The sequence below is a fragment of the Peromyscus maniculatus genome, chromosome 5 (genome assembly GCF_049852395.1).
Source record: "Peromyscus maniculatus bairdii isolate BWxNUB_F1_BW_parent chromosome 5, HU_Pman_BW_mat_3.1, whole genome shotgun sequence".
Lineage (NCBI taxonomy): Eukaryota > Metazoa > Chordata > Mammalia > Rodentia > Cricetidae > Peromyscus > Peromyscus maniculatus.
The window spans coordinates 142,171,541-142,230,618 of record NC_134856.1 but is presented as its reverse complement, the minus strand read 5'-3'; the positions used below and the strand labels follow the sequence as shown (position 1 = coordinate 142,230,618).

At 40.2% G+C, this 59,078-nt stretch overlaps 1 protein-coding gene across 4 annotated transcripts; it reads left to right on the top strand.

Annotated features, from left to right (window-relative positions):
- Positions 1–2,127: 2,127 nt before the first annotated feature.
- LOC102920945 (testin-2) lies at positions 2,128–47,679 on the top strand. 4 transcript variants are annotated; one of them, XM_076573514.1, is made up of 9 exons: positions 2,128–2,229; positions 6,829–7,008; positions 27,730–27,866; positions 28,163–28,285; positions 28,374–28,520; positions 28,711–28,935; positions 35,990–36,152; positions 36,771–36,888; positions 37,177–37,898. In XM_076573514.1, the coding sequence occupies exons 3-9, from the start codon at positions 27,741–27,743 to the stop codon at positions 37,274–37,276; spliced, it is 1,002 nt and encodes a 333-aa protein (XP_076429629.1). In that variant the 5' UTR covers positions 2,128–2,229; positions 6,829–7,008; positions 27,730–27,740; the 3' UTR covers positions 37,277–37,898. The 4 variants fall into 4 exon arrangements, with proteins under 4 accessions (XP_076429629.1, XP_076429630.1, XP_076429631.1 ...); XM_076573515.1 differs by lacking the exon at positions 6,829–7,008 and having other exon boundaries at positions 2,130–2,229; XM_076573516.1 differs by lacking the exons at positions 2,128–2,229; positions 6,829–7,008; positions 37,177–37,898 and adding exons at positions 24,371–24,530; positions 47,591–47,679.
- Positions 47,680–59,078: the final 11,399 nt, after the last annotated feature.

Sequence of the window (59,078 nt, the reverse complement as noted above, 5' to 3'; positions counted from 1 at the left end):
CTTTTTAAAATTCTCAATCACATTTTCACTCCTCACATTCAGCAAACAGATGCAAGATGAAAACAGAAAATCGTATCAAATTGGTAATAATAAATAATTTGCATATAATGTGGACTAAGTTAACAAAGAAGGCCAGAGCCAGTTCTTTACTCCTTCTGCCGTTGGACAAACCTCCAGGCCACCACACACTGACAGTATTAAGCATATTCTTCTTCCACTTTTTTTTGTTTTGTTTTGTTTTTCGAGACAGGGTTTCTCTGTGTAGCTTTGCACCTTTCCTGGAACTCACTCTGTAGCCCAGGCTGGCCTTGAACTCACAGAGATCTGTCTGCCTCTGCCTCCCATCGCCCGGCCTTAAGCGTATTTCTTACATTGCTTTATGTAAAGAATAGATTGGTTGTTTAGAGGCACAATTTTTAAAGCAAGATAACCAAATTATATGAGATTTAACAAATATGGGCTTTGGGGATTTCTTAGAAAACATCATAAGTATCACTGCATCCTCTTTGTCAGCTTCAAGCTGAGAGGATAAGCTCGGGCCCTGGAGCTCTAGAGGGAGGCTAGATTTTATCCTTAGAGTACCACCATCCCTAGCAAAGAAGACTTTTAGAACTGATACCTGCTGGGAAAGGGAAAATCAATTGTTTCCAATGGTGTGCCACTGGGTATGTTAACCACGCTCCAGGGCAGGCCTCATGAGTGGGCCAACACAAAATAAACTCCATGTTTGTTCACGCACTGGCGCGTGTGTTTGATTTTTTTAGTTTCTTTCTCTGTTTTGATCTTGATTTTTTTTTTCTGGAATTTGTTTGAGCGAGAGAGAAAGTAAGAAGTTACGTGTGTAGGGAGGTGAGGAAGAGGAGCTGGGGGAGGGGGAGAATATGAGCAAAACATTAGGTATAAAAAGAATTCAGATTAAAAAAACATTTTTAAAAAGTGAAATTTAATTTGAAATATAGTGTTGTAGCTTCTTTCTGTTTTGTTGCATTTTCTTCTCAGCGGTGACCTGCCTAATTCCCCAGAAGATGTGACTTTTGGAATGTGTTCTAGGAGATATGGTGGGTGGCTCTTCTCACTGTAATGTCAGCCTTTGAGTTTGTGTTTCCTTCCCACTAAGACCTGCCTGAGCTTTCTTCATCCCAGCAGGGGTCTTTCAGCTCCAGGGAGAGCTTGGCCTGGGCTTTCAGGCTGTGCTCTCAGACTGACCCACACCCTGACAAAGAATTCTGTAAAGAGGCCAAAATCCCTTTCATTTGTTAGCATTCATCTAAGGGCAGTGCAGGTGTTCCAGGTTGGGTCCTGCTCTCCAAAGTTAAGAATGTGAGGCCAAGCCAGCTGGACTCCCGTGGGCATGCTTTGCCTGTTTGGTCTATGACTGTACAGCCACCCACAGAAGTAAAATTATGCTTTGCTGAACTGCTTTGGATCATGTGGTCATTTTCCTGATGCCTCGGGTACATTTCTAAGTGATTAGTGCACAAAGTGAGGTTTTCTTTCCTCTGACCAAGTGTCTAGGGGCTAACTCTCAGGCTGGGAAGTGTATACCACCACCATGCTGCAGTGGTAAGAGCAAGAAGGCACTTCCCAGCCCTGGAACTCACAGGAGCCCAACATCACAATAAGATCAACAGTGCATGTGTAAAGGCTCAGTGCAAACACATTGTGAGATGGCATGTGTGGTCTGGGAGAAAGGCAAAAGCCACAGCTACTCTGGTGGTAAGAAGGGGGAGAACAAGTGAATCTGTGGCTGTTATGTAGAACTGAATGGTATTGTAAAATAAAATAAAAGGGAAAAAAAGAATATCTTGGAGATTGCGAGTGTAATTGAGATCCAAATTGAAGTAACTGTGGGCTCTCTATCTCTTATTGGTTGCATTCTCCTGTCAGGCACCTAGCTAGAGAAAAATGAAGTGATTGGGGAAGTGTGGTGGTATTGTGTTCCCCAAAATATTGTGTACCTTAATAAACTTATCTGGGGTCAGAGAACAGAAAAGCCACTAGTTAGGCAGTGATAGCACACGCCTTTAATCCCAGAAAGCGAGCCTTTAATTTTAGGGAGTGGTGGTAGAAAGCAGAAAGGTATATAAGGCATGAGGACCAGAAACTAGAAGCATTTGGCTGGTTAAGCTCTCAGGCTTTGGAGCAACACAGTTCAGCTGAGATTCATTCTGGATGAGGACTCAGAGGCTTCCAGTCTAAGGAAGCAGGACCAGCTGAGGAACTGGCAAGGTGAGATAGCTGTGGCTTGTTCTGTCTCTCTGATCTTCCAGTGTTCACCTCAATACCTGGCTCAGGTTTGACTTTATCAATAAGAACTTTTAAGATTCCTGCTACAGGAAAGGGTGCAAAAAAGCCTCCACATTGAACCAAGGGTGGATAGAATCAGAGCTTTATAGTGACTTACCTTCCTTACCCAGGAAGGGCTCTGTAACATTTCACAATAGAAAAAGAGGCTTTGAGCCTCTCACCAAGACATTAGGACATAGGACAGGGGTGGGAAATCATTCTTCCTCTTTGGTTAAGGGAAAGGCTAGAAGATCTGATACCAACAAGAATGGAATTTCCCCAGATAGTCCTTTGGGCACATACTCCAGCACTGGGGAGATAATTCTTGGAAATGTGGGGAGAATCACAGGTTATTAAATATTGTTGCTTTATTGAACTTTATCCTTAAAGTAGCGGTCTTTTGAAAAAAGGAAGGATGGGCCCAGTAAAGATTGGCAATATCAACTTCTCATAGAATGTGTTAATGCTTAAAAAAAAAAAAAAAAAAAAAGTCAGGAGGTAATAGATTATGTTCTTTGCTGGAGGACCTGTTAGCTTCCTGCTGTCCTCAGAAACAGCAACCGGAACAAAGCAAACAGAGGGAGGAGAGCCTACCTTTCCAGTGGAATCTGGTGGATCACCTCCCTCTGCCTCTTGTGTCAGGAGCACATGAAATGCCAACTGCAGGTCAGCTCCAACTCATCCCACACTCAATGACCCTCTCTCTTTCTGGAGACCTCTGTCTCCCTCAGGCCCCTGAAGCATCTCCTTCTCAGTACCACTCACACACCAGAGTTGAGATATCTCTTCTGAGTTTGAGGTTGATGGTCTACCAATTTATTGATCAGTCTACCTGTAAAGGCATTAGCCTTTACCACTCAAGCATAAAACAAACTGCTCTACAAGCAACAACATATAACCATACAACATACAGAAATTCACTTAAAACAATTACTTCTATATTGAAAATATAATAGCAAATGTCAAAAAGTGTTTTAATGTGTGATGAAGTTAAACTGTATTTAGGATAATATAGTATAGTCAATGAATAAGGTGAATGAATAATACAGGGACAGATGGGGAGAGAATGAGCCAGGCTCAGTAGACAAAAAATTAGGAGATTGATAGAAGAAAGAAGTGAAAAGAATTAGAAAAATAAAAGCAACAATTTAAAAAGCAAAACCAAAGAAAACTGATTTTGGAAAGAGCATTATATAAATACATCAAATTATAAAATGAAGGAAATAAAAAATAAAAACACAGAACCCACACTCCAGCGTCTCTGGTCTACACAGTTCTCTGAACCAAGTGAGACACTTGGCTTCCTTAGGTTCAGCCCCACCCACCCTGAGGACAGATGCAGTGGAATCACATAGTAGAGAAATGAGGAACCCAAATTTCCCTTCACAAGGACCAGGCATTATGTCCTCTTATCTTGCATTGGGAATCCTCCCATTACCACAAAAAGGTGCTTTGAAACCAGACCAGGAGGTAGCACCGCTTGGAATATCTTTTCACTACTTTCTATTTTGCGTCTTTGGCAGCTTTCCCACTCTTTGGTCATACTTCCTTTTTTGCAGTTTCAATCCATGTAGGAGACCAAAACTAACCTTGGTTCTTTGTATTGTTTGTATTCATGGAAACTCCCTCAAGGCTTCATCTGGGACTAGTGAGGATGTCCTTGGCTCCACTGTGACATCTGGTGGCATGAGTCAGGGCCTTAATGTCATGCTACTTGTCTAGGGAGTATTAGGGATATTTTTCTCCATGGTGACACTCCTTGTAGAATGTTGTGTTGGTTAGGTTCAAACTATTTTTTCTGGCCAATGTTCTTATCAAGGAGATGTGGAATTTTAGGAGTTGTGTGGCATCTTGGGAGAGGTCTCATCATCTTCTGAGTTCTGGATAAACTAGGAAAGTGAGGAGTAAAATGTTGGCTGACTTTTGGCTCCTTGATTCTCTGGCCTTTGACCTCCAAAGCTTGGTTGTGAGCTTAAATACACAGGTCAGCTTTTCCAGTTTTAAGTGTGAGTACTGGGTTATGAGTTTTACTTCTATATATTATTCAGAAAAAAAATCTTAGTTACACAGAATATTTTGCCCCCTGATGATGGATGTATTTGATCATGAGTGGTAAATTCAGCTGAAAGTTACTTTAGGTAATTGTCTTTATTTACCAGTTTCCATAGCAGAAGCTTGTATACAAACAGTAGATAATGGGTGGACAAGAGTCTCATGACTATACTCAAAGCTTCACACATACATGCACATGCACTCACAGGAATACACACACACCACCAGAATTTCAACTTGCACTCACATAAGTTGAGCTCAAAACTTGGGGACCGGAAGCGGTCTCATGACTTCACATGTGGTTTGACACATCTGTTGTGATACACATCTTAGTGGCTGAAAGCAATTGTCAATATAGGAATGTGTGTCAAGCAAGGAGTCAGATTAATACAGCTTCCCTTTTACAAAGCTACCATGGGACTATAAATCCCCTTTATGTATCCCTGAAAGGCTCAACATCTACACATGCAGGTAGTTTCAGGAGAGTGGGACCACCTGCGAATATGTAACTTGCTGAAAAACTGATAAAGATGATTTTAACTGGGGAATGGGGTGGTGTTCTGATGAGATCACAGACTTGTGGCATTAACACCTCACAGCAGTTCTGTGTAGACCCAAGTTATTTAGAAGCACTTAGGGTATACGGGTGCATTTGTGTTACTTCTCTGAATCCAGTTGCCTTAATGTATATAATCTCAATCTCTATATGTGTAACACTCATATGTTTAGACTTGTCAATCATTACAAACATAGACTAATAGACAGTAATAGTTACACTAAGTCAGTAATCATTGTGAACACAGGATGACAGGAAGGAGAGAGCACAAAGACTATCAATAAATTCTTTCAAAAATAAATAAATGAGCTTTTAATAAGAGGAAAGTGTAGGAAATAGAAAACTACAAAGGACATTTAAATCTGTCCTGGGTGAATTTATGCAGCCTGACAGCTAGAATGCACAGCTGAGAAACTGAATTACCAGTAGATCCAAGATGACACAAAACATCGCAACACTTGGAAGCAGGAGCACAGGAAGAAAGCAAAGTCTGTGACCCTTCTAGCAAACTCTCCCCGTGTATCATAGTGTTTTCTACAGTCCGAGGGGGAAGTACGGGTAAGAACAGATGTTGACCATGGGGTGGTGTATGTATGTGCACACATGCCTGCCCTCCTCCTCCACCCTTTCCATGTGTGTTTCATTCAAAACATGATGCAGAGTGGGGAAATGAGTGTGTCTATGCAGAAACTTGTACAATCTTGTCTGTCAGATTGGGTGCTCCCATTCTGTAAGAACAGGTCAGGGGCCTGCCAGGTCTTCAGAGCATGTGATAGCATGCCTGGCTATGATTTTATAAAGTGGGGGTGTTTCTTGTGATGAACACATGAACAAATAGAATACTTTGGGCAACAAATCTGATGACTGATGAAATCACTCAATGCTTTGTAGTTAGTGGGCTGATCCATTCCCAGAAAAGACAGACATATAGACATAAAGCTGCCAGTGATTCAACAATTCCTATGAACTACTGTGGTTCCTGATTTACCCTGGTTTTGATGATAATGAAGGTGGTAGTTCTTAGGGAAAGATAGAGAGGGCGTGTAGACTTGTCCTCATACTCAGGGACCCCAGGTTCTTTATATACTCTCAAAAAGAATTCATGAGGAGTCCAAAGTAATAAATTGAAAGAAAATTTTATTTCAGAGTAAAGTACCCACTAAAAGGATTGGGGTTGAATCTTTAAGGAAGAATCACCATTATAGGATTTTCTTAAAGGGCTTTATACAAAACGCTGGGGAAATTGGTGCATGTATTGCTTTTTCACTAGTGTCGTGTCATGTGACGAAGAGCATGTTACTTCATTGTCATGACAGAATGCAGATAGTCAGAAGCTGATTTTCTCTTAAAATAAGCTCAGTTTGATACTACTGATTGCACAGTAATACTAGCTAGGTAGTATGCAGTATTTAGGCTGCAGGTCTCTGCCTTCACATTCCTTTTGATTTTTTGTTTTAGATTCTCCCCTTCCTCCCTTTCTTGTTTCCCTACCAGTTATTATTTCACCACTGAAGTGTTAACCCCCTCTCATTAGGTTACTTATTTTGATTCTATGATGGAGGCCTCTCTTTTATCTTTTGATCCCTTCATTGCCAGATGCTGTGGGATTAGGTCAAGTCTGCTAAAACATCTACCAAATAGAGCACCTTTCTCCATTGCATGGAGATTCATCCCACAGCAGTCTTCTTTAGAGAAGCCATGGGGACCTTGATGAGAAACAGTGACTAGCTCTGATGAGCAGGATGTCCCCTGTTGAAGTGGAAAGTGAATCATCTCTTCAGGGAAGCTGCATTGCATTGCTGTTGTATCTGGATCCATCAACCAAATGAATTTCTGTGCTCCTGGGCCATTAATCAACATCATTTTGATGGTCACCCCAATTGCTGTTTCCAAGCACTGGTCATGGGAATGACACTGTATATGTTATTTCACAGAATACAAGTAAGCCACAGAATTCTGCAGATAAAGTCACCTACTGAAGCTCTACATGTGGCCATGGAGCAAAGAACCAAAGAACAAACCTGTGAATGCAAAACTCCTCAGATCACACAAGGTGGAATAGCTACTTATACTTACTAGGAAGCACTGCTGGCTATCTGTTATGAAACACAGAAGTAAGTACATGATCTTCAAATATAAAAGATGAGACAAAATCTACTGAGTCTCTTTGGGTTCCACAGTAAAAACATGCAATGGATTTTATTGGTCATGAAACCAAACTTTCTAATGTATTTTTATGATACCCATATCCAATATGTAGCTTTCAGGCCTTTAAATATTTTGAGTATTGAAAGACTCAAAGAAAGATTGCATAATGTCAATGCATGGAAATTTTGAGTGTTCTATAAAGTAAGAAGACATTTATTTGACATAAATCATCATGTATTACTTTTCAGTAAGAGGAACTTTAGGGAAACATCAGAGTCAAATGAAGGTCAGTTTTCTCCTTCTTCACCATCTTGATCCAAATTACTTTTCTATGCTTTACATCATTTCCTTCTTGCTTGAGATTGATGCAGAAACCTGACAGGATACCTGACAGAATTAATTTGGTAACTGTTAGAATCACAACACGATAGTGATGGGCACATATTCCTCAAGATGCAAACAGTGACATCCATTTTTCATGTAGCTTCTTGTTGGTGTGGGGTCATCCCCAAGACCACCCACACCATCTCAAAAGCCCCAAATCTGTCTTAGAACTTGAACCTTGTGCACAAGCTTTCTTTGGTGAGCTCCCTAAAACCTCACCAACCAGCATCATCCCCACACTGCCACACTCAACTCCAGGTGTGCAAATCCTGGCCTGGCTTTTCTTGGTGAATTTTTCTCAGAACCAAGTCTGCCAAAGCTATCTCCACATCCTAGGCCTGGCTCAAAACATGTAGCTTATATGAAAGCTTTGCTGATGAACTTTCCAGATCCTCACCCACTGGTGCTATTCTCCCTCTTCCAGCCTACCTCCACTAGCCTAACAAACCATTAGGATACAAAACAAATTTACAAAAATCAGTACCTTCAAAATATACCCAATATATACACACTGAGAAAGAAATCATAGAAATCCTCCAAGTCACAAAATATAAAATATCTAAGAACAAACATAACCTAAGAAGTAAAAGATGTTCATAGTGAAATTCAAACAGCCCAAGAAGGAGGCTGAAGAAGACAATGATGATTAAAGGATAATAGGCCGTTAATTTGAACAGGAGTTGGGGTAGGGTAATACCAGAGGAGTTGGAGGGGGAGGAGGAATTCGGGTATAAATATGGTACCTGTGTACAAAATTCTCAAGAAATGAAGACTTTAACTTAAAAGGGGAAAACAAACAAAAACACTGGCATCTCTGTCATGAGCAAAAGTCAATTCCCTATGAGCTACCAACTCTAACCCTTCCACGGTGTTAGTGATAGACCTAATTCTTGGAGGTCTCAGGCAGAGAATGAGCAGGTACAGACATCCATCTACCCAGTGTCTCCAGGTTCTTGACATAATACTAGAACAAAACAAAACAAAACAAAAAATTTGGAGGAGTCCAAAGTAATGAATGGAGAGGAAATTTTATTGCAGAGCAAAGCACCCACTAGGGAGGTGGGGGTAGGGTCTTTAAGAGAGGATCAACTTCACAGGGCTTTCTTGATGAACTTTATATTAAATGCAGGGGAGAATGGTGCACACAATGGAGCATGCATTGTCTTTTCTTAGTATCATATGACAACAAGTATGTTACTTAATTGTCATGACAGCATGTAGAAGGTCAGAAACCCTTGAAATAAGCTAAGTTTGGTAGTTACTGATTTTGTAGCTGGATGGTGCATAGTATTAAGGCTATAAGTCCTTGCCTTGCATTCCTGCTTGATTTGTTGTTTTAGATTCTACCCTTTTACTCCTCTTGTTTGTTGGTCATTTTTTATATCAAGACCAATGCACTCAAGTATTAACTTTCTCAAATTCCCTTAGTGAGGTAATGAGGCTTCTGCTTTATTTTTTTTTTCCTGTTCTTTGTTGTTGTTGTTTGAGACAGGGTCTCTGTAGCTCTGGCTGTCCTGGACCTCCTTCTGTAGACCAGGTGATCCAGGCACAGTAACACAAGTCAGTGCCTTAACAGAAAGACTCTTCAGCTCATCACCATTGTCCAAGGCTTTGCAAAGGCCACATCTGTGTCTGTGCCATGGCAGGTCCTGAAAAATCCCAGTCTTGGCTCCATTCTCTCTCATTGCCTTCAGAGATCTACACAACCCATGCAGAAATCTGCATGCAGAAGTGTTGTGGGGTATTTCCATCACATTCTAACACTTCCAAGACTGGCAATAAAGTTTACCTTAAATCAGAGAGGAGAGCTAGCTACTAGCTGACCAGAAATAGCCATATAGGTTTGGGAAGACCCAGAACATACAGAGAGACACAAGGAGTAGTAGGGAGGGGCTTAGAAGGATTTGCAGCCCTTTATGATTGAAGGAGAAAGGATGTCACCCATCATTTCTCCACCACTTCTCTAATAAATCAGGTTTTTACCCCAATATCTGACTCCTGAATTTTACTTAATATTGAAGAATAGGGTCACAAGTTAAGGTCCAGCCTAGAGTAAGTAGCAAGATTGTGTATCTGAAGAGAATTTATTTTTTCTTTGTTATTTGGAGAAGTCTTTATTGTGATGTCATTAGCCCCACCCCCACTTCTTTCCCCTGTTTCCGTAAGTTTCTATTACTTCACAGCATTAGATGTCATCTTCTCTCATAAGAGGTGGAAATTTTATAATTTCCCTTTATTAATTTGTCTCCAACTTGTATTGTTGTGTGATGTTTTAATTATGTTCTGACAAATAAGGCTTGCTTGGAGTCAGAGGGTGGAGCTAGCCACTAGCTGACCATAGAGGTTTGGAGGACCGTAGAGAGAGGAGACAGGACGTGGTAATGTGAGGCTGAAAGAGGACCTCTGCCAGGCCTATGTTTGGAGGAATGGGAGTCAGAGAAAGTGAGTGTGGCTGTTCCCCTGCTTCTCTGATCTTTCAGGTTTTTACCCCAAATATTTGATTCATGATTTTTTATTAATACATGTTAATTAGATTAATGCTTCATCTGGTGCCCAACATGGGTCTCAAACCCACAACCCTGAGATTACAAGTTTACCGACTGAGCTAGCCAGGCTTGGGGAAGAAAAGGAAAGGCCAGTCAGTGGCAAGCAGTGACTCCTGTGGGTGCAGCTCTCGCAGGTGCCAGTAGCTGCAAAACCATGGGCAGTGGCTGTTTTGTGAATTCATGCCCCAAAAGTTGGCCCATGATGTAACTGCTTTTCATTAATCCTGCTGCTGTAAGAAACCTATCACCCATTATACTGTGGGTAAACCCAATCAAAACTCATTAGTTCACCTGGCTGGACATTGGTACAATCCTGACTTTGGTCTGTCCTGAGTAGGGGTGTGTGTGTGTACATATGTGGTGGGATATTTGATCACACTGTAATACCCTGAGACTGTGTTAATAAAGTTAACCTTGAACCAGGAGGCAGAGCCAGTGACTAGTTGACAAGAATTAGTCAAAGAGAACACAGAGGACACAGGATACTGAGTGGGAAGGGATGTGGAGAGTCGTGGGCTTTTTGGTCTTTCCTTTTTTTGGTCTGGAAGTGTAAAAAGAAAGCTGGCCACTCCTCTACTACTTCTTTGATCTGTAAAATTTTCACCCCAATATCTGATTTGTGAGTCTTTATTGGTAACAGAATAACATAAACATGAGTGTGTGTGTGTGTGTGGGAGAGAGAGAGAGAGAGAGAGAGGAGAGAGAGAGAGAGAGAGAGAGACAGAGACAGAGAGACAGAGACAGAGAGACAGAGACAGAGACAGAGAGACAGAGAGACAGAGAGACAGAGACAGAGAGACAGAGACAGAGACAGAGAGACAGAGAGACAGAGAGACAGAGAGACAGAGAGACAGAGAGACAGACAGACCTACCAAGAAAAAAAAACATCCAAAATTATTTTTTTATCCTTTTCACTGTTTAGGTTCCTTGAGGTACCTTAGAGGTTACTTGTGAGAAACTCTTTGGCTTCGTTGCCCTTCTTAATCCTGTACTAGTTTTTGCTTTGGCTAAGGTCTTATTGTCTGTCATGTTGCTTGGAAATATCAGGAACATATTCACCTGCAATGGTCATCGTTGTTCTTGAATAATTTTTTCTTGAGTAGGGTACAAATACTGTTATCCCTGTACAATGTTCTGATCAGGTGATGTGTATTTGAACAGCCATATGGAGTGTTTAGAGGCGCTCCATCATCCTCTGAGTCCTCAATGAATTGGGGAACAAAGGGTAACATATTGGCTGTCCCTTGTCTCTTCTGTCCTCTGGCTCTGACCTCCCAGTTCTTAGTTGTGAGCAGCTAAAACATAGTGGTTAGTTTCACTAGTTGAAGTAGGAGTAATGAGTATTATTTCCTCTTTTTTTGTAATTTTCGATGAAACTTGGCTACTCAGAATATTTTGTATTCTAAATAATTCATATTTCAGTACTTACACTATTAAAAGAATATGATCAACTCTTGAGGCTCAATACACATGAAATTGGTTGTGGATAATAGTCTTTAGGGACCAGTTTCCATAGCAGAGACAGAATAAGAGTGGAATCAAGCCAACTGTAGATGTACTGTGTAGACAAAGCCTTTAGGTTGTAGTCAGAAATGCAAGGACACACTCATAAACACACAAACTCATCACAATAAATCCAGCTTGCTCATGCATAAGATAGTCCCAAAGCCTATGAAACAATGAACTCCAAGGTTGTTCCACTATCTTTTCTATCTTATTTTTTTATAAGCACATACTGGGGACAGAAGCAACACCCAGTGATACGTTTAAGTCAATCAAGAAAAACCAGAACTTTTGAGACAGTTTCCAGTAGACTCTGTATGCCTTTACATGTCTCAAGTAGCCCCAACATCAACAAACTAGCCCAGGGACAGCATAAACACTCCTTTCTAGGGGTGATATGAGCACCTCTTTTGTGTATTTTGCAGAAGACATGCCTGAGTTCATTTTCATCCAGAAACAGGCTACATTCCTGTGATGGGTGCTCTGTGATGGACTGTTTGAGTTTTACATCTCCCACAGCAGTTCTGTAAAGACTCATGTCTATAGACTCCATGACACTGGTGCACCATGAAGCACTTCTCTCGATTCTCTGTTTCGAGGAACCTTAAGGTACATAACACAACCATTACTGCATCCATCAATTTTAGCCTTTATTAAGTTAATCATTATAGACACAGGCAAACAAAATATTACACAAAACCAAAGATCATCAACAGTTACACAAAACCAGCAATTATCATAAACACAGACTGATAAGAAAAATGCGATTACAACTAGAGTATATACCAAGATTTAATTTTTAATTACCGTTTAGTATTTTAATTAATTAGAGAGGATTATAGGAAACACAAAGTTAATGCGGGTGTTTAAATTTCTGTTCTCTATAAAGAGCTTTTGCAGCCTGGAAAGTGGAATGCCCAATCGAGAAACAAAATTGCTAATTGATTCAAGAGGGTGCTGTGACACTTTAGAAATAATATTCCTGCCGGGCGTTGGTGGCGCACGCCTTTAATCCCAGCACTCGGGAGGCAGAGCCAGGCGGATCTCTGTGAGTTCGAGGCCAGCCTGGGCTACCGAGTGAGCTCCAGGAAAGGCGCAAAGCTACACAGAGAAACCCTGTCTCGAAAAACCAAAAAAAAAAAAAAAAAAGAAATAATATTCCTGTCTACTGTAATATACTATACAGCTAAATGTGGAATCCACAGGTCAGAAAGGATATTGCTCATTATGGTAAATTTCTTTGTGCATATGTATGTATGTGCATGTGTGTGTGGTATGTATGTGTTGTGTGCTCTGTGTGTTTGTGCACACATGCATACTGTATGTGTGCTCTGTGTGTGTGCTTTGGTGATATGTATGTGTGTGTTGTCTGTGCTCTGTGTGTTCTGTATGTGAGCTATGCTCTGTATGTGTATACACTGTGGTGTGTGTGTGTGTGTGTGTGTGTGTGTGTGTGTGTGTGTGATATTTTATCTGTGTCCCCCAGTAAAGTTTATCTGAGGATCAGAGGGAAAAGCCAGCCACTATATTAAACATAGAAGTCAGGCAGTGGTAGCATATGCCTTTAATCCTATCACTCGGGAGGCAGGGATCCTTCTGGATCTCTGTGAGTTCAAGGCCACACTGGGAACAGAGCCAGGTGGCACACACCTTAAATTCCAACACTAGTTAACTATAAAGGTCTGGAGGTCTGTACAGACAGACTGGAAGTGATAGAGCTGGGCTGGAAGAGGAAGTGATGTAGCTTGGAAGAGAGAGGAAATGAGTAGGCAGAAAAGAAAGGCATATAGGCGTGGGTATACAGGAAATAGGTCTCTTTGAAAGCTGTGGAGTTGGTGAGGTGAAGTTAGCTGTGGCTTTTCCTATTTCTCTGATCTCTCAGGTTTTAACCCTGATATCTGTCTCTGGGTGTTTATTTAATAAAACCTTTTAAGATTCATGTTACAGATATGTGCTGTGGTATGTGGTGTGTGTGTGTGATGCATGTATGTATGTCTGTGTTTTTGTGTGTGGGTGTGTGCTGTGTGGTATGTGAGTGTATTTGGCAAAAAGAAGAGAAAAATAAAGATGAAAGAAATCAGTGTGTCTAAATAGAAACTCTTAGCACTTACTAGTTTTTGGATGGGGCATTCATATTCCATAAATGTAGGATATTTGGTACCTCTGTATCCTTGGGGCCAAGTAATAACCTCTTCATCCTTGTGGACTGAAATACTTCTTGGATGGTCAAGGTTTCTGAGCAGCAATGATGCACCCTTATTGGGGCTTTAGAAAGTGAAGTAAGTTTATAATGGTTTATCCATAGTGAGACATACACTTTGGGCAATATATCTAGTACCAATTTAGCCGATACTTTGTACTTGATGAGTTAGGACTACTTGAATGAGGATCAACAAAGAGTGAAAGTGTAAACAGAGTGGTGTAGAAATGAGTGAAAAGACATTTCAGGTGTAGGCACCAAACTCTGACAAAGACAACCTGGTTGAGACTGATGAAAAGACTGCTGGTGATAAGCCCTTCCCTTGGGGCCTCTTTTTCTATTGAGTAGAACTTTTACTGTTGACTGTAAAACACTTTTACTGTCCAAACTTTTGTTTGGACTCATGGACTCCTTCTCTTCTAATCTATGGGAATGAGCCATTGTTGTTTAGTGTCAAAGTATGAGTCACTGATTTAGGAAAATAACAAGATAATGAATGGATACATTAATCCCAGAACTCAGGAGGCAGAGCCAGGTGGATCTTTGTGAGTTTGATGCCAGCCTGGTCTACAGAGTGAGATCCAGGAAAGGTGCAAAGCTGCACAGAGAAACTCTGTCTTGAAAAAAAAAGAAAGAATACAAAAGAAGATTCAAAATGAGAGAGTCCCACATAGGAAGCCACTGAGATGGGCTATGAGTAGATTTACTGTGTATCTATATCACTTATGGATGCCATGTTGTATGATCAGAAAGATTGGACTTTATGCTGCAATATTCTACTCAGTGACCCATATTTTCATTATTGAGAGTTGTCAAGGGTTGAGTTTCCTGATGGAATTTAACAGGTCTGTATATTTTTACAGTCTCACAGAAAAGGGATTGAGCCCCAGAAAAGACTGAATCATAATTACAGTTGCATCACCATCTGTATGGATTCCTGTCTCTAGTTCCTTGGTGCTATTGATGGAAGTGAAGGTGGGGAGGATTCAGAGATAGACAGAGCAGGCAGAGATATCCACTTACCCAGTGTTCCAAGGTCCTTGACACAGTCTCTAATGAATTCATAGAATAGTTTAAAGTCATGGTTGGAGAGAAAATTTTATTATACAGCAATGTACCCAGTCAAAGGGTGGGCAAAGTGTCCTTAAGAGAGAAACAGCTAAGGAGTTTTCTTGGTGAGCTTTATAATAAATCCAGTAACAGTTACTTTTTACTAAAGTAGTGTGACAAAAAATATTTTATTTCATTGTCATGACAATATGCATGCTAAGAGACCAGAGGTAGTTTTCTTTAAAATCAAGTTCAATTTGATTATTGCGGATCCTATTTAGAGATAGTGTGTGGCACTTAGGCTACAAGCTCTGCTTACACATTCCTTCTTGATTTGTTGTTTTAGATTCTACTTTTTATCCCTTCCTGTTTCCTGGTCTGCTGAAGGATGTCTTTCTGTACACTGTGAATATGTGTTGCTCTGACTGGTTGATGAATAAAGCTGCATTGGCCTATAGCAGAGCAGGATGAGCCAGGCGGGAAAATCCAAGAGCGATAGTGAGAAAGGAGAGTTGGGGGAGACACCAGACTGCCATCCAAGGAGCAACATGTAATGAGATGCAGGTAAAGTCACAGAACATGTGGCAATAAATAGATTGATTAAAAAAAAATGGGTTAATTTAAGATGAAAGAGCTAGCTAGCAAGAAGCCTGCCGTAGGCCACACAGTTGGTAATTAATACAAGCCTCTAAATGATTATTTTATAAAACTGGGTAGGACCAGAAAAACTTCTGGCTACATTTTGGTAGCCAACCTTTGTCTTGAACCCATGACCCTGAGACTAAGAGTCTCATGCTCTACAGACTGAGCTAGCCAGGTGGTGGTTGTGCTCAAATCCCAGTACTCGGGAAGCAGAGGCAGGTGAATCTGATTCGAGGCCAGCCTGGTTACTGGCTACACCAGTCAGTTACTATTTCAGGACCAGTGCACTGGGGTGTTAGCCTGCTATGTAGAGTATTATTTGTTCCTACACCCTCTGTTAGGCTTCTGCTTTATCTTTTTTCACCTTCATTGCCAGATTCAGTGAAATTTTGGTCAGTTTTGGTGGCTCCTGAATAAAAGGAAGCACTCATGTACATCATCATATGGAGGATCACCTATTTTCAGGGGTTTTGTTGTTGTTGTTGCTGTTATTCTTGTTGTTTGGTTTTTGGAGATGGTTTCTATGTGTAACAATCTTGACTGTCCCGGAGCTCACTTTACAGACCAGGCTGGCCTCGAGCTCACAGAGATCTGCCTACCTTTGCCACCCAAGTGCTGGGACTGAATGTGTGTGCCACCACCACCTGGCTTCAAGGGTCTTCTTTAAGGAAACTACTTGTTCTGTGACTAAAGTTCCATGCCACTAATGAACAGAACTTCCCCCGTGAAGTAGAAACCATTATCTCCTTGGGGGAATGACATTGAACAACAGCTGCTGCTGTGTCCAGCCAACCAAATGATTGATCTGGGGCCTTTCATTAACACAGTTCTCATAGTCACCACTAACCACTGTTTGTCCAGGACTGAGCAAGGGGACCACAGTGCACTTGTTACTTGACAGAAAATAGGGGAATTGGGTTGGAGAGATAGCTCAGAGGTTAAGAGCTGATTGCTCTTCCAGAGGTCCTGAGTTTAATTCCCATCAACCACATGGTGGCTCACAACCATCTGTAATGACATCTGGTGCCCTCTTCTGGTGTTAATGTGTACATGCAGGCAGAGCACTGTATACATAATAAATGAATCTTTAAAAAAAAAAGAAAAGAAAAGAAGGGAGTTAACCAATACTAGAGTTAAATTAGGCTACATATGAACAAGAAACAGCGAACAAAGGCCTTTGAATGCAAGCCCACGTGGGTCACACTTGGCAAAACAAGCTCATGGACACTTGTGGCCATTTTGTTATGAAGCACAGGAGAAAGTATGCGTTTCGTATTCATATTCTAAGATAAAATATACAGAGAGATGTTCCCAGTCTCTTTGAGGCCCCACAGTGAAGACTTGGGAGATCTTTCACTAGTCACAAACCAAACTCCTTAAGTACTTCTTCTGCAGTCTTGTCCAACGAGAAACTTGTAGGCCTTTAAATATTTGGGGAATTTATATAGGTAGAAGGGAACGCCTCAGAGTTGACACAGAACACACCCAGACACCAAATTCTCAGCACAAAGAAGACTTATTATCCCAGAGGGACAAGTCTGGGGTGCGGGGAGCTGCCTCTGGATCAGGCAAAGGCAGACAGCAAGCAGCTGCAGATTTTTTTTGCAGGAGCAGATTTTTAAGGAGAAAGGGGAAGTTTCTGTGCTGGGGTGAGTTGGTAAATCCTGATTGGACAGGTTAGCCACTGTAGCCAAATAATGAATTTTGATTGCTGGACCTTGGTGTTTAGTCTCAGGAATAAATCAATGGCCAAATATGGTAATGGACCTTGGGAGCTAGCTTTGGGAATGGAATATAATGGTTTAGCAAGAGAGAGGAAAGGGGAAAGGCAAGAGATTTCATCTTTCCACAGTCAACATGAACAAGGTAAGGAAAACAACTGACAATGGATGCTGGTAAAGATGCAGGGAAACATGAACCCTCATTCATTCTTGGTGAGAGTCAAACTGGTACAGCCATTATGCAAATCCATGTGGAGAATTCTCAAAAAGGTAAAAGTAGATGGACCTACCATATCACCCAGATATACCTGTTCTCTGGCATATGCCCAAAGGATTCAACATTCTACACATTTGCTTTCTCAGCCATGTTCACTGCTACTCTATTCACAATAGCTAGGAAATAGAGACAACCAAATGCCCTTCAACTGAAGAATGGGTAGTGAAAATGTGTTACAGAGACACATTGAAATTCTATTAGATTGTAATGAAAAACCAAATCATGACATTTTCAGGTGAATGGAAAGAACTAGAAAATATTATTCAGAATGAGGTAGGGTCACATGTCCTCTCCTTTTTGTGGATATTAGCTGTGGATATCGCTCTATATAAATAAAACACTGATGGCCAGTGACCAAACAGGAAGTATAGGTGGGACAAGGAGAGAGGAGAATTGGGGAAACAGGAAGAAGGGGGAGAGACACTGCAGCCACCTCCAGGACAAGCAGCATGTAAAGATGCCGGTAAGCCACCAGCCACGTGGCAAGGTATAGATTTATAAAAATGGGTTAATTTAAGATAAAAGAACAGTTAGCAAGAAGCCTGCCACGGCCATACAGTTTATAAGTAATATAAGCGTCTGAGTGATTATTTTATACGTGGATTGTGGGACTGCGGGGCTTGGTGGAACCTGGAGAGAAGCCCTCTAGCAACAGATATTAGCTCTGAGTCTTTAGATGTAAGTATATAATGTAGAATAACAGGAAGTAAAAACAAACCATCAGGACAGTCAGAGAAGGAACCTCAGAGAGGGGCATAGAAGGAGACGCTGCTATTTAGGGGGAAAATGAAGAAAAAATGAGGAAAGGTGATGTAAACCAATAAGTGGTCAAAGGAGGCAGAAGGGATTACAGAGAGAGAGAGAGAGAGAGAGAGAGAGAGAGAGAGAGAGAGAGAGAGAGAGAGAGAGAGAGAGAGAGAGAGAGATTGATTTTAAATGAAGTTACCCTCTTTGGTGATAATTATCCCCCAAGAGTTGTAGACTATCAAGAACCTCAGTGTCAGACATGGAACATGGAAAACCTCCCTTCAAATTGTTGGTCAGGGGAGTCCAAGAGACAACCCAACAATGTAGGCTATTTTCATTGCCTTTAGTTGGCTCCCAACACATTAAGATAAAACACACTTTGGATATGAGACAATCATTAAATAAGGAGCACTTACGAATTTGAAAAGGAATGAGGAGAAGCAGAGCAGGGAGAGGGAGGAAAATAAATGAAATTATAAAAAAATCGTGAGTTTAAAAATGATTAAGGAATTTAGGAGACAGTTGAAAATATGCATGAGGTTAATACATGGGAAATTGTGAGCATTCCATAAAAAAGAATGCATTTATCTTAGGTAAATAATTATGCAGGTGTTTTGAGAAATAGAGATTTTCAGTGTACACTGGAGTCAGAGCAAGTCCATGCTCCTCTAATTTATCAAGATTCCAAAATGTTTCTACTCCTTTTTATTCTTTTTATTCATCATTGTTTTCTTCTTGAATCACATGGAGTCAGAGTAGAAAGAAGATATGACTGACAGAATCCCATGTATGGTTCTTGTCAGAGGATTCAGAAGCATAGTGTGAAGCAAGGCTCAATCACTAAAGACACAATTAGCAAGCAGTTTCTGTGTTTTTATGTGGCCATTCACTGTTTGGTAGACAAGATAGGCTTTCTGCTGAGACCTACACCCAGATCAGATTGTCTTTTCAGTTGTTGCTTCCTCCTCCTCCTCCCCCTCTTTTTACTCTTCCCTTTCCTCTTCTTCTTCCTTCTCTTCTTCCTCTTTCTTCTTCCATCTTCTCCAACACATTTCTAATGTGAAGGCTCTATGGCATCATACAACCTAGAGAAGACTTGAAACATCTGAAAGCTATAATGTCCTTCAGTGCTTCACACATATGAACCCATGGATAAAATATGCTGTTTACATTTTTGTGTAGGAAACATGGAAGGGAACATTATTCAAGTATTTTATCTGAACATCCATAAATGTTTCATCTGGTTTACAATCAAATGATGGATTGATAATTTTACCTTTATATAGTAATGGTAAACAATAAAGAAAGTAAATGTAAGCTGCTTAGAAAGTGGCTGCCCCATGGGATCTCAACAAAAGGCAAGTGCATTTAATATCAACTTTAAAAAAAATCATCAATAATATAATAAATGCAATGTTGAATAACACAGTGAGTTTTTAATGATAACATTTATAATTAAGACAATTATTGAAATGAAATTGATAAATTAGATCACATTTTGCCTATGAGTATTCTTGTAAATATTGAAGATATGGGCATTAGCTTACTGGATTTTGGAGTGTACTTTAGATTACCTCTTTTGCACTGGACAGTTTCACTTCTAGAGAATAAATTAAGATAATACCCATTACCACATTTGTGAAGATATGTGTTATAATGTTGTTTGAAAGTGAGTAATAAAATGGCATGAACAAAGGTGCTTATTAAATAATTAAAGTTTTTGTCTAAGTTGAAGTGATATAAATCCATAAAAAATACTTCCATAGAATAAAATTAAATATGAAATAGAAGCATTTGCACTATCTGATGGTCATAGAGCTTTGTACCTACCTTGGTGATAAACACAGAATCCTATTCTCTTTAATGGAGCACCCATCCTTATTCTCAACATCACCCCCAGGGACACTGTGAGGATCTTGCAGTTCAGTTGCATTGCATGGTTCATTATAGGATGACTGCAGCTTGAGCTGTTTGTTCTTTAATCTTGGTCAGGACCTTATGAATCCTATAAGTTTCAGGAACTTCATGGACCATACAATATTTATTTATATACTGCATGTTGCAAGGCTCTCTAAGGATGTAGCTTTCATGTGTCATCACTAGTGTTCCGGTGGGCTTCTCACTGATGTAACTACCTTTGTGTCGTCCCAGTTCTTTTTAATAACCCCTTATGCACCCTTCTCTGAAATGATGCCATTAAACTTAATGTTTTGCTAAGCTATATTTAGTAGAATAGTTTTTGTCTGGTTTTTGGTGTCTATTAAGTAGAACTTTTTAAAGATATCAGTAAAAAAAAAATTATAAAATATCAGGTTCAGAAGTAGAAGCTGAATATTAGGTCCTTCATACTCATCCCTACATCTAGTCTATCACTAACTCAGCAGATTCAAATCTTGGATCATGAGGGTACCAAAATCAGTGGACCTTGATATCTGAAGTCAGTGGGGTTGAAGCCTGAAGGCTTGCCAATAACAGTGTCCACATTTGATGAGGGTGCCTGCTTATCTAATATAACACTGGAAAAATAAAATAAAATATAGGTAGGTGACCTACTGCTTAATAAAAAGTTATTCCATGATTCTCATTAAAACACAGGTAGGAAAACTTTATTAAAGACCATTGAAATAGGTAGAGGGGTCCTTACTAGGAAGCCCAGAAGTGAGGGAAAGATTGCCCTCAGAGCCACATTGACAAAATTGGGGGATGTTATAGCCAAAAGCAGGTTGGAGCTCTGTACATGTAAACTCTCAAGGCATCAAACATTTTCAATGCAAAATAAAGCCTTCCTTTGGGCAGTGCACACCTGTGGTTACATGAGGGCTATTATGTAACCAGGAGACATGAACATTGAGTTATGTCTTTATGTGATTACATGAGGGCTATTATGTAACCAGGAGACCTGAACATTGAGTTATGTCTTTCATGGCTTATATGTTCTTGTAGGAAGTGGTTCCTTGTAAGTTCTACTGAGTTAATATTTCTTTTTTTTTTTTTAATTTATTTTACAACACCATTCAGTTCAACATAATAGCCACAGATTCTCCTGTTCTCCCCCTCTCGCCCCCTCCCCCTCCCCCCAGCCCACCCCCCATTCCCACCTCCTCCAGATCAAGGTCTCCCCCGAGGACCGGGGTCGACCCGGTAGACTCAGTCCAGGCAGGTCCATTCCCCACCTCCCAGACCGAGCCAAGCGTCCCTGCATAAGTCCCAGGATTCAAACAGCCAACTCATGCAACGAGCCCAGGACCCAGCACCAACGCACAGCTGCCTCCCAAACAGATCAAGCCAAATGACTGTCTCACCCATTCAGGGGGCCTGATCCAGTTGGGGGCCCCTCAGCCTTTGGTTCATAGATCCTGTGCTTCCATTTTGGTTATTTGTCCCTGTGCTTTATCCAACCTTGGCTTCAACAATTCTCGCTCATATAAACCCTCTTCTTTCTCACTAATTAGACTCCCAGTGCTCCACCAGGGGCCCAGCCGTGGATGTCTGCATCCAGATTCCTCAGTCCTTGGATGGGGTTTATGGCACAACTATCAGGGTGTCTGGCCATGCCATCACCAGAGTAGGTCAGTTCCTGCTGTCTCTCGACCATTGCCAGCAGTCTTTTGCGGGGGTATCTTTGTGGATCTCCGTGGGCCTCCCTAGCTCTCTGCTTCCTCCCCTTCTCATGTGGTCTTCATTTACCATGGTCTCCTATTCCTTCTTCTCCCTCTTTTCTTGATCCAGCTAGGATCTCCCACTCTAAAGAGCACTTGCTCAGCTATGTTCATATTAGCATTGTTTGTAATAGCCAAAACCTGGAAACAACCTAGATGCCCTTCAACTGAAGAGTGGATAAATAAATTGTGGCACATATACACAATGGAATACGACTCAGCAGAGAAAAACAATGACATCATACGGTTTGCAGGCAAATGGATGGATCTAGAAAAAATCATCCTGAGTGAGGTAACCCAGACTCAGAAAGACAAATATGGTATGTACTCACTCATAGGAAGATGCTAGATGTGGAACAAGGATGACTGGACTGCTACTCACATCACCAGTGAAGCTACCTGGAAAACAGGACCCCAAAAAAAGACACGGAGAAATGGACGAGATCTACATGAACAGCCTGGTCATGAGTAGTATTTCATTTTTAAACAAGAATTCTGCTATCTAAATAATAGAATGTGAAGACTGTTAGAAGTATATTTAAAATAATCATAAATTACAAAATTTGTGAGAATTCCTAGGAATTCTGATTTATTTAAGTCACTGAATCCGAAGGTGCAGCACCATAGGAACTTGAACACACTAAAATTAGGTTCTTTTCACTCTATGTTGTAATTCTAAAATGAATTATTGTTGCTGAATAAACATACTTGTAAAGATTTAAATTAATGTTGTTGAAAGGATTCAGTTGTGTCCTTCAGGATCTTGCTGCAGACAGACCAGGTGATCAGAGTTTACCTGGGGCATGGTGGAGAAGGAGGAGGAGGAAGAGGAGGAGGAGGAGGAGGAGGAGGATCTTATCAGATATGGAGTGTGATATGCTAAACTGGCTTGTCAGGACTGTTGGCTCAATTGGCGTGATTCAAGGAAATGTGAGGCCAGAATCAGCACATGACTCTCAGAGGTCTAAATTGAGATGGTATGAGCACTATTTACGCAGTTTTGCATAGTAGTTTCAGTGACTTGCAATCACGTGATGTGTTCCTTTCTGACTTGTTTCTTTTACTTTTTTTCATGCATTTATAAGTTTCTTGGTGTAAGTTTAGATTTTGTGTACATTGCATAGTGTAGGGGAGGCAAGTACCAAACCTATTTTCACCAGACATGGGGGAAGAAAACAAATGTTATAAAGCAATTAACAGACTAGGAAAACAGGCTGTTGCCATGGAACAGAACACTAATAGCCTTAGGCTGCATGTAAATAGTGACACATGCTTTGGGAGCTACTTTATCTCTTAATGCTCCTACTTTTTCATGCTGTTATAAGTACAATTACATTTCAACATGGCTGTGGTTAGAGACAGATGCTTAACCCATAGAAGGGGGTAAATTCATGCACACAGAAAAGGCAGTGCTGGATGGAAGGTTTGGGAGAATAAAGTGGAAGATTACTGATTAATGAGTACAGTATCATTGAGATCTATGGTGGTGATATTTATGGATCAGTGTGATTTTCCCTAGTGCCACTGAGCTGAGCACCCACCATGGCTTAGATGGGAACTTCCATGTTATGAATATTTTACCACATCGAAAGTGATGGTTCAGATTATGCTTCTAGATGAGGGATCAGTTTAACCTCAAGCAAAAATTAGTACATAAGTGTGATTGCACAATGATTCCACTTTTATCAAACAAATCAAAATATGGTTTTAAAATGACATGAAATCACATGATAAAATAATTGAACAATTTCTATAATGAATATATATTCATATAATTACGAAAATTACAAACTTTATTGCATTTGGGGCTGTGTTCTTTATTTCCTGAACTGTAGGAGCTAAGTTTACACATGTACATTTAACCACCACTGTTTTTATCTCTCTGAAACCTCTTCAGTTTTCATTGTCTGAAATTCTGATATTAACACTCATGAAGGTAAGTTTCTAGAATTAAATCTCAGAAAGCGAAAAACAAAATGCAGAGAGACAATTGGAAGCTGTTTTCCAAAGATCTCTTTTCTGCACTTAGTACCCACACATTTTTTAAAATGACTCATATTTCATGACTTATTTGCTAAAGACAAGGAGGAGGAATAATTCCTGAGTGAGGAGACAGCAAAGTCATTCCAAATGCTAGGCAATGTCAGGAGACCTGGTACATCATCTGTTCCTTTTCCCATCTAGGGTTGGGTTGACCATCATGTCATCCCTGACTGGAGATGGTCCTCTGTTACAACTCTAATGACATCTGTATTCTACCCAACACTGAAGTTAAAATGCTCTAGTATCTGTACACACAGGGTTCAACCTTAACTTAAACAAGAAACACTGCCTTAGAGTATACTGACTGAGCCCATTCCAAGATATTTTCACCAAAATCACTTTTTCTAAAGTAAAATCAATGTTGGGCTAAAATCACACACAGAATTATCTGGAAACATTTTTACTGATAAACCCTCCAAACACAATTCAGGATTCAGAGTCTCAAGGATGATCTGTCACATCGCCTAACAGTAACATCCTACCAATTATCCCATGAGGGGATGGGATCAGCTGTGGATACATTCCTGGAATCCTGAGGCCTAGAGGGCCAGTTTACTCACTGACACATCCTGTTCCAAGGAGGACAGGACTCCAGGGTGGGGCTTCCTAGGCAAAGACTCAGTTGTTAAAGTCTAAGGGAGAAGCAGTAAGACAGACCTGTGGACCTCTGAATCTCAAGTCTGTGGAGGGCATCTGAGGAGCAGCGGACATCCCAGGTGAGTCCACTAGGCCAGGGAAGGTAGATCGGGAACTCACACTAGAGAACAGCCCTGGATAGACTCTCTCAGGAAAGCAGGCACATCCCTCAGGGATGACGACATCTCTTCAACCTCTCCAGCCCCCGTGCAGGAGAGCTGGAGTGGGAGAAAGAGAAAGCTAAAAGATAATCAGATCCCCTAAGATCCCCACTCTGTGCTAGTGCCTACTGGGAAAAGCTGGGCCTGACCACAGAGGCATTCAGGTGTCCCCTGTTCACAAGCTCTGTGTTCTTCACTTCTTATATCACTAGGCATCATTTTCTTGCCTGTGTTACACCCTGGCCTGGCCATACCTGGAGTGTTGAGAGCCTGATCTTGAGAGTGGCCTGCCCTTCTGCCTCACTTACACTGGTGTTTCTGGCTTCCAGTTCCTTGGCCATGTGACCTCTTTCCATATTTTAAAAGTGATTGTAAAGTTTGAAGATATTGTCCCAAGTGTAGGAAAGAGAGACTAGTGGATGTTGTCCTTCCCTTATTCTTTAGGGAGGAAATACCAAGAAGTTTTTGTTCCAGAAGGGAAGTTCAAAGATACAGTGTATCTCCTGTTCTGTTAGTCTGAAAGAGTGTGTTATGTATGCCCAAACCCTTGGAGTCACCTTTGTTTGTACTTGAGGTCAGATGTCATGTTAGAAAAGGTTTGTTAGAGTGACCTCAGTGCTATTGGTCCAAATATTAAGCCAAGAATACCCCAAGTACTTCAAGCTTTAGACTTCCGAACCACAAGGGACATCAATCTATTCTGGTTACAAAATTTCACAGCATTCATACAATAAGCCAAGACCAAAGAAACAAAGAAAAATTAAAATAGTAAGATTCAATGTCAAGTAAGATGTTGCAAGGGCAAGTTATTGAATACTGGAAGAGGCAAACCTAATTACCTATTTAAGGAAACAGGAAGTGCTTAAAGAAGACTTTGCCTGGTGGGCACAGGCACTTATCTCAAGTTAACCTGTGGGGTCCATTTATGACAGAGTATGTGAATTCTCAAATGACTTATTGTTCCAGTAGGTGTTTCCTGTTTCTCATTTTGAACATCTTCTGGAAAAGAGTATTTGATCCTAGATAAGGATCACTATTTTTTTTTTTTTTTTTTTTTTGGTGTTTAATCCCAGCACTCTGGAGACAGAGGAAGGCCAATCTCTGAGTTTGAGGCTAGCCTAGTCTACAAAGCGAGTTCCAAGACAGCCAAAGCTACACAGAGAAACCCTGTCTCAAAAAACCAAAAGAAAAAAATTGGCATTTGAATTGGCCAAATCTAGGGGGATTATTTTGTAGTCCTGGTTACACTTTGTTCTTGGATGTTTAGACCATGTAGGTGGTCACAGACTAATGCTGTATACATTTAAAGCCTGCTGAGACTTCTTAGAGCTCACTCCTAGTGATTTAGGAGGAGCCCCTGAATCCTCTAGTTTTTCTGCTCTCCTGTGAGATCTCAATGGCTGGGTCAGCGTCCTGCTGACCATGTGGCTTCCTTCAGAAGCACAGGGGATGTGTCAATCTCCATTGACTCTTCTCCCTGCAGGGCATACCCTGGTTCCGATAGCATGGCTGGAGACATCATGTCCCCAGTGAAGAGGACAGGTCCCATCTTCTCTGGGGTCTTGGCTGACAGGGATTATAACAGCCAAAATATTGAGTGTTTTCCCTGACCACCAGGTCATTGTTGGTGTAGGCCCTGAAGCTTTGGAATTGCCCACCCAGGGCAGCTTTACCATTATTGAAATTTTAACTTTCCTGTTACATTTAGATAAATTTAGACAAAAAGTCAACAATTTTAAATGAACATTGATTTTGCTAAGACTGTTTATTCAAATGGTTAAAATCTAACAAAATTAGCAAAAATCATAAGTAATTGTGTTGATTACACATACTTTTTAATTTTTAAATCAAATTTTGTGTTACTATGAGCAAACCAGTATCCTAAGAGAATTTCATTTATTTAAAGAAAAATTTGACATCAGTGCATTGAATTTTGACCTTAGAAATTTTAATAACCTTTAATCATCCATTATCTTTCATCTGTAAATCTCATCCGCCACACACCTGACACATTTACTCAGACTGTTTCCCACCTGTCTTTAACCTTTCTTGGTATTCCTCTCATATTCGAGCCTTCTTAGTGAAAAATGTTTTACTGTATAAAATTCATTCTTATCTAAATCATTCTCTTTTCCTTTTCAATCTTTCAACCAAATACAACCTCATTTTTATGGCCTTGTTAACTTGTCTCTTTCACCTACTGACTGTATTTTATACCCTTTTTCTTTATTTTTTAAAAAAAGTTTAAGTTAAAATGTAATTATGTAGTTTTCTCTCTTCCCTTTCCACTTCCAATGTCCTTTCCCTCCAACACCTCCTTCGCCTCCCCTTACTCCCTCTCAAATTCATAGACTCTTCCTGTTAATTATTATGATGACATATATTTCATAAATATATAAATACAACATTCTGGGCCCATTTCACGTTGCTCGTGTACACATCATTTCAAAACTGAACCTAGAATTCTGGAACTGACTGACTCTCGTGACCTCCCCAGCACTGGTGACTCTGGCATCCAGGACCTCAGCTATAAGGCCTCACTGAGGTGAAATGGACTTTTCAGTCACATTGCAAAGTAAAGGGAATAGGAACTAATGCATGTTGTCTTTCTATGGTTGGCAACAGAGAATGTTTCCAAAAGATTTCTGAAGGGAATGTGCCAAGACATCTCCTGGTGCATTCAGGCCAAGAAAAAGACTTTTTGTGGCCCCCAACTCTAAGGGTTATATTTCTCCCTACTTGGGATCATAGTCCGCACTAGTGAAATTTTGCTCATGTGACCTCAGTACCACTGGCACAAAACCTGGGCCAACTATGTCTTAAGTCTTTGCTTTAAACTTCTAAACTATAAGGTGCATCCACACCCTGTGATGAGCTAAGTTCACAGTGGACACACAGTCCAGTTACTGGAGCCTGACCAGTTGTTCTTCATTTTAGTGGATAAACCAAATTCCTGTGTCTTGCTTTAAGCCAACCAGATCTTTAACCTTTTTCATAGTACATTCTTAGGACAGTTCATATAATTTTGTTGTACCATTATGGTTTTGATTTCTAGGTAGGAATAAGAAGGCTTTTCTGAAGCATTGATGTAATTGGAATCTCATTTCTCCTTCTCTAGGCGAATGAGACATGATTGCTGTTCTCTTCTTAGCTGTCCTCTGCTTGGAAGTCGACTCAACTGTTCCAACACTAGATCCCAGTTTGGATGTTGAATGGCATGAATGGAAGACAAAACATGGGAAGACATACAACACAGTTAGTAACAGGGAAATCCCTATCGATGACAGTCTTGACTTTGTGTATTTATGTATTTTTATATTATGGCCATACCATAGGTTCTGGAATCCAGCTCTATTCAAGGCTTAACCTAAATACATACATCATGTGTACTATATGACAAAATCTCTACTGCTTCTGGGTGGTGTGGTTAATGGCTTCCAGAAGAGTACAACCTTCCTTTGTCATGGTTCTTCTTCATCAGAAGGTCCACGGAGTGAACTTAGGTTGGACTTAGAATAGAATAAAAGCTCACAACTTATATTTTTTTCCAGAATGAAGAAAGACTGAGAAGAACAGTATGGGAGAAGAATTTTAAAATGATTGAGCTCCACAATTGGGAATACCTTAAGGGGAAGCATGACTTCACCATGGCAATGAATGCCTTTGGTGACTTGGTGAGTGTGACATGAATTACATAACAGAGTAGTTCTCCTCTTCAGCTCTTTATAAATACCCTCAATCATTTGTTGACTTTTCCTGAAGACCAATACAGAGTTTGGGAAAATGATGACTGGCTTTCAAAGGCAGAGGATCAAGAAGAGGCACATATTCCAGGATCATCTGTTTCTTTCTGTCCCCAAATATGTGGATTGGAGAGAGCAAGGCTATGTGACTCCTGTGAAGAATCAGGTATGGCAGTGTGATGTTTCCAGCTTTCACTACTCACAGGAAGCTATGAAACAAATGTCATCTTTGCTTTTTCAGACTGTGGAGCAACATGCAGTTTACTGGTTTATAAAAGTATTCTGATGTGTGAATTGTTCACAAATATCTGTTATTAGACTTGTGAATGAATAACAGCTTTTTCTTTATCCCTAAGGGTCATTGTGCCTCTAGTTGGGCTTTTAGTGCAACTGGAGCCCTGGAAGGACAGATGTTCAGGAAAACAGGGAGACTGGTCCCTCTGAGTGAACAGAACCTACTGGACTGCATGGGACTTAATGTTACCCACGGCTGCAGTGGTGGCTTCATGCAGTATGCCTTCCAGTATGTGAAGGACAGTGGCGGCCTGGCAACTGCGGAGTCCTATCCTTACAAAGGACGAGTAAGTAGAACTCCTGGGCTCTTGCCATTTCGGTGGAAAGCAGAACAATTGCAGAGCAATCTGCTCTCTTCAAACTCACATTGTTATTGATTTTTTTTTTTACTGCTAGGGAACTATATGCATGCATATAATATGTTTTCATCAAATCTATACCTTCCCTCTACCTCTAATTTCTCCTCTGTCACCCCCAAACACTTTTCCTTCCCTACTTCCTGGGCTTTTATTTTTTTTATTAGACCCATTAAGCACACATAATACTGCATGTGTGTACAGGAGTATAGGACCATTTATTGGAGCATAAAAAAACTCTCAGGGGCTACATCCCTAAAGAAAACTTACTGTTCTCCCACAATAGCTATCAATTGCCAATAGCTTTACAGTTAGGGGTGGGACATCATGATCCTCCCCACTGTCCATGTTGGTATTTTGGCAAGGTGGATCTTGTGTAGATCATGTGTTTACAGTCACAACTCTGTAATTTCATGTGTGCAATGTCCCTGCCATGTCTCAATATGTACTTTTTTGTTACAGATGTTCACTATCTCTAGCTTTTACAATGTTTTAGAATGCCTCCCCACTTCTGCAATGATACCTAAACCTGGGCTAGCATTCCACATGAGAGAGAGCCTAATACAGTTGTCTTTCAGGGTCTGGATTACCTCATTCAGAATTATTTCCAGTTCTAACCACTAGCCTATGAACTTCACAATTTCATTTTTTTTAATAACTGAATATATTCCACTGTGTATATGTACCAAGTCTCCATTATCCATTTACAAGGTGATGGATATCAGGTCTGTTTCTATATTCTGGCTACTATGGATAAAGTAGGAGCAAACATGGATGAGCAAGCACTTTAGTGCTAGGACATAGAACTTTATGGTTATATGTCCAAAAGTGCTGTAGCCGAATCATTAAACTCATCTCTAGCTTTTTGAGGAAACTGCACTCTGATTTCCACAGTGCATGACTTCCATGAGTGTTCCACTAATCAGCACTCTCACCATCAGTGAATAAGTATTCCCCTTTAGCCATATTTGTACCATCCTATTTTACTCATTTGTTTTATTATCTTAGCTATTCTGAACAGAGTAAGATGAAATTTCAAAGCAGTTTTTAGTTTCTATTTACTTGATGACTAAGGATGTTGAACATTCTAAAAAGTATTTCTTGGCTATCTTATTCCTTCTTTTGAGACCTCTGATTAGTTCTAATCCCCTCAGATTTAATTATGTATTTGTTTTCATGGTTTTTTTTTAAATACTTGTGTGTTCTGGATATTAATCATCTATCAGATATATAACTTTAAAGAAAGTTCCCATGCTGCCTCTTTATTTGAATGATGGTTTCCTTTGATGTTTTGAAGGGTTTTAGTTTCCTGAGGTCCTACTGTGTCCGTTATTGGTCTTTTTTCTCAAGACTAGATCATGTGAGGTGGGGCTGAAGAGATATCTCAGCAGGTAAGAGTACTGGCTGCTCTTCCTGAGGACTAGGTTTGATTCCCAGGACCCACATGGCAGCTAGTAGCCAGTTATAAATCTGAGATCACATGCTCTCTACAAGCATCAGCCATGCATGTGGTGCACAGACATACATGTAGGCAAAACTAGAACACACAACAAATAATAGAATAAAAAACTTTCAAAAGAATTAGAAAAAAAGATGAGATCATATTTATTCATTGAATTTTCATGTAAAACTATTAAAAACATCTGTTTCATTTAAGATAAAATCCACTTACACAGAGTTTTAAATGATATATTATTTAAAAATACAGATTATAAATATAGAAGGAAAACATTTACTATGGTATGGAAACTTGGAGGTCCCTATCTTCCCAAAGCACAAAGCAAAGGAGTGAGTTTTGTGGGGACATACTGGATACACAATCATACATTTTTCCAGATTAGATTTCACTTTCCTCTGACATCCGTACTTCTTTCCATGTAAAATTTATTGAAAACACCCATTCATTCTACTTTATGAAGATGGTGATCAACAATTCCATGCATTTGGCAATATTTTTCACCAACTTGTTTGGTTTGGTTCTGAGACAGCATCTTACTATGCAGCCTCAGCTGGCAATGAACTTAGTTCATTCACAACCCAGGCTGGCTGTGAACTCACAGAACTGCCTGCCCTTTCTTACCAATAGCATAGTCTGAGAAAGAAACTCATTGTATATCTAGGAGCTCTTTGATGTTTGGCACACTAATAACAGAGAGAAATGATCTGTATAAGGGTTTGGGAATGTGCTATTTCTTAAGAGGTTTGAGCTTTTTGTTGTTTGTTTCTATATATTTTTCTACTCTTATTTCCTTGTCTTTGTTCCCCCTAGTGATCTATTAACAAAACCTTCTATTCCCTGTAAACACAGTTTGATGATTGTATAGTATCTTTGTATGAAGTTTTCCCTTATACAAACTCGGCGTAAGAAGCACTCTGACCCTTAGAGGTTCTCGCATTCTCTTTGGGTCCTCAGCGTCCCTTGCTGAAAATCCACATTGCTGACTCGGAGTCTTGTTTCATGGACCAAGCTCTCCTGCCTGTGGCAGCCTTTGCCTTCCAAGAGCTAGGATTAAAGGCGTGCATAACCATGCCAGGCTCATAAAATGCTTTCTTGTAAATATTCAGGACAGCCTTTCTTTGGCAGAAAGGAGTGGATCACAGAACCCCTACCTCGTATGTGAGTGCTTTTCTCATCCTACTCCAAAGGAAAGATCAGTTGCATTTGCACTACAGTAATTAAGTTCTCCTGGGTCACCAATCATTCATAGAACAAGATATTAATGATGCCTTGCTAATAGAGAGTGGATGTGTAACAGCAGCAGGCAAAGACCTATAGAGGTTGTACCCATAAACTGTTGTAATCCCAGAATCCTATCTATAGACAATGAAACAAGAACCCTCGGCCCAAAGAGTTCAGCACTTCAGCCAACATTTATTACAAATAAAAAGAAAAAAAATGGCTCCTGAGACTAGAAGGATTCCAAGAGAAGATCTTACTTGATTGTCGAGGGCTGTGTTTTTAAGTGGTTATAGAATGAAGAGAATAATCTTGGTTAAGATGTAAAAAGAAAGTTGTGGTCACAATGGCAGAATTGTGCCTGAAACTGGAACTCTGTCATGAACTAGTATAGTTTTCTAAAAGACACCAAGAGAGGGAACCTGTAGAGCATCTGCAGAGGAGCTCTGACCCACAGAGCATCTGACTTGACATTGGGGTATCCAGGTGGTTGGGGTCCCCAGATGATTAAGGGCCATTTAATAACTACCTAACTTCCCTGAATCTTGTCTCGTGCTCATCAGTCCTGATGCAGCAACAAACTATCTATAACTATTTGCTAACCAGACAGAATGTAGTTGTTCTAGTTTAAACTAACCAATTGTGTTTAGATGTCAGCAGTTCTCCAGTAAGGGCTCCATAATGAATTTTAATGTGTAACTTCAGACCAAAGAACATACCACATTCTTTACATTATAGGTTGTCACTCCACTAAATTATCTGACTTGCCCTAAGACTTGAGTATCAAGTAAATGATTTGTCACATTCCTTACATTGGTAAGGTTTCTCTCCTGAATGGATCCTGTAAGGGATTTTAAGGTGTGACCCACACTTAAAAGACTTGTCACATTCTTTACATTTCTGTGGTTTCTCTTCAGGATAAAGTCTGTCATGTGAACTTGAGCTCCTGAAGCACTTTCCACAGTTCCTACATTTGTGTGGTTTCTCTCCACTATGGATTATTTGCTCCAGAAGTCAGTGTGTAGAGTCAAAAGACTTAACACATTCTTAATGTTTGTGTTCTTTCTTTCCAGTGTGAATTCTTGGATTCTGACTAACGTTGGCACACAAGTTTAAATATTTGTCATGGTCTTTATATTTCAAAGTTCCTTTCCAGTGTGTATGCTTTTATATCTATTGGAGTTTGAGGATTCAACAGAGGCATTCCTGTGGTTACTACATTTGTATTTGTTACAGATTTCTATAGTGTTACTTGTTTCATAAAGTGTATGACTGGAGGATTCATGAAACACTTTGCTGTCTTCATTCCATTTATGACACCTCTTGAATATTCACATGCTGATGGATAATATGCTTTGAATCTTGATACAAGACATTCTCATATTTAATTGCATAGCCAGACTACTGTAATTCTCTAACATCACATGCTACAAGCCCTCTGAGCAGAGTCCAGACACTCCCACTGCTCCTGGGAGAATTCCTCAGCCATATCCCCAACATCAACAGACCCTGGGACACATTTTCCTGAGAAGCAGCCCTTTCTCTCCTGTTGTTCCTCTCTGACTCTCAGGAACCATGACTGACGTTTTCTCACATGGGTACCTTTGCTCCTTGGACTCTCTGTTAGTACAAGTGAGCAGGCCCTAATCAGTGTGAGATCGAGACCTGGGTTCCAAGTCCCTGACTGCTGCTCCCACCACCCTTCTCCAAATGGTGACTTTCCTGGGATATTTCACAGGGCTCCTGTTCTGCAGCAGAGTTTTCAAATCCCTATGAGAACCCTGGTCCATTTCCTCTGTTAGCCTGGGTTCCGCACCATACTGCTTCACAAGATCCCTCTGGAAACGGTGAGGTTTCCTGTCCTGCTTGTCCTTGGGTCCTCAGCACCTTTTCTAAATTGTTGGCCTTAAAGCCCTGTGCTACTAGGAACCGAGTTCAGAAAGTCCTTTCCCATGTGTCTAACATTAAGTGTTTCCTTACTTTCTCCTCTAATGACTTTGAGCTATCAGGTCTTATTATGAGATCTTTGGTCCATCTGGAGATGAGTTTTGTGCAGGGTGAGAGATAATGATCTAATTTAATTCTTTTATGTATAGCTATCCAGTCTGAGCAGAACCATTTGTTGAGGATTCTGTCTTTTTTCCAACTGGTATTGTCAGCTTCTTTGGGTAAGAAAGGAGGTTTATGTGTGGTCTAGTCCATTGCTATATATGTCTGTTTTGGTGCCATTATGATGCTGTTCTCATAACTGTATCTCTGTGATAAGATTTAAATCAGGAATGATGACAGTTCAAACCGTGTTTTTATTGCTCAAAATTGTTGTGGCTATCCAGTTTGTGTGTGTGTGTGTGTGTGTGTGTGTGTGTGTGTGTGTGTGTGTGTGTGCGCGCGTGTGTGCGCGCACGCGCGCTTTTTTTTTTCAATTTATGTGTAGAATAGAATTAGAGTTTGATAGGGATTACCCTGGGATTGTAGAATGCTTTCGGCAGAATAGCTATTTTCACAATGTTAACCTGCCTGTCCACAAGCATGGGAGCAGGCTGTGTCTGTCCATCTTCTAGTGTCTTCTTCAACCTCTTAAATTTTTCATCATATAAATCTTCCCTTGCTTGGTTAGATTTATTCCAAAACATTTTCAGACAATTATCAATGCTATTGTTTCAATGTGTTTGTTGTTAGTATATAGGTGGGGTATAAATCAGAATAAACTGATAGTTATGTTCTGACTTTGTATCTTGATACATTGCTAAATGTGTTTATCAGCTATAGGGATTTTCTGGTAGAGTCTTCTCAGGCTTGTGTGTATAGGATAACAACATCTGCAAATGAGGATGCTTTGCTGGTGCTACATCCTTCTATTTATTTTCTCTTCATCTCTTTCTCTTGTCTTACTGCACTAGCTGAGACTTAAATGAAATGAGGAGTTGGATCCTGGGAAATATTAACAGGATTGAAAATTCTTTAGTCAAATTAACTAACAGAAAATGAGGGAAGACCAAAATTTTTTAAATTAGGTATGGAAAGGGAGATTACAGTAGACAATGGGGGAATTCGGTGGGTCAAAGTGTATGCATTAAAATTTTTATATTCTTTTGCACTGGAAAATATAAAAGAAATGTCTGGGTTTCTGAACACATGTGGCATATCAAAGTTAACTCAAGATGAAGTAAATAATTTATTGAACCCACAACAACTAACATTGATTCTGTAATTTAAAATTTCTTAACTATAAAGAAGCCCAGGGCCAGATAGATTCAGCACAGAATTTTATCATTCCTTCCACAGAGAACTAACACCAATTCTCCTCAAATTACCCTATAAAGTAAAATGGAAGGGATACATCCAATTGTTTTATGAAGCCAACAGTACCCCCAATACCAAAACCAGACAAAGATTAATAGTCTGCCGGGTGGTGGTGGTGCACGCCTTTAATCCCAGCACTCAGGAGGCAGAGCCAGGTGTATCTCTGTGAGTTTGAGGCCAGCCTGGGCTACCAAGTGAGTTCCAGGAAAGGCGCAAAGCTACACAGAGAAACCCTGTCTCGAAAAAAAAAAAAAAAAAAAAAAGACAAATAGTCTAATCTCTCTAATCAATTTAGAAGCCAAAATTCTCAGCACAAACTAAATTCTAAAACATATCCAAATGATCATACACCATAATCAAGTCAGCTTCATCCCATATATGTGGGGTTGGTTCATATATTTAAATTAATAAGTGTAATTCACCACATAGACTCAAGGACAGAAACTACATGATCATTTCTTTAAATTCAGGAAAGACCTGTAACAAAATCCAACATTGCTTCATGATAAGATTCCTGGACAATCTATAGATGCAGAGGACATAGCTGAATGTGCTACAATGTGCTACAAGCCCACAGTCAACATCATGATAGATGAAGAGAACCTCAAAGCATTTCTCTGACATTCCCATTAAAGTAGTAGAATTTATCTATAAACCATCACTGTTGTCATGATAATACTAGCCTTTGTATGGTTATTTGATGGGGTGCTTTCCCAGGACCCCTTCTTGCTGCTGTGAACATAGAGAACAGGAAAGCCATTCCACACAATACAGATCTCTTCATTGTGAATATTTGTTATGAACAGAAGACTTATGGGGTGTCATTGAACACAAGTGAGCTAATTTTCAGCCCCAAATTTCCCAGTAGAATTTCACTTCCTGGAATGTTTCATAAGAGCATAGATTTGGGTATCCTCATTTACAATGGCTGAATTCTGTGGTTCTGGCTCGTGTTCTCCAGGATGTAGACGGCAATGAATGAATTTCTTTCCTTTACTTTGAAAGGGTAGAAAGTGCAGGAACCATACTGAGAATTCTGCTGCTAATGTCAGAGACTTTATGCAAATCCCAGGGCATGAGGAAGCCCTTATGAAGGCAGTGGCTAAGGTGGGGCCCATCTCTGTGGCAGTTGATGCTGGCCATAGTTCCTTCCAGTTCTATGAGAGCGGTAAGTATCTTCCTTCTGGAATCCATGGAGAAAAGTTGTACTGCCATCATGGCAAATCATTTTTGTGATGTCTTTCTTATATAATTTTAATGTAAATGTTTCCATTTGTGGATTTTACATTCTATGTGAGGAATTTTATACAAAATTTCCTATTTGGCATTACTTAAATATAATTCCATAAATGAGAGTCAGTTAATGTTTTTTAAATTAGCCTGATGTTCCATGTGGTATAGTTTACTTGAATTTTCTCCAGCTGTTTGACCCTTAAGATTTAAACCAGATATTTCATTTATGTAGATAATTCTTATAAGGGACTTTTTAGTTCTATTAATTTTTGTTTTTTGTAGGTTTAGCTTGGACTAACTTACAAGTAAGTCAGTAAGATTTCTTGTATGCAACCAAGGTACCAATTTACCAAAGGATTTATGCTAAATTTTGTTTCTGGTACATTTACCTGAGAGTTTACAGCCTTAACCCTGATAACAATGAAACCTCTTTAGTCTTACCTGGTTTGTATGTCATTCCAGTGAACTTAGAAATGCTTCTCTTATTGTCGGTAACATGGTCACCGTGAGGTCACTGGAGCCTCTCACCCTGGATTTGGTTTTATTTTTTTAGGCATCTATTATGAGCCACAGTGTAGAAGGGTTCACCTAAATCATGCTGTTCTAGTGGTCGGCTATGGCTCTGAAGGAGAAGAATCAGATGGCAACAGTTATTGGCTGGTCAAGAACAGGTATAAATTTCAGAAAACATTTATATTTGAAATTCAAAAGGGAACTTCTATCGCCAGTGTTTAGATAGGAGTAGCAGCAGTCCTGCACCACGTGTAGGTAGAAGACATCCTTCCTGCCCTTTCTCTGAAGTGATCTTTAGAGTCCTGTGTGATTCAACTATTGGTATCCAGGAAATGAATCTTTTCTGAATCTTCTGATTAAGGGTGGTTTCTGGCTAGATAAAATATTGTAATGAACCTGCTGTGCTGTGTTCTTTCTACTAAACGGTGCACCTGCTCTTCTTCCAGCTGGGGTGAAGAGTGGGGCATGAAGGGATACATAAAGATGGCCAAAGACTGGAACAACAACTGTGGAATTGCTACATATGCCACGTACCCCATTGTGTGAGCTGCTGGGTGGCAAGAAGGAAGGCATGGCCTGGGGACAGTGTGCACTGAGGAGGGCTTTTGCCTTCACAGTCCCTGCTGTGTGGAAAATGACACCTGAGTCACTGAGGTTATATCCATGCTTAATGTGAATTAAATTCATAAGTATTAGTGCCATAAACAGCATTGTAGTAATTACTCTCTTATAAAAATCTGAATTTGCCGGGCGGTGGTGGCGCACGCCTTTAATCCCAGCACTTGGGAGGCAGAGGCAGGCAGATCTCTGTGAGTTCGAGGCCAGCCTGGGCTACCAAGTGAGTTCCGGGAAAGGCGCAAAGGTACACAGAGAAACCCTGTCTCGAAAAACCAAAAAAGAAAAGAAAAGAAAAAATGTAAACCAAGACATTCCTTTGCCGGGCGGTGGTGGCGCACGCCTTTAATCCCAGCACTCGGGAGGCAGAGCCAGGCGGATCTCTGTGAGTTCGAGGCCAGCCTGGGCTACCAAGTGAGTCCCAGGAAAGGCGCAAAGCTACACAGAGAAACCCTGTCTCGAAAAACCAAAAAAAAAAAAAAAATCTGAATTTTCATTTTTAAAAGAATGTACAAATTTGCATATTCAAAAATAAAGCTCAATTTCCAAATGACATTGGGGCTTCTTTTTATAATTCAGTTCTTAATTCAACCCAAGAACATAATTGTGTGTGTGTGTGTGAGAGAGAGACAGAGAGAGAGAGACAGACAGACAGACAGACAGACAGACAGACACAGAGAAGGAAGGAGGGGGAAGGAGAGGGAGAAAGAGAGATATTCAGTTAATAATGATGCAGAAGGGAGAAAAGAAATCAATGTGTCCATACAGAAACTTATGATGTCCACTAGATTGAGTATTCCCATTCTGTACGAACAGGTCATGTTGGCGCCTGAGCATCCTTTGTGATAAGGGACACCGTTGGTGGCCTTCTAGGGTTAAATGCCTCTTGTCTGGCCAGGGCTTTAGAGCATAGTAAAGTACCCATTTTGCCTTGCTATGATTTATGAAATGAGAGTGTTCCTTGTCATCTACAGATGAAGAAGTAGTATACTTTGTGCAAAAATCAGATGATGAAATTACTCAATGCTTTTTACGTGGAATAAGAAATAGTGGCTCTATATACAACATTTTGACAATTTGTGGAAAAACAAGGAGGAAATGCTACCATTCTAAGATCGACTGAATTACAACAAAAATTCAAATCCCAGCCTCAGAGGGTATCAGTGGTTAAAGTAAGGTTACTGATTGGTAAGGGATGGGATTCTGTAACTGGGATAGAGATGTGTAAGAAGACCCTATTGAGCTGTGGACTCGGATTCTGAAGGGTTTAATCTCACCAAAGGACACAGTCTCATTACCCTTAGCAGAGGATATATCCCAACCCTAGTTCCTGAGGAAATTAATTCTTCACTATCTGTAACCTTCCCTGAAGGAGATTCCTGAAAAAAAAAAAATAGTACCAATGCCTTTCAGGACCTCTAAACCTATAACCAGACTTAAGGCTGAGCAGACCACTGGAGTCTACTGAGGAACAGAAAATCTAGTCCATGAGAAGGAACATTGTGCCACTAAAGACCTTAATGAATTTGCTATTTCTATCAGGCAGAAGTCTGGATAATGTGTGTGGGGTGTGAGATGATGGTGGAAGGAACATCAAACGGGATCAGGCTGAGGTTATTGATATGGAACCACTGAGTAGAGATTCTAGGTTGAATATGGAAGTTTGAACAGTTAAAAAGGGTGTCACAGTTCGAACTGTTGGCTGAGCATTTGTCAAAGGATTGCCTACTGGGAAAGAGCTGGAGATGTCTGATATCTCCTGGCTTAGTGTTGACGAAGGATCTAAGTCTCAGGGAAGCTGCAATGCTGGAGTGGGCATGCTGTGTAAACCTGATCCTCCACAAGAAGACACGACATGCCCTTCGCTCATCTTACAATACACAAAATGGCGAAAGGAATATCAGCACATTGGAAGAACTTTGTTGTTGCCTTTTTTCTTGTGCCAACTTTAGAGTTGGAGATGATGCTATCAGTTGAATAAATTCAATGCAATGAGTCTAATTGGGCCCTGAAGCAGAGGCCAGATGGTAGCACTGAACCTCCAAAGGCAAGGTGGTCATAGTTATTTTAATGGACAGCACAGACAAAGTGATTTTATGATGTCATGATTCCTATGGGCCTTTGGTATTAGCTAATCAATCATGGTGTTTCCAGTATGAAATAGATAAGAAGTCTATTGCATTTTTGCATGATCTGTACAAGCAGAAAATTTCTCAAATGAAAGAAAGGTTGCACAGTATCATGGCAAGAGGAAATCTTAGTCTGTGAACTAGTTTCCAAACTTGAGACAGTGTACAGACCCAGAACCCCTTGAATGAAGGAATGCCCAGGTCTCCCTGCAGTCCCCTGGCCCTATGGTCCCACAGCTGCTTATTAAAAACCACTCAGAGGCTTATATTAATTATAAACTGTATGGCCTATGGGTCAGGCTTCTTGCTAGCTAGCTCTTATAACTTAACTCAATTCATTTCTATTAATCTATATGTCACCATGTGGCCGTGGGGTTACCGATTTGTTGGCATCTTGATGCTCCTTCGGCAGTGTGCTGGCGTCTCCTTTGACTCCACCCTTCTTCATCTTGTCTTCAATTCGAATGTACTGCCTAACTCTATCCTGCCCTGCCATAGGGCAGTGTAGCTTTATTTATCAACCAATAAATCAGAGCAATACACATTCACAGCATACAGAAAGACGTCCAACAGCAGCTTGCTGTCATTACTATAAGTCCATGTGTACAACACACTTGTCAAGTACAACAAATACTGTTTCTATGCAGATGTTCACTACTTAGGTTCTTACAATCATTCTGTCCCCTATTCGTGGTCTTTGAGATATTGTTGTAATTTAGATGTCCCAATTAGAGCTAAGCATTGCATTATCTCTTATTTCCTGTATGTTGACTAGCTATGTGTCTCAATCAACCATCTACTGAAAAACAAGATTGAGGACTGTACTAATCTTTGGGTATAAAAATAATAACTTAAAGACTCTATTTTTTTTTTTTTTTTGGTTTTTCGAGACAGGGTTTCTCTGTGTAGCTTTGCGCCTTTCCTGGGACTCACTTTGGAGACCAGGCTGGCCTCGAACTCACAGAGATCCGTCTGTCTCTGCCTCCCGAGTGCTGGGATTAAAGGCGTGCGCCACCACCGCCCGGCTAACAATTAACTTCTGCTAGCTGGGTGGTGGTGGCACACGCCTTTAATCCCAGCACTTGGGAGGCAGAGCCAGGAGGATCTCTGTGAGTTCGAGGCCAGCCTGGGCTACCAAGTGAGTCCCAGGAAAGGCTCAAAGCTACACAGAGAAACCCTGTCTCGAAAAATCAAAAAAAGAAAAAATAATAATAATAATAATAACTTAAGGACCAATTTAATATTATGTCCATTTAGCAGAATAATAGTATTAGATTCTCCCCTAGAGCTTATGACCTAACAAACCCTGGGCTTTTAACCAAGTTAATAGTACCAGTCATGAGATCCACTGGCCTGAAATCTAGTTCAAAAGTGGTTGTATACTCCCATAATATTTGTGACACTATTGTACCAGTGAGTATATTTTGCTGTAGTGGGAATTTGCTCCACCCATGACCTTGGGCTATGTGGCCTGATAGAGGTGGTGCTTCTTTATCTGCTTATGTGACTACTTAAAAGGGAGGAGAAAAGGAGTCAAGCTCTCTTGGGTGGTGAAGTCTGGATCAGGCATTGTGAAGCAGCGTGTGATCGGTCCCCAGCTATCCAAGGACTCTGCAACTGGATTTAGTTTATTCTGTGTTTTCCCCCACAAAATCCCTTAATAAATTAATATACAGAGACCATTGAGGCTCTCATTACATCTTGCCAGCTCAGTTGTTACTGTAACTGGTAGGTTTCATGGCCAGGTAGGGTTGTGGATTACTTTTTTCCCCTGGTAACACGTGTAGTATATCCTAGCACTGTGATACCTAGCCAGGAGGAATGCAGCATCAGGTCACACCAGCTTGGTTTCTCCATGTCCTATGACTCAAGTTTATGTTGTTCAGCTATAGAATCTTCTTGTCTAGTGCTGAAGAGAAATCAGGAGGAATTACAACAGCCTGTAATGTTTAGGGGTATCTGTGTGTCCTCACTGATCAATAACTCAAAAATAAGCAAATTCCTGGCACTGGGATATTTATGTGATAGCTTATAATATAATAAAATTGGTTTATGCTCCCATTATAGAATAACTTTATGTGTATTTATTGGTGAAATTATCAAGGCCACTCCACGTAGTTAAAAGGGAGGTTTATTTAGTGGCGTAACATACAAATGAAGGGATAGGTAGGTTGCAGGGTCGGGGAAAGATGTAGCATAGTCCAGCGGTGTTCTCTGGAGAACTCTGCTCAGTCAACCTCCATCATCCAGGGTCCAGGAACCAAGAGAAGCGGGCGCGTCTGAATCTTGGGTCTTCAGGGTCCTCTCTTGGCTCTGCCTTGTAGGCGTGACAGTTACCGGAGCCTCAATGGGGGTTGGAACTTCCAGATCAAAGCTGGAATGGCTACCCACAGTATGTATTAGTTACTTTTCTATTGTGGTGATAAAGCATATGAGCAAGACAACTTACAGAAGGGTTTATTTTGCTTATAATTCCAGAGAGATGAGTCTGTCATAGTGGGAAAGTGTGAGAGCAAGCAGCAGTCATGGTGGCTGGAGCAGAAGCTGAGAGCTCACATCTGAAACTGAAAGCAGGAAGCTCATTCCCAGTAACATACTTCCTCCAGCAAAGCCACACCTCTTAAACCTAACCAAATAGTGCCACCAACCAGGAACAAGTAGTCACACATCTGACCCACATCTGAGGGGCATGTGTAGATGTAACCAACCATCTTATTAAATAAGAAACACAAGAGAAACCCTGTCTCGAAAAACCAAAAAAAAAAAAAAAAAAAAAAGAAACACAGAACCAATGTAAAAGAGAAAGTCGAGACGTCAGAGCTCAGAGCTAAAACCTTACCCTTCCTCCTGCAGTGCTCCTACTTGGTTACATCTACAGGCATGTCTTGGTTGGGGTTTCTATTGCTATGACGAAACATCACGGGCAAAGCACCTTGAAAGGGTTTGTTTGGCTTACATATCAGCAGGAACCCAACAAGGTAGTAACCTGGAGACAGGAACTGATGCAGATGCCATGAAGGAGTATTTTTTACTGACTTGCTCCTCATGATTTTCTCAGATTGATTTCTTACAGAACCCAGGATTAGCCGTCAAGGTTGGCCCCACCTACAATGGACTAGGTCATCCTACATCAATCACTAAGAAAATGGCCTATGGACTTGTGTGCACCTCAATCTTATGGAGGCATTTTCTCAACTGAGGCTCCCTCTTCTCCAAGGACTCTAACATGTTAAATTGACATGAAACTAGACAGATGTTCCCATACAAAGCATCACATAATGTAAATTCCTATTATGCATGTGCATGAAAATATTAAGAAAGCCTTTATAATAACATGCATTTGTGTGGGATGTGCATAGGTCTTTACTATTATGTATCTCTTCTCATATTCCCTCCTCTACCTTGTCCTCCCAACTCTTACCTCATTTAACCCTTCCTATTCCATTATACACCTCTTTTCCCTCTTTTAGAGGGCCTGGCCTTCTCTATTTTTCTTGTCTTCCTTTGCATACTCCAGTTTTAAGCAATTATTGCCACATGAGAGAGAAGTCATGACATTTGTGTTTCTGGGTCTGGGTTACCTCACTAAGAATGGTTATTTTCAACTTCATCAATGGATCTGACTTTCATAATTTTATTTTTCTTTACAACTGAATAGTACATCATTTTATATACATAATGTAGATATTATATATATAATATTATATATTTGTGTGTGTACCAAATCTTCATTGTCCATTCCTCAGTTAATAGAAATATAGGATGTTTCTATTTCCTAGCTATTGTAGACAGGTCTACTTCTAGATTTTTGAGGAACCTTCACACTGATTTCTACACTGGCTTCACTAGCTTGTATTCCCACCAACAACAGCAAACATATGTTCATCCATGTCAGCATTAGTTTTTTTTTTCTTGTTCTTTTTTCTTTTAACAACTTAGCCATTGTGACTGGAGTAAGATTTTTAATTAGATTTTTGTTTTCTTCTTTACCTTTTAAAAAAATTCTTTATAGCCGGGCAGTGGTGGCTCACGCCTTTAATCCCAGCACTTGGGAGGCAGAGCCAGGCAGATCTCTGTGAGTTCGAGGCTAGCCTGGGCTACCAAGTGAGTCCCAGGAAAGGCGCAAAGCTACACAGAGAAACCCTGTCTCGAAAAACCAAAAAAAAAAAAATTCTTTATATTTATTTATTCATTTTATTTTAATTTTTGTTGTTATTTTTAAAGATAGGGTTTCTCTGTGTATTCCTGGCTGTCCTAGAACTCATTCTATGAACCAGGCTGACCTCAAACTCACAGAGATCTGCCCACCTCTGCCTCCCAAGTGCTGGGATTAAAGCCATGCAGCCTTATATACTCCAGATTCCAATGTTCTGTTACATGTATAATGAAATGTTCTCATTCTTTTAGGCTACTTTATCACCTGAATGATGGAGTCTTTTGCTGTGCATAGCTTTTTAAAAATTTTTGTAAGGCCTCTGTGTGTGTATTGTCTGTCTTAATGCCTATGCTATTGGGATCCTGCTCCGAGTATTTTTTCCTCTGCATGTAAGTTGAAGTGTATACCCGACTTTCTCCTGATCCATGGTATCAGGTTTTATGTTGAGGTCCTTGATCTATTTTGTGTTAAGTTGTATGCAGAATGCAAGCTAAGGATCTAGTTCAGTCTTCTATATGTTGGTATCCAGTTTGACAAGCACCATTTTTCGAAGATACTGTCTTTTCTCCAAAGTGATTCCATTAGACTCTTTCAAAAACCTGTTGGCTGTAGGAACATGTGCTTAAATCTGGGTCCTTGATTCTGCCACATTGATCATTGTGTATGGATTTACACCAGAACCATGCTATTTTGTTACTTTGGTTCTGTAATATAATTAGAAATCAGGGATGGTGATAGCTTCAACATAGATTTTATTAGTCAGGATTTTTTAGCTATTCTTTATCTTTTGTGTTTCCATTGAATTTTTATTTTTTTCAATTTCTGTGAAGAATTTCATTGTAATTTTGTTAGGAATTACATTGAGCCTTTGAGTAACTTTTGGCAGTGTAGACATTTTTTACCTTATAAATCCTGCCTAACTAACAATTAACAAGGAATGCCTTCCCATCTTCTGGTAGCTTATTCTCTTTTCAGTGTCTTATAGTTTTCATTGTACAAGCCTGTATGGTAACATTGATTCCAAGTTATTTTTGAGGCTATTGTGAATGGTATTGTTTTTCTCATTTCTTTCTCAAGATGGGTGTTGTTGCTGTACAGGAAGGATACTTGTTTTTATGTGTTGATTTTGAATTCTAGTACTTTGCTGACTGGGTTTTCCACCCTAAGAGCTTTATGGTAATATTTAAAATCTTTTATGTATGGAATCATAACATTGCAAAGAAGAATATTTCATCTTATTTGTGTCCTCTTTATTGTCTTCTCTTGTCTTTCTTCTAGCTAAGGCTTGAAGCATAATATTGTATTAAGGAAATGAACATTTGGTCCTTCAAAGAAATTAACAAGGTTGTAGATCTTTTATCCAAAATAACTAAAAGAAAGTGATCAGAGAGCCAAATTAATAAAATTGGGTATGGAAAGTGAGGTATTACAACAAACACTGAAGAAATCTGGAGGCTCATAAGGGCATGCACTGCAATTTTATATTCCATTAAACTGGAAATATAAAAGAAATGGCTGGATTTCTAGATGCACATACATGCCAAAGTCAAGTCAAGATGAAGCAAATAATTTAAACAAGACTCATAACAACCAACATAGCAGCAACTATTTAAAATGTCCTGACTGTAAAAGCCCAGAACCAGATAGATTCAGTATGCAGTCTACCAGCCCTCTAAAGAAGGATGAACATCAATTCTTCTCAAATTAGTCCATAGAATAGAAAAGGAAAGGAAAATTGCAGATTATTTTTACAGACAAAGCCAGTAGTACCCCAGTACCAACGTCAGACTAAGACCAAAGAAAAGGATAGATTTGTGTGCTAAACTTTCTGATCTATATAAATGTATTAATACACAATAAAGCCCTAACCAACTGAATAGTAGAAAACATCTAAAGGATCATCCATCCCAATGAAGTTATCTTCATTTCAGAGATGCAGCACTGCTGTGTAAGCCTAAATCAATAAATGTAATCAACCACACAGATCAATGACAGAAACCATACTATCATTCATTAAATGTAAAGGCCTTTAACAAAATCCCATGCTGCTTTGTGATAAAAGTCCTGGAGAATCTAGGGGTACGGGGGACACAAGCCAACAAAATAAAGTCAGTATGCAACAAGCCCACAGCCAACATTATTATAAGTGAAAGAGAGCCTGGAACACTATAGTGATGTTTTATTTGTGCGTTAATAAACAAAGTTTGCCTGGGATCAGAGGTAATAGCAAGACATTAACACGAAAGTCAGGCAGTGGTAGCACACGCCCTTAATCAGATTACTTGGCAGGCAGGATCTCTGAGTATTCAAGGTCACACTAGGGAACAGAGCCAAGCACGATGACACATGCCTTTAATCCCATTACCAACCATAGAGACCTGGAGGTCTGTACAGACAGGCAGTAACAAGGAAATGAGGTGGCTAAGCTAAGAGCCAATAAGAAGGCAGAACAGCAAGGCAATAAAAGCCTGGGTAGGCCGGGCGTTGGTGGCGCACGCCTTTAATCCCAGCACTCGGGAGGCAGAGGCAGGTGGATCTTTGTGAGTTCGAGGCCAGCCTGGGCTACCAAGTGAGTTCCAGGAAAGGCGCAAAGCTACACAGAGAAACCCTGTCTCGAAAAACCAAAAAAAAAAAAAAAAAAAAAAAAAAAAGCCTGGGTAGACAGGAAGTAGCTCTCTTGGGAAGCTACGGTGGCAAGGTGAGTTCAGGTTACCAGGTAGCTCTCACTATTTTCCTGATCTTTAAGGCTTTCACTCCTATATTTGACTCTGTGTTTTTTTTTTTTTATTTAATAAGACCATTTAGAAATTCATCTACAGAACATATTCACAGAAATAAAAAATATCCACCTTTAAGTTTTAGAAACTATCTGTAAACCATGGGTGTGGTCATTACAGTGTCAGCCTTTGTTTGTTTATATGAGCACAGTTTCCATGAACCTTTTCTTGCTGCTTTGAATACAGAAAATGTGAAAGCCATTCCACAAATAGTACAGATTTCTTTACTGTGGACATTTGATATGAACAGGAGATGTATGGAGTACTGTAGATTTGTGAGCTAAGTTTCAATTTCAGACCTTCCAGTACCATTGTCCTTTCAGTGATGTTTTATAAGAGCACAGACTTAGACATCCTCATCTGTAGCATGCTGAGTGCTACGATTCCAGCTAGCCTTCTTATGAGGTGGATGGCAATAACTGGATTTCTCCTTCTTTAACTTTAAAAGGAGAGACCTGCAGGTATGATCCCAGGAATTCCACTGCTAGTGTCACAGACTTTGGAAAAATCCCAGTGAGTGAAAACTCGCCTATGTTCACTATGGCAAAGACAGGGCCCATTTCTGGTGCAGCCAATGCCATCTGCAGCTCCTTCCAGTTCTATGATAATGTTAAGCATAGTTCCTTCTAGTAATTCATGAGGACAAGTTGTCCCATCATGCTAACATTTCACCTTCAATGTAACTGTTTCATTTGTGGTCTTTACATACTGTAGCGGAAGTATTTGGAGTTATTGTGACATTTCTTAGGTTGAATCCCATGATTGGAAGTTCACTGTGATACTTAAATTAGCTATTTTTATGTGCATTAATTTACCTGATTTTCTCCACTTGTTGAATCTTTAATATTTTAAATGAAGATATTACTTCTCTGATTAAGTCTAATAGGAGCTTCTGGGTTTTAGTAATTTTAAATTTCATTGTATGTTTAACTGGCATTGTAAAAATAGATAGACAAGATTTCTTGTATACATCTAAGCAGGTGTCTTATCAAAATATTTATGCTAAATTTTATTTATGGCATATTTACTTGAGAACTTACAACCCTAACCCTGATAACAGTGAAACCTCCCATTAAGTCTTATCTGGCATTTATATGATTCTAGTGAACTTAGAAATATTTCTCTTGTGTGGTCACCCCAGACCATTGGAGCCTGCAACTAGTGTTTTGATATTATTTTTCAGGTGTTTATTATGAGAGAAAATGCAGAAGGAATTTCCCAACTCACATTGTTCTGGTAATGGGTTATGGCTTTGGTGAAGAACACTGGCATGACAATCAGAATTGGCTGGTCAAGAACAGGTACAAGTTGCCAAAATGTTTATACTTAATAATCAAAAAATAAATTACTGTTTGCAGTCAGTAGTTAGCAACAGAGACCAGCAAACATCATCCTACAGAGGGTGAACATAGAAGTTTCAAGGTGTGATTATAATCTCAAAAATCATATATATATATATACATATATATAAGTAAAAACTTTTTGAAAAAAATTAAAGAAGAAAAATGTAGTCAGATTTTCCTTGGACTGCCAGCTCCCAAATAATGACACAGAGACTTCTTATTAAGTGTGAAAGTTTGGCCTTAGCTTAGGCTTGCTCCCAACTAGCTCTTAAAACTTAAAATTAACCTATTTATATTAATCTACATTCTTACATGTGGCTCATTACCTCTCCTCCATACCTTATGTCTGACTTGCTCCACGTCCTGCTGGCAAATTCTCCACAACAGATCCTAATCCAGAGTTCCTATCTCTGCCCAGAAGTCCCACCTATCCTCTTCTTGTCTAGCTATTGGTTGTTCAGCTGTTCATTAAACCAGTCAGAAGGTGCCTAGGCAGGTGAGATAAAACAGTAACACATCTTCACAGTGTGATCAAATATCCTGCAACAGAGAAGAAGAGGGAAAAAGAGGCCAGATTCAGTGGGAAAATATTCTATCATCGTTAGGAGGTGTTATTATTAACCACCAGATATTATACCATCTCATTTATAAATCCTGACACATGTCTTAGTTCTGTATGACATGTGGATGGGAAGATGTTCTGTCCATCCTCTGCTCTGATTCCAGAGTCCTGTGTGAGGTCACTGTTGGTGTCAGGAGCTGAGCCTCTGCTTTCTCAGATCCTGTCAGTTAAGCGTGGCCTAAGGCTTGGGGTTTAAGTGGGATTAATGTAATCAAACTGCTATGGTGTGTTCTCTCTACTAAATGGAAAATGTGTTCTAGCTATGGTGAAGAGTGGGCATGGAGGACTACATGAAGAGTTTCAAAGACTGGAACAACCATCGTGGAGTTGCTGCATATGCCTTGTAGCCCATTGTGTGAGCTGCCTGACGGTGGCAGGGTCACTGTGAACTGGGGACTGCATGAACTAAGAGGACCTTTGCTTTCACAGCAACCAGCTTGTGCTGTGTGGAATACAACACCTGATTCTTTAAAGATCCAAATGCAGGTGTGAATTCCAGGACATTTTTACTCTAATTAAATATTAATCAACTGCTATCAACAGTTTTGTACTAATGAATCTCTGTGAGAAGGTTTTTACTGACTGGTAGAGGTTGTAGTCTCCCATGGCCTGGCAGCTTGTCTCAATAGTTACACAGCATGGAAACTCCTTCCCTCCCCAGCAGACCTTCCTGCCTCTACCTGGCCTTATCTGGAGAATGTCCCTGGATCTGGAGGAATGACCTAAAAGCTGTCTCTAAACAAGATGCCTGAGTTACCTTCAGCTTGAACCCTGGCACTGATTCTTGCTATAAGATTTGTGCTAGGAGCTCTGCTATAGGACCCTACTGCCACATACTAAGATTTGTGATCAGAGAGTGCCACCTAATGCAAATTAGGTTTGTCCCCAGGCTCCCCAATCCTATATATTCCTTATACTCTGGAATAAAGTTGAGCTGTTTCACCTAAAGCAGTCTCCTGGAAGGCTGTCTCCATTTGTGCTCATGGGCCATGTACAAAGCTTTCTATCTCTACTTCTGCCCCTTTGCCCTCTTAGACTGATGGCCAACAGGCCAAATAAGAAAAGAGGACCCTCACAAATCCCCTAAAAATTCTGAATTTCTATTTTCAAAGAATGTACAAAATTAGATCTTTGCAGTGAGATGACACTTTGTTCTATTTCATTGCATTGTGCCTGAGTTATGAATCTTGCTTTATTGAGCATATCAGCATTGTGAACACACTGTACTGTGGTTATGGAAAAGTCATGCAAATGATCAGCTCTGTGGCAAGGGGACAGCAGTAACACCTGGATAACTCAACAGCATCCTAGCATGCAAGAGCAGTGACATATGCCATGCTATAACAGGCCATTGGTAAATTTGTCCTGCTTTCATATTATTTACTGGTAGAAATCCCTTAGCATGACAAATGAATATGCTAAACTTGTCATAGGTATGGAAAAATACTAGCATACATATATCAACATGTGTATATATAAATTGGTACATATATATTTATGTGTGCATATATGTTTTGTGTGTGCATGCATGTATGTACATACATATTAGTGCTATCAATAGTTTATTCATAGGTCTTACAATGGATCCCCAAGGATAAGAAAGAGCCATCACATTCAGACATGATGCAGCTGTCAGGTGACTATATATTCTCTGTATCCTCTTTGGAACAAAAGCTTTCATATAAGGTCTATACGGGGCTGAGCTGAGTAGAACTGAACATCTGGCTCTTTGCAGAAAGATCTATGGACCCTGATGTGCATGTTGTACACTGCAGTTAGGCAGGGTGAGGCGACATTTGGTGTTGGCTGTGGGCACATTATCACACACTCACCAGGAGGCACCTGTGGTAAGATGCAGGAACTGATACCTGAATGTCAGGAAGCAGCCAGTCAGAGGGAGAACTGGGGAAGGAAAAAGGAAGAGCAGGAGCAATGGGTCCAAGGAAGTGGAAGTTGACTTTTGTCCATGGGAGAGAAAGACAGAATGATAACTACGCCAGGACCAGAGCTTAGGCATGGAGGTGCAGATGGTGAGTTCTGCATGGTGAGGCAGACAGCTCACAGGCCAGTGGGGGGAGTCAGGTTGGTGCAGCCCTCTGAGGAAGTCAAATGTGAGACTTGTCTTACATTCAGTTCTCCCTCAGACCTCTCAGGCTTCAGTGTCAAGGTCCAGAAGAGAAGAAGGGAGCCCTGCTATCGGGAGTCTTTGACAGCCAGACAGGATGTGCTGGAGTGGCTAGGGCTAGGCATTGTCTGCTGCTTCCTGAGCCTTGTGAAGAAAACAAATGGGTGACAGTCCTATACAAGTTCTAAAGCAAAGAGTTAAAGCTCTCCAACAAGTGAGCACATGTCCTCCATGTCCACTTTCACAGCAGTCTTGAAGATGTAGCTTACAATTCTGTACTCCTGGGTGTTGGGAGCTGTTTTCTCTTTTTTACCTAATTTATGCCCAATCTTAGGAAACCCTTGACCTTATATGTGTCCCACTCACGCCCATAAATCCAGGGGAAACATACTTAGAAGACTGCAAGGTCTGAAAAAACTTATGTAGCAGTTAATCCATCTCACTAGCCCCCACTGAGGGTGCTTGACAAACTTTTGCCTGACCAGCCCCTGAGGGCATGGACTAGGGCCGCCTTGCGGCAGGCCTCTTCTTAAGGTGGTGTAGTAGATTTTGTTAAACAGAGAGAGTCTGTGGACTCTGTGCCACTCTCCAGAAAAATAACACCCAACCACCCTCTAGGAGTGCATCCTTGGATTGTGCTAGAGAACCCAAACCCAGACCTCTGGCTTAGTGAAAATGGCTTCCCCTGGAAGAGGCTCCTGGACCCTCCCATCCTCCTCCATCTAGTGGTGACAAGTGAAATCACACCTAATCTTCCACCAATTAAGGAAAGATTTCAGAGACTCTCCAGTAGACAACTGAGGCATGTACAATGTTGTCTAAACTCTCCAGAGTTCTCAAAGATAAATCTTCCTTCAAAATGATGCTAGACTTCCTTAGAAGTGAGAAAGATCATGTTTTGCAGTTTCTTGTCTATGGAGATGATGGTGTCCTCAGTCAATCCATGAAAAATTATCTTGCTGGCATATACTCCCTAAACCACAGATTAAATGGGCCATCTCAACCAAGACCACCAACTCATGTTGAAAATGACGATGGATGCATCAAGAAGATGATAGAACCCTTAAGCACAGGAGAGAATGGCACGTGGCCTCTTCTCTTCTTTCTTTGGCCTGGACTCTTTCCCCACCTGCTGTCCATTGAAAAGTGAGAATATATGTCCAGTAGTACAATCACTAAGAATCAACATCATAAAGGCTGAGCTAGTTTCTTGGATCAATTATTAGCTCAGAAATATCATTTGAATAGAGAAGTCACTGAGAAGATACCCTCAAGTGCCTTCATCCTCTATAGCAGTAATTTGTGAACCTGATGAAATTTCAACTTGGATGAAGAATCCAGAATTTTCTAATATGTAAAGCCATGCTTTCTTCCCTTAGCTACCTCAGCATTTTGTAAAATACCTATTATATACCTCTTTATCTCCCTGAAATGAAGTCTATAGATAAGAACATACCAGCAATCAATAAAACACCTTGACTGGAATACTACAAACTTTTGGAAGGAAAATATTTATACTCAAATATGTTTAACTCTGTAAATGCTGGAACAGGAGGCATGAGGTTAGTGATACAGAAGGTACTCTTAGGCAGTCACTGAATGTAGTTCCTGTGGTTACTGAGGAGTCGGGAAGCCAATGATACTGCTATGGCAATGTTAGTTATCAGAAATAGGATGGAGTCTGAAAGATGCTGGAATAAGGGTCTCATTCATTTATATTCCTCCATTAAATGGAGTCTGCACCCATTAGCAATGTTGTTTCTACTAGAGCTTTGCCTTGCAAATAGGAAACCTGGAAACTTTGATTCAGATCCAAAATAGAAGACTACACTGGGAATATTGGTCTCAGACTAGGTTGCTGATTATGCATTTCCTAAAGGGCAGACCCGAAGTCCTTTGGAGGTAAACTTGCAACCATGGTCACCACCAAGTGATCCAGGAATAGTCACACATCCTACAACCTCAGCAGAAAGGCTCTTCTGCTCACCAACATTGCCTACTGGCAGTGCTTAATCATCACTGTCAGCACCAATCCATAAGACATAGTCCTAGTTTAATTTTGCCCAGACAACTGTAGACTCGTGCAATCTCAGTGCCTTCTCAGATAGTCATCCAAAGGAGACTCATGCAATCTCAGTGCCTGTTCAGACAGACAGTCATCCAAAGGAGACTCATGCACATCTCAGTGCCTGTTCAGACAGTTATCCAGAGGAGACTAATGCACATCTCAGTACCTTCTCAAATAATCATCCAAAGGAGACTCATATAATCTCAGTGCCTGCCCAAACAGTCATCCAAGGGAGACTCATGCACATCTCAGTGCCTGTTCAGACAGACAGCCATTTAATGGAGACTAATGCACATCTCAGTGTCTTCTCAAATAATCATCCAAAGGAGACTCATATAATCTCAGTGCCTGCCGAAACAGTCACCCAAGGGAGACTCATGCATGTCTCAGTGCCTGGAAACCACTGATCCATCCAATCCTCTGTGAATCCTCTCTGTCTCATCAGTCTCTATCCTATGGCAGATCCAGAAGGAATCCAGCCTTGGCTCCATCCTTTCTCAGTGCAATTAGAGAACTTTGCCACCCATGCAGGAATTTTCTAGCAAATGTGCATCTATCTGATCCAATAAGGTCAACTCTCCAACTTCAGTCTCTCAGTAGACCCTGAGGAGCCCAGTCAGCTGTGGGCATTTCTGTGAGATGTATCTGTATAAGTCATCAGAAAGGACATTATGACGCAGGCCCATGGCTGGAACACCCACACAAGTCAGTACATCCTTAGGTTCTCCCTATTACCATCCAGAAATGGGCTCCTCTCTGAACACAGAGCCACAATAAAACTTGTAGTAAATCTTTGCATAGACTTCCCCCAGTACCAATATGGCTACAGTAGCCACAGCTTAGAAAGCATAATAGTTAGTATTTGGAAATCCAACTGAAGAAATTGATCTCATACACCTACTAGTTAATCATTTAAGTGCCTTAGCTACACTATGAAGTCTGGAAGAAGCACCCAGCTCTTTACTACATAGACACTGCTGCATGTGTACAAACACCAAGAGCATTCATTCACAGAGCTATGACCTCATCAGAGTGAATAAGGTGCCAATTATCAATCCTGAAGGCACAATAATGTGACTTCTCAAACTGAGTTAATAGAAGATGTCTTGAAGAAAACATAGAGGCAATATAAAAATAAGAGAAAAGCTCACAGATACTGAACTAAAAATTAATAAATAAATTCCTGAAATAAAAAGTAACATGAATAAAATGAAAAGCTTGAGAGAGCATTATTCACTAAAGAAGCATGTGTATGTCAATCAGAATACTAACTATAGGTTTATAATGTCTAGAATATATACTTATATATTAAGACTGAGAGATGCTGGAGAAACAGCTCAGCCGGCAAACTACATAGTACGTGAGAGTGAGGCCTTGAGTTTGGGTCCCTGGGCTCCATGTAAAAATCCAGACATATATGTAATCCAAGGTTAGGAACAGAGGAGAGAAGATCCCAGCAGCTTGCTAGCATGCCAGTCTTGCCAAACCAGTGAGTTCTGGGTTCAGTGAGAGACTCCATCTCTCCAAAATCTTTGGGTAAGTACTTGGAAAATAGTTCAAACTCAAACAAACCACAGACTGCTATACCCAGCAAAACTTTCAATCACAATAGATGAGAAAAACAATTCTATGATAAAACCAAATTTAAGCAGTATCTATCTACAAACCTAGCCCTACACAAGATGCTAGAAAGAAAAATTCAACCTGAAAACACAAGGAATAAATAATCATCCAAGACTAGCAAAAAGCACATCTCATTGATAACTCTCAACATCAATGGTCTCAGTTCCCCCCAAAAAAGACACAGACTAACAGAATGGGTGCAAAAGCAGTATCATCCTTCGGCTGCATCCAAGAAACACACCTTAACATCAAGGATAGCTATCACCTGAGGGTAAAAATATAAAAATATATATTCCTTGTTTCCTAGCTTCTCTGAAGCTATGGGCTGTAGTCTGATTATCCTTTGCTTTTCCTCTATTATACACTTATGAGTGAGTACATACCATATTTGTCTTTCTGAGTCTGGGTTACCACACTCAGGATGATATTTTCTAGTTCCATCCACTTGCCTGCAAATTTCATGATGTCACTGTTTTGTTTGTTTGTTTTTTGTTTTGTTTTGTTTTTTACAACTGAGTAATACTCTGTTGTGTTTATGTACCACATTTTCTTTATCCATCTTCAGATGAGGGACATCTAGGCTGCTTCCAGGTTCTGGCTATTACAGCAATACTGCTATGAACAGAGCTGAGCATGTGTCCTTGTGGTATGATTGAGCATTCCTTGGGTAGATGCCCGAGGGGAATATCATTGGGTCTTGAGGTAGATTGATTCCCAATTTTCTGAGAAACCACCATACTGCTTTCCAGAGTGGCTGTACAAGTTACACTCCCACCAGCAGTATAGGAGTATTTCCCTTGCTCTACATCCTTTCCAAAATAAGCTGTCATCAGTGATTTTGATCTTAGCCATTCTGACAGGTGTAAGATGGTATCTCAGAGTCATTTTGATTTGCATTTCCCTGATGACTAAGGATGTTGAGCAATTCATTAATGTCTTTCTACCACTTGGGATTCTTCTGTTGAGAATTCTCTGTTTAGATCTGTAGCCCATTTTTTAATTGGATTGTCTGGTATTTTATTGTCTAGTTTCTTGAGTTCTTTGTATATTTTGGAGATCAGCCTTCTGTCAGATGTGGGGTTTGTGAAGATCTTTTCCCATTCTGTAGGCTGTCATATTGTCTTATCTACTGTGTCCTTTACCTTACAGAAGCTTCTCAGTTTCAGGAGGCCCTAAGAGGGATGTAGTGATCACCTTGGGAGGCAGAAACAGAGGAGATCTCCATGAGAAACTGGGGATGAGGAGTGCAATAGAAGGGAAGGGATGGGGGAATGGGAACATGAGAAAACAGGGTGGTCTGGTTGGGGAAGGGATGGAGTGGGAGTGCAACAAAAGAGATATCTTGATAAAGGGAGACATTATGGGGTAAGGGAGAAACCTGGTGCTAGGGAAATTCCCAGGAAACCACAAGGATGACCCCAGATTAGACTAGTAGCAATAGTGGTGATGGTGCCTGAACTGGTCTACCCTGGTAATCACCATAGAGCCATTACCCAGTAAGTGATGGAAGCAGATGCAGAGATCCACAACCATGCACCAGGCCAAACTCAGGGAGTCCAGTGGATGAGAGGGAAGAGGGATTATATGAGCAAGGAGGATGGGGAACTCTACAGAGACAACTGAACCAAGTTCATAGGACCTCACAAACTTTAGACCAACAGGTGTGGAACCTGCAGGAACAAGACTAGACTGTCTGCATACAAGAGACAGTTGTACAACTGGGTCTGATCGAGAGGCCCCTAGCAATGGGATCAGAACCTATCTCTGGTGCATGAGCTGGCTTTCTGGATCCCATTACCTATGGACAGAAACCTTGCTCACCCTTGATACAGGGGAGAGGAGCTTGGTCCTGCTTCAACTGAATGTAACAGGCTTTGCAGTCCCTTCATGGGAGAACTTACCCTTTTGGAGGAAGGGAATGAGGGGTGAGTTGGCAGGGAGTTAGGTAGGAGTGTGGAGAGTGAAAGGAATGAGAAGGGAATCTGTGGTAGGTAAGTAAAATGAAAAAAATTAAGAAAAAATATATATTCCTAGTAAATGGGCCTAAAAAGCAAGCCAATGCAGCCATTTTAATACCTGACAAAATAGACTTCAAATCAACACTAACACAAGTGTTATAGAAGGACACTACATACTCATCAAAGGAAAAACTCACCAAGAGAACATTGCAATTGATAACATGTATGCATCAAAGAAAAGGGCACCCAAGTCAGAGAAAAAAACAAGCAAACAAACACTACTACAGCTTAATTATGTGTAGACCCTATTGACCCTCACATAGTAATAGTGGGTGACTTCACTACCAGACTCTTGCCAATACAGGTCATCTAGACAAAAAACTAAACAAAGAAACTCTGGAATTAACTAACATTATAAACCGAATGGACCAGATATTTACAGCACATTTCACCCAAACAGAAAAGAATATGCCTTCTTCTCAGCAGCTCATGGAACTTTCTCCTAAGTTTACCATATACTCAGACACAAAGCAAGTCCCAACAAATGCAAGAAAATTGAAATTTAAAAAAATGAAAACACAATATACCCAAACTTATACAATGAAGGCAGTTCTGATAGAAAAGTTCATAGCATTAAGTGGCTATGAAAAATTGGGAGACATCTCATACGAGTAACTGAACAGCACATCTGAAAGCTCCAGAACAAAAAGGGGAAATAATGTTCTAAAGGAGGAGATAGCAAGAACTAATCTAACCTGGGGCTGAAATCAACAAAATTAAACCAACAAACAAAAACAATACAAAGATCAATGAAACAGAGAGCTGTTCCTTTGAGAAAATCAGTAAGCTTGATAAATCCTTAGTGAAATTAACTAAAAGGTCAAGGGAAAGATCCACGTTAACACAATTAGAGATGAAAAGGGGTACATAACAACAGACACTGAGGAAATCCAGAGAATCATAATTTAAAAACCTATATTCAACCAAACTGGAAAATCTAAAAGATATGGATAATTTTCTTGATATATACCACCTACCAAAGCTAAATAAAGATCAGATTAGCAATTTAAACCGATACATAACCCCTAATGAAATAGAAATAATAATTATAAGTCTGCCAGCCAACAAAAGCCTGGAAGCAGATGGGTTTAGTGCAGAATTCTACCAGACTTTCAAAGAAGAGTCTGTGATGATATTTATCAAATTATTCAACAAAATAGACTCAGAAGGAACATTGACCAATTCATTTTTTGAGGCCATAGTGACCCTGGTACCTAAACTAAATAAAGACCCAACAAAGAAAGAGAATTACACAGTAATTTTTCTTATGAACACAGATGCAAAAAATTCCCAATAAAATACTTGCAAATAAAATCCAAGAATACATTAAAAGGGGAAGTTTAAGGCAAGTCTATCATCAGTATCAACATAAATGGGGAGAAACTCAAAGCAATTCCATAAAAATCAGGAACAAGACAAAGTTGTCCACTCTCTCCATATCTATTCAATATACTACTTGAAGCCTTAGCTAGAGCAATAAGACAACTGAGGAAGATTAACTTGAAACAAATTGGAAAGGAAGAAGTCAAAGTATCTTTATTTTCAGATGATATGATAGTATAAATAAGTGACATAAAAAACTACACCAGCCAGGCAATGGTAGCAAACACATTTATCTCAGCACTCAGGAGACAGAAGCAGGAAGATTTCTGTGAGTTTGAGTCCAGCCTGGTCTACAGAGCTAGTTCCAGGACAGCTAGGACTATTACACATAGAAATCCTGTCTTGAAAAACCAAAAAAGAAGAGAAGAAAAGAAAAGAAAAAAAACCTACACCTAATAAGCAGGTTCAGTAAAGTATCTGGATATAGAGTCAACTCAAAAAAATTTGATAGTCCTCCTATATACAATTAAAAAATGATCTGAGAAAGATCTTTAACAATAGCCTCAAATTTATTTTATTTAAGAAAATGTTTATTCATTTTGCATATCAACCACAGGTCTCCCTCTCATCCCTCTTCCCACTCCTCCCATCCCCTGCCTTCCCCCCTGGCCCACCCTCACATCCTCTCTTCCAAAAGGGTAAGGCCTCATCCTTCAGGGAAATGCAAATCAGAACTACTTTGAGACTTCATCTTATCTCTGTCAAAACGGCTAAGATCAGCAAAACAGGCCATCCCAGCAAGGATGTGAAGTAAGTTGCTTGTGGGAGTGCAAACGTGTTTGGCCACTTTGGAAATCAGTGTGGCAGTTCCTCAAAATGATGGGAACCTACCTCAGCATCCAGCTGTTCCACAACTGGGCTCATACCTGAAGAGTGATTCATCCCACCAAACAGATGCTTGCTCAACCATGTACGTTGTTGCTCTATTCATAATAGTCAGGAATTAAAAACAACTTAGAGGTCCCTGAACAGATGAGTGCATAAATAAAATATGGTGCATTTACACAATGCAGAATTATTCAGGTTTAAAAAAAAGACATCATGAAATTTGGAGACAAATAGACAGAACTAAAAAGAAATGATCTTGAGTGAAGTAATCAAGACACAAAAACACAAATATGGTAGTATATGCTTATATGTGAATATTAGCTGTTAAGTCAATGATAAACAAGCTGCAACCCATAGAACCATAGAAGGTAGATATAGAGTAAGGTAGTAGAGGAAAAAGAAATTGAAGAAGATATTAGAAGATGGGAAGATACCACATGCTCATGGATTTGTAGCCTTAACATTTTAACAATAGCCATCCTACCAAAAGCAATCTACACATACAGTTTAATCCCCATCAAAATTCCAACGCAATCCTATGGATCTACAAAGGTCAATGTTCAGCTTCATATAAAAACAAGAAGAAACAAAGAAAAAGGATAGCTAAAGCAATTCTAAATGGTTTTACAATAGTTCTAGTTAGGGAAGGAAAATAGAATGT

What these genes read in the sequence shown, in the direction of transcription:
- LOC102920945 (XM_076573514.1), top strand. Translation starts at nt 27,741, where the DNA reads ATGATTGCTGTTCTCTTCTTAGCTGTCCTCTGCTTGGAAGTCGACTCA. An exon ending in ATGGGAAGACATACAACACA is followed by an intron (nt 27,867 to 28,162) that starts GTTAGTAACAGG and finishes ATTTTTTTCCAG; the next exon opens with AATGAAGAAAGACTGAGAAG. An exon ending in CCTATCCTTACAAAGGACGA is followed by an intron (nt 28,936 to 35,989) that starts GTAAGTAGAACT and finishes TTACTTTGAAAG; the next exon opens with GGTAGAAAGTGCAGGAACCA.